The 53,451-nt window shown below is 33.9% G+C and overlaps 3 protein-coding genes across 3 annotated transcripts in view; 2 read left to right on the top strand and 1 right to left on the bottom strand.

Moving 5' to 3' along the window:
• LOC149423130 (uncharacterized) overlaps nucleotides 1-5,337 on the top strand; it is an 11,976-nt gene extending 6,639 nt beyond the window's left edge. The window contains exons 2-3 of the mRNA XM_089632867.1: nucleotides 2,978-3,024; nucleotides 4,223-5,337. Coding sequence (XP_089488993.1) covers nucleotides 2,978-3,024; nucleotides 4,223-5,272 — 1,097 coding nt within the window. The 3' untranslated portion in view covers nucleotides 5,273-5,337. The remainder of the gene's footprint in view (nucleotides 1-2,977; nucleotides 3,025-4,222) is intronic.
• A 19,404-nt stretch (nucleotides 5,338-24,741) lies between these two features.
• On the bottom strand, nucleotides 24,742-25,340 carry LOC149423129 (protein PET100 homolog, mitochondrial). The gene is made up of 2 exons (XM_089632866.1): nucleotides 25,141-25,340; nucleotides 24,742-25,056 (listed from the first exon to the last, which is right to left on the bottom strand). The coding sequence occupies exon 2, from the start codon at nucleotides 25,053-25,055 to the stop codon at nucleotides 24,804-24,806; it is 252 nt and encodes an 83-aa protein (XP_089488992.1). The 5' UTR covers nucleotide 25,056; nucleotides 25,141-25,340; the 3' UTR covers nucleotides 24,742-24,803.
• An 18,881-nt stretch (nucleotides 25,341-44,221) lies between these two features.
• Nucleotides 44,222-49,818, top strand: LOC149423128 (beta-1,4-glucuronyltransferase 1-like). The gene is made up of 6 exons (XM_089633052.1): nucleotides 44,222-44,775; nucleotides 44,897-45,050; nucleotides 47,099-47,407; nucleotides 47,824-47,956; nucleotides 48,050-48,186; nucleotides 48,902-49,818. The coding sequence occupies exons 1-6, from the start codon at nucleotides 44,222-44,224 to the stop codon at nucleotides 49,097-49,099; spliced, it is 1,485 nt and encodes a 494-aa protein (XP_089489178.1). The 3' UTR covers nucleotides 49,100-49,818.
• Nucleotides 49,819-53,451: the final 3,633 nt, after the last annotated feature.

The following is a 53,451-nucleotide window of genomic DNA, read 5'->3' as shown; positions in this document are numbered from 1 at the left end:
ACAAAAAATAAAAATAATTAAATCGTTGTCGCGTATGTTCCGCTCAGAAACTACGCAGTGAAACGCGGTACATGTGCAAGTTTTGCAATGTGCCCCTGCATAAAGGAAAGTGTTTCGAACGCTATCACATATTGAAGCACTATTAGGTTATAGTTTTTTTTATATGTATTGAAAATTTCTAAATAATCTTGTAATTTTGTATGAATAAATTTCGATAAGTATGTTATTTCGATTGTGAAATACTGTTTTTTCTATGATTCCCAAGAAAGTAGAAAGTTTTTGTTCATAAAAAAGGAATTACACATACATTGCCAAGTAAATAAATAGAGACATCTTTAAGTAATACACTGAAAGTTTCATCGAAAAATATCAAATAGATCATAAGATATGAATATTTTGCGGAAAGTTTAATTTTGCCGCTAAAATTTAAAAACACACCCGCGCTTCGCCCCCAATTTGGCGGTATAATGCCCGACCATATAGTGTTAATAGAGATATTATAACTATTTTTTTCTTGTTACAATTATTACGAGTATTTCCTTTTAATTGGGATATTTAATTTATTTGGAGATATTTTGGAGAGGTAGTTGAATATCCCTTCGTGGCATATTGGTTAACTCATCGGCTCCACTCCCAGAAGTTGGGGGTTCAAATACCCATTTTCTTTTATCTTCCGAGGCCAGAATATAAAAATAAAATTTATAAAAAAACAGGAGTGCGATTTTTTCTACAGCCTCGTTGTAAAGTTTTTGAATCATAGTCGATCGAGCCAAACTAATTAAATAGATTTTTTAATTGGGTAATTTCGCATAAAACAATAAAAAGGACTGGTGCGACAGGTAGGTATAGTTAAACTCGTAATTTTCATTGGAGGTAATTCTCAAAAAATTAATATAGGTATTTTCACTGAAGAAATATACAACAAAATATCTTGATTTGTAGGGTTGTAGCGAACATTATTATTTCCTGTGTCCTACATAATATGTACCGCGATGATTAACACAACTCATATAAGTTTTTAGATTTTCACGGCCAAAAGCATTTTTGTTGTTTGTTTTTGGGGTGTTATGCCGTGTTGCGCTAACTCTTTCTTTAGCCGACGTTTCGGACAGCGTTGCAGTGTCCATCATCAGGGCAGATCCGGTAGATCCGAAGATGTAGAAGAAAGAAGAAGAAAGAGTTAGCGCAACACGGCACAACACCCCAAAAACAAACAACAAAAAACACAACTCATGTTTCATGAAATTGGTATTTACACCTAATGGAATAATCGTTCGTTGATAATGTGATGCAAATCGTAACTAAAGTAATATATTGGGTAAGTGCCAGGGATTTAAACATCGCCAAGTGTCAGAGATGCTAATTTAGAAGACGTTATTTACTTCTCTGAAGTAAGTCACTGTAATGCGCAGCCCCAAACAATTTATTCAATGTGGCTCAAGAAAGTCAGAAATGCTTCCGTTGTCGAGGGGTAAAGCACTCGCCTAGCAATCCGAAGGTTGCGGGTTCAAATCCCGGCGTGTGCAAGTACATTTTAATTGATTAATTTGTGTTGTTTCAGAATTTATTAATTAAAAATAATACATAGAATGCTTGCAGAACGCTCCAGAGTGAAAGAAACTATCAGTATCGCCCTGTGTTATATTGCCATTCGGAATTGAAACGATGTTTGAAATGGCTATAGCCTTGTTTGGTAATCCAATCTGAATAGCCCGGTACCTCCCGACTATTTTTAAATAATTTGTATACCACAGTGGTAACCCGTGTACGAGTCTACGCAGCGCAACTTTGCACAAAATTATCCGCATTCTAATGCACGCGGCCGACCGCCCTTGAGGTAGCGGTGTAAGATCTGCCAGAACGGCGTTTACTCCTCTTACGGTTTGAATTATATTTAAATGACGATTTATTAATTCTTCGCATAATTATTTGTATAATTTCATCTAAATAAAAAGTAAAATTTCAATTTCATAAACTCATTTGTCAATAATTTTTTACGATATTGCTATTTTTGTATTATCATATTTGAATATTCTTTTAGTCCATTCTCTACGTTTATATCATTTAAAATACAAGTTAGCAACTTCTTATATTATTTTTTTTTCTTCATATTATTTATAAAGTGCAATAAGTAAAAGTCAATACACTAGACTAAACATGAATCGCTTTTAATAAATATGCCTATTTCTGACTGTCCTAAAACAGGTATTCTCCTAGTTGGACAGCCAAATATCACTGTAATATGTAATATAAATATGTCATATTTTTTAAAAAAGTAATAAATAAATAAATAAAATATAGTTAAACTTATATATTTAGAATCAGCGTTTGTTGATCAATGTGCATATATTTTCAAAGCCATAATATTTTTCACTTAAGTTTCTTATTAAGGCCCCGTAGTAAGCGATCAAAGATGGTTTGAAAGGGAAATATGTAAATACGAATGTTAGAGGGAGCGCGCTAATATAAAAAAACGATAACAACTTAGCGAAAATTGTGAAAATATTTAATAAAACACGACTCGTTTTGAAATAGAACAAAAATCTCTTCACAAATGCTTTAGTTGCATAAAGATACACTGTGATTTTTTCATGTCTGTAACATATTAAATACTGAACAATTTATTTTTTTTATTTCGAGGCAATTTCAAATAATTAACGTTTAGACATAACAAATGTTTAGATATTATCTTAAAAAATAACTTTTTTTTAAACTTAGAACTTAAAGACTTAAAGAGAAACTTGTTATAAATTGGCAGAAATTGGGAATGAAGGGACTTAAGTAGGTAGGTATTTAAGGAAGTACCTACTTACAAATCTTACGATTTTAGGGGAAATTTTGGTTATGATTAATTGAATAAAAGAAAATTAGAAATATAACATATTGGACGCGAGGCGGAAAACTACTAGGTATATCATATTTAACATTGTAGGTATTATCACTTCCCCCAGTTAACCTATGTTCTTTCTCTTTCCAGCCCGAGCGGACGACAGCGTTTTAGCTTCGAAATATGAACTGCCGCAGGTAAAAATTTGTGTTATAAAAATACCTCTGTGTTAACCCAATGCTTTTATAACCAAATTAATAATAACTTCACTGATTTAGTGGAAGGTTGTGGACGTTCAATCAAAACCTCCTAGATCACAAGGCCGGGACACTGAATCAAATCAGCCTCCTAATTTGTAAGAGAACCTCCAAAAAATGTTTTTTTTTTAATTAAATAAAACATTTTAAGATGTTTTAGTAAATAAGAATAAATTGAAAAAAAAAATAAAACCAAAATTATTGTAAAATCCATACACGTTAGGAGGCTAATTTGATTTGATTTGAGTGTTCGGAGGTTTTGGAGCAATGTGAAGTCCAAAGCGCTAAGGAAGTCAGTAACATCTAACAGCCCTTCTCACTCGGCTGCTTACCTGCCATCGTTACAAGAATTAATTATGCTTTTTAATGTGATTCGTTCTTTTATTTATCATTAACCAATAATTTTTCGCACATGTATTGGTTTACTATTTCGTGGTATTGGTGCTTCAAGTGTGAAACTGTGGTTCTAATATATTTATTTTATAAAGTAAGTACTTACTTCATTATTATTACACTTTTAACATTTCATAATTCTGAGGCCATGGTCAACAAAGAGTTAAAAATTAGCATGGAGTATTTTTATGACATTGTGTAATTAGAAAAAAGAGATTTGAACTACTATCAGTTAGTTCAACTAAACCTACTTTACTACTCTTAATTCTCGTATATAACACACTTCCATAAACTTTACAATGTCCAAAAAATATCCCCAAATGATATTTTAATTAAAAATATGAAAATTTAAAAAAATACCTTGAACTAGTAGATGCTTCCTGACTTTACCAAAGTATTTTAAATTTTGTTTTCTTCTTTTGTTACAATATGGCATCTTGTCTTATTTTTATGGATATTTCAAAGCTCGAAATCTTTCGATTGAAATGATATTGTGAGCTAAAAATTTTTAATGAGATTAAAAAAAATAAATTACACATATTTCATGATGGAAGAGCTCACATCTCGAGTGGATCGCCAAATCTGATTTTCCGCTTTAAATATATTAATTCATAATATTTGTTAAGTTTAGCATAGAGTTCGATGCGACTGGTATTGATTTTGTTTCATTCATAGGTACTTACTTAATAAAGAATATAATTGTCACGGATGGTATTACATGACTCTTTGGTTAATTTCGTTTTAGGTTGAAGACCTAACCGATGTTCGTCAAAGACTCAAGAAGAGGTGCGATCCAGGACAGCAATTCCAGCTGGACTGCAATACTTGCACGTGTACAGAAGAAGGCAACGACTTCCTTTGCAGTGGAAGAAACTGCCCCGGATCAAACATCTCTCCTTCTGAGCTTGTGTGCGCTCCTGGTTTTGCCTTCCACGATGATTGCAATGTTTGTGTTTGCAATGCGGGGGGTTCCGACTATCTGTGTACAAGAAAAGTGTGCATGGCTGGCATTGGCGGTTCTTTATCCGGAGATGGTGGTGCACTGACCGGAGATGGTGGCGCTTTGACCAGCGGAGATGGTGGCGCTTTGACCAATGGAGATGGTGGCGCTTTGACCAATGGAGATGGTGGCGCGTTGACCAATGGAGAAGGTGGGGCGTTGACCAACGGAGATGGTGGCGCTTTGACCAACGGAGATGGTGGGGCTTTGACCGGAGACGGTGGTGCCTTGACAAAGGTTTGTTCACCAGGCCAGACTACGAGAGTTCAATGCAACACATGTTTTTGCAATCGGGCTGGAACAGAACTGGCCTGCTCTAGAAGGGTGTGCAGAAACGCTCCTTACTACGGCGATGGAGGTGCTTTAACTGGAGATGGTGGTGCTCTTACTCCTATTGGAGGCGATAAACTATGCGATAGAAAAGACTGCACACATAACTTCAACAACGGCGGAGATGGTGGTGCTTTGACGGGAGATGGTGGGGCCTTGACCGGAGATGGTGGTGCTTTGACGGGAGATGGTGGGGCCTTGACCGGAGATGGTGGTGCTCTTACTCCTATTGGAGGCGATAAACTGTGCGATAGAAAAGACTGCACACATAACTTCAACAACGGCGGAGATGGTGGTGCTCTAACTGGAGATGGTGGCGCTTTGACCGGAGATGGTGGTGCTCTAACAAATCCTTCATCCAAAAAGTGTCGTCCCCTAAAGGTGTTCATGGAAGGATGCAACCTTTGCACATGCAACCTGCTTGGTACTAGATATACTTGCACCAACAGGAATTGCAATGGTTAAATTGCAATTATTATAATACTCTATAAATCTCTATTATCTATAAATATATGGGTGTTTGAGTTTTCATTTTATTTCCAAAACCTTCTCTAAAAATTGACAACATTATATAATCACTGTCAGCAAAATTTTCTTACAAGAAAACATATGTGACATTTAAAACATACTTTTAGTGAGATATGATTTAAGTTTTTTTAATTACCTACGAGCATAGAATAAAGAAGAAAACTAGAAGTGCCTTTCATAGAAATTTGAATGTAAACAAATATTCCATTTAGCCAATAGCATAGCGCTCTGTCTCACTTACATTCCTGACATCTCCATTCAATATGAATTTCGTATATTTCGTAACAACGTTTTGTATTGGAAATTTAAGCCTCGATTAGTCAAATATTTGGATCACAAAAACAAGCCCACAAGGCACTTTCTTGTGATATTCTTTTGATATTCTATGCAATCGAGTTTATTTTTACTTTTGGTATTTATTTATTAAGCCGTGCGGCGATTCTTCCTACGAATTTTTGAGACAATGTTCCATTCGGCCTTGCAGTGTCCATCATCAAAACGGATTTGTTTTCAGAGTGTAGAGAAATTTCTCTTTTATTCATGCTTCGTATACACTTACGAACTGAAGCGGGAGCCAAGCCAAGGAACGAAGCAACCACAAACAGCGTTTCACGCCGTTTTAAACCATTATTAAAATTAGATCACTGATGGAACACCAACAGAGCTCTGCTACTCTGTTTGGTATCCAGTAAGGTTGAGTGGGTGGCGTTGAAATAATACCTTTATTGCAAACCTGCCCTGATGATGTACGCTGCAGAGTTACTTGAAACGTTGACATAAGAAAGAGGAAAAAGCATGAAAGCAACACGATCAATATATATGTAATTACTTCTGAATTAAAAGAACATAAATTTTGCCGTGTTTGTGCTGTGTCCACACATAACCCTTTAATGAATTAGTTTAAGCTAGGTACCTACCCACTGACCTAAAATAACAAAATATATTGGTATCTACCATTCGCCTTAAAGTTTTTAAAAATTTTAAAATAATTAACAAATTTAATTAATTGAATAAAGTATTTTTTGAATACATGCGTTAATTATTTATGTTTGTTATAGAAAAAAAAAATAAAGAAGGAAGTTTGTTAGTAACCACTGTGTAGGTAATTAAATTAAATGTACTTAATAGAGGACTGAATTCAGAAGTTTTTCAATGAGAAGATTATTTTTTTACTGGACCCATAAAGAAGTTCTCATACATCTCTGATGTATGGCAGATGATAGTCTAAAGTAGACCGAATCTGGTATAAATCAGGTCCCTTGGTCAGGTGACCTCTCCAACAGGACTCTCTCGGAACATCGCCTTGCACCGAGGGATGGATGACATGCGTCACTCCTGACCCACTAACCCCCATATTTCTACCCACCCCTCGTACCTTTTTCTTTCCCAGAATCCATCCAATACCATCCTTCCTTTTCTAAAAAGACGCTCCACACAGCATCCCCAAAGATATAAGCCCTGAGGGGGAATTATTTTCCTCGGACTCCTGTGTGGAGCTAATGTAAAAAAAAAACGGATTGCAATCTTTGGAGCATAGGCGTCATATGGGAATGCTACCCTAGTTCTACCGATATTTCAGAACAGAAGATGCTCCGAGGAAGTAGCCAGCACTTCCGTTCTGCCATGTGGAATACGTAGCAGGTTGTGGTGTTGACCCTGGCAGTAATTGTTCGGTTAGAACAATTTATATCATTCCAGGAGGTATGGGAATAATAGTATGGGTACAAAATAGTTTTATTTAAATGTCACTGAAAAGACACCATTCCTCAAAGATTGAAACATTCCTACTGCATCTCAGAGAGTCAATCCACGTGACGCGTGAATCACGGGTACTTTCAGTTTAATTATTTATTAGGGTAGTTTTCATTGTATAATGCAGTCGAACATCGATATCTTTGCTTCGGGCTTAGAAAATTGTTTACTTGTTTTTATCACAAACCCAAGAAGTTTGTAACACGACTATGATAACTGCGCAAGAAATTTTGGGTTTAAATATCACCACGGTATCCCTTATGAATTTCACTGAAGACATCTATTATAATTTTTTTATTTATTTCTCTTAAATAAAACAATAGCTTAGTAAACCTGCTTTTATTTTTTATACTTATGCTGACCCGGTTTCGTTATAACCCAAAGATAAACTGTAGCTTCTTCAGAGCTGTATAATACTGTATTAAAATTTAAAATCTAAAATCAACAAGTAACATGTGTTAGCAATATTTATTTCTATTCCTGTAATTACATTTTATAGATTATTATGGTTTACATAGATGATAGTTTCCAATAATTAAAACTTGTAACCATTTAACATAATATGTATAATCGAATTTAAAATACAGCAGTGGGATCGATCAATCGCATTCACATGGCTCGCCCATGCAGTGTCGCGATTAGCTGTGGATGCAGCGCAATGTTGTACTGAACTGCGCAGGCGCAGATATTTATTTTATTTTTATTTATATATATAATTTGTACATTTATTTATAACAATTACAGGTAATAAAGCCTAAGACGTTATAATTGTACCATTTATGCAGTGTATATGCAATGCCAAAAATCTCGTAAATGCGCTATAGGACACAAAAAATAAATCTAATTTCTTATCTACCGCATTCAAAAAGCACGTAGCTCTCCCCACAGGTGAGTTCATTAATAAATTAGTGCGGCTTGCTCTACTATATAGAAGATTGTGATGACGTCCTCGAGAGTGAGACTCTGGTACAAAAAAATTTAATTGGGCCAGTATCTCATTATTAGATAAGTGACCGTTTATTAGTTGGAAAAAATATTTAAGCAAAGCAATACCTCTACGTGTCTCTAGGGAGTGGTAATTGGTCATGCCTAATATATAAATCGATGGGTAAAGCCAAGGGTAACGTCCATAGAGCCGCGAGAATAAAAACCTTAAAAAATTTTTATGGACTCTTTCAATGCGTAAAGTGTATGTTAATTCATGTGGAGCCCAGATGATCGAGTTTGATTCAAGTACACTTAGGACTAGTGTGTTATATAATAACGTCAGTGTTTTTGTGTTACGAAACGGATATGAGTTTCTAATTACGAAGCCGAGAAGCCTGTATCCTCTGCTTATTAAATCATCGATGTGTTGGTGAAAGGTTAGTTTGCTGTCGTAAATAACTCCTAGATCTTTGATTTGATTTAGGTGTTGGAGAATAATTTCATTGATTGTATATTCAAATAAATGCGGTTTCTTTGATCTTGTATACGAGACGATATTGCACTTGGGTGTACTGAAGTTCAAGCCATTTATTTTGGCCCAGTTTGAGACGCAGTCAATGTCACGTTGAAGGAGAATACAGTCAAGATGGTTTTTTATTGAACGATATAGTTTCAAGTCATCTGCAAATAGTAAATACAGCGAATGTGTGATGACTGAACCAATATCGTTGATAAAAATCAGAAACAGAAGTGGTCCAAGGATAGACCCCTGAGGAACTCCAGAAAAAACTGTGAATTCCAAAGAACTGGAACCCTTATAATAAACAAACTGTCTACGATTTCGAAAATATGAAGCAAAAAAACAGAGTAGTCTTTTGGAAAAACCAAATGAAGCTAGCTTATTTAGAAGAATGTCGATGTCAACCTTGTCGAATGCTTTTTCCAGGTCGAAATAAGCAACATCCACCTGTCCCCGATTGTCGAGAGTTTGTGATAAGAAATCTGAGATGCATAAGAGGTTTGATGTTACTGACATCTGGGGTCTAAAACCATATTGACGGTCATCAAGAATTGGATTAACGTGATATGCGACAGTAAAGACAAAATATTCTACTGTCGGTGCCGTCCCATGTCTGTGCCGCCCCATGTCTGTGCCGACACACTACACTATGATGTGAATGTCTTCATACATAATGTATGAAACCTTAATAGAAATATACTACAAGAATAACACAAATTTCATTAAAAAACGCAAATTTTAACGTAAAATAACACCACTTTTACAAAAATTTTCAACCCTACCTACATAACATTATTAATTGAATCCATATTTCGTGGGTGATTTAACTTTCCATTAAATTTTGGGAAAATGATTGGTCCAAATGGATTTTCACAATTTATCGAAAACATAATTTTCCAGCGCAACCAGCCACTTATTACAAAATGCAGTCCAAGCGAAGAATTCCGGCTGGATTGCAACGCTTGCTTATGCACCAGCGACGGGACAGACTTCGCCTGCACAAGGAACGATTGCAACAAACAACCCGTCAAAAGGGGTAAGCGACCAAACCTTTAAAAATAAAAGGTAGAGAGGTTGATATTACCTTTGATCGTGGTCATCATTCAACTACCAAATTAAAAGTTGTTTGTGGAGATTTCTATGAATTAAAAATGTTTGTACACCTCAATTATTAGTGAGTTACAACAATTAGTAATGAGTTTTAAAACTAAAGTTTTTATTTGCCTGTGTAAAATTCTTCTGAAAAAATTAAAAATAAATATAAAACAGTGTACATTCCAAGAATTGCTAAACGACCTACAGTTGATGACTCAGGTATGGCATAGGAAGCTCTCAGCTATGTAATATGATTGTACACAGAACCCTTCTTGCTATGCAGTGGTTCTGATTTTCAATGTTTTAACGCCTAGAAAAATGGTAACATTCTGAAAATATTAATAAGCCATAAAAATGATTTACAAAATATATTTTTAAATGTGTATTTAAAAAGTAAATAATAAATAATGAATTGTATGAATTTCCAAGAAATAATCTCACTGTAGGATCATAATTATGTACATATTATGCTTATGATCCCGCAATATGGGATCATACTATGCTTTTACACAATCGCATTGTGTAATTATTTCGCCTGTTGTAAGATTTATAGCACAGACCAACTCATTAAGCATATTTACTTGTTTTGAATATGGAGTAAGTGAGTACCAAACTCTATCCGCCCGACTGCTAATCTATCTACATGCGTCCTACCCACTTGGTTATCAACCACCCAGATGTTAAACAACATACCTAACTTGTCACAAACCTGATGTTTTTGTATTAAATTATTAAAGCTAAAATCATTTTTGTACCTTTAGTAAAAGTAGTTTTATTGTATTTTATAACTTAATGATATACAAAAAAAAAAAAACGCCTGGCAAGGAAATAAAGTATCAAAATATTATTCTAGTATCTCGTTTCATCGTGTGCAAATATATTATTCTAGACTCTTGCTTCAGCGTGTGCAAATATATTATTTTGATTCTCGTTTTGAAGTGTGCAAATATATTATTTTGATTCTCATTTTGTCGTGTGCAAATATATTATTATAAACTCTCGTTTTGGTGTGTAGAAATATATTATTCTAGACTCTCGTTTTGTTGTGTGCAAATTTATTATTCTAGACTTTTATTTCGGCGTGTGCAAATATATTATTCTAGACTCTCGTTTTGTTGTGTGCAAATTTATTATTTTAGACTCTCGTTTCGTTGTGTGCAAATATATTTACTATCTTTGAATTTTTATATTTATGTACGTGAAAAATATTTCTGATATTCATTCAATCAAATCATATTATTTGTTAAAATTAGCTACTGCTACCCTCTGCAGGTGTTTGTATTAAGCTTTTAAACTCGACTAAATCGGGTAATTTTTCAGTTAATAAGGCAGAATTCTATGAAGGCTCACAAGGTAAAATCATTTTAGGTTTATTTGAAAAACCTTGTCATCTTTAATAGCAATAGGGCGTGTTGCTTTTACGACCAACAAATGGCGCTGTTTTTTAAAAAAAAGCATGTTTTTACTTTTCATGGGTGACATCTATAAAATATAGGTATATATTCGAATGCAACGTTGTGTCAAAATTTCAAAGCAATCGGTGAAAAACTTTAGGAAATTTAAGATTTTGAACAAATGAACGTTGACATTTTGACTTATATAGATTTATCGCATTACGGAGGAAAAAAACAATTCTCTGAATATAATTAGCTTACCCTGTAGAAAATACATTTATGAAAAAGATATATACATTTTTTAATAAATACATAAACAAGTTATCTGGTAAATGGTTAAATTTACTAAAACATAATTTTGAAAAAAATAAAGTTTTTATGAAAACAGTGTCAGCCGGCGTACATGTTACGGAGTAATAAGTAGCGGGAGGTTGGTATTTCAAGGGTTCAGATCAATATTATATTATTATCCACTAACAACAATGTTTCTATTTTATTTTTGATATATTGAAACAATTTAAAACATTTTTCCAGTTATTTTATTTAATGTTTCTATCTTTCAGACGCAGAGCCCTTTTCATACGCCAAAGTAGAGGCTGAACTTCTAGCTGAATATTATGGACAGTAGAATAAGAGAGGTAGGCAAACGCACAAACCACGTTAGAAATGTTGAGCTGAAATAAGATCATGTCCATCTTAAGAAAAAAAATCAGTTGATTATGCAAATAAATTAATTCTCATTAATGGAGCTGTTTAAGCTTTACATATCAGTTAAAACGAATCTAGTAAATCTAAATCAAAAATTATATCGGATCTAAAAGCATTAAAATAATTTTTGTCGGGGCCTATGTCATCTTTGGGGACGTTATGCAGAGGGTTTTTTAAGAAAATGAAGGAGAGGAGGTTGTGGGAAGGAAAAAGAGGGTCAGTGTGTGCATGAGTGATAGCCGTATAAACTCCCTCCCACTGAGGTGCAAGACAATGGGTTGAGACAAAGCCGGTCTTTAAGTGACTCAAGCCTTAGTGTAAACCTTGGCAATAAGGCATTTTGTAAGTTGTATAAACCTATGTTATTTTTTGCAACCGAAAGACTATTGTTGTTTTTATACATAAATAAATATGTTTATTTTATTTTAAAAGTAATATTTATTCATGTTATGATTTGAGATTTTCACGGCCAAAAGTATAATAGTATTATGCTTATCCAGGCCGTTGCCCAGTGGCAGGGAGCGCCTCTACACCAGAGATGGAGAATTTCACTCAAGCCACCATAAAGTCCTAATGTGTTCATCAATTATTCATTTTTTATTTATTATTATTTTTTTATTTATTATATTTATTATTTATTTACTATTACATTTTTTCACCTGAAAACAACCAACTTTATTTTATATGAGAAAGGCATTGTAAGTGCTAACTCTCTCACTAGATGGCGTCGAGACAAATTGTCTACATTTTTGGTGAAGATACTAGAACTTGTCAAATATTATTTTTTTATTTATTTGGTAAACTAATGTTTAAGACAAGATTTTTTTTTTTTTAACATTATTTCTGGCTTTCACCCTTCAAGGGTGTTCTTGGCCATCATTTAAAATTATTGAGAAATGAAAGGTGAATTTAAATATTAATTTTATTTAAATGGGCAAATTTCAAAATTATAATGAAAATTGGAGTCGAGTTCAGACTTAGAAGAGATGAGATGTTGAATGGAGGGGAGGCAATTTTAGATAAGGCTTGATAGAAGAGAGGATATTTGTTTAGAGAGGGACAACCAAAAAATATGTGATCTAAAGTTCCCACTTCTAGACCACAGAATGTACAATCTGGGGAGTCAAGGACGTGAATTTTAAAAAGATGGGAAGGAACGGAACAATGTCCGATCCTCATTCGAATGAGTGAAGAAATTTCTTTTTTGGAAAAATGAGGGAATTGCTGAAACCACGGTTTTGATGGAATAGTTCTTTGTATTGAGGCATAGCAGGCTCCCTTGGATTGACTAGCAATGTGCCAATACTCTGCCCAAACATTGCGGGATCTATCTTTGATGATGGAAAAAATGTCAGATAGGGGAATGTGGTTTACGAGGGTAACAACAGGGTTGGACGCTCCTTGTTTTGCCAAGGCATCCGCAATATCATTACCCATGATACCAACATGTCCAGGAATCCAAATCAGAGTTACAGTTTTACCAGAGCTTTGAATGGAGGCTATCATCTCTCGAATAAGGCATACAAAGTGATCATCAGGATGAAGAAGAGGACTGGATTTAAGTTTTTGGAGGGAACTGAGAGAGTCAGAGAGAACGAGGGAATGTTCAAAATTATTTTTGATTATATATTTGAGAGATTCTATTATTGCAATGCACTCGGCTGAAAATATTGAAAATTGATTTGAAATTGAATGAAATATTCTGTCATTAGAATTATTGTGGTAAACGTTAATACCTATACCACAGTTAGGAGAGTCGGGAGATTTGGATCCATCAGTAAATAAAAGAGAAAAGTTGGGCCATTTAGATGAAATAATGTCATTGAAGATATTATTGACAGTTCGGGCCGGGAGATTGGAATGACTTTTAAGGATTCCGATCCCTTCTATTATTGTTGGGGATAGGGTGACGTGACTATATTTTAATTTGTATAAGGGAAGTAGATCATTTTGGATGATGTGAAGCTCTGAGAGAGACTTAAAATTTTTACAGATGTCAGGAAGAGGTTTAGTTGAAGCTCTGATTGTAGATGAATGAGTTGAGTCAATGAACAACGAGATGCTGGGGATAACCTGATGACATTTAGAATTTAAACATTTAAGAACAAATTTGTCAGCAAATAGTTGACGCCTTAAATAAAGAGGAGGATCAGAACATTCTACTTGAAGGGAATTGATGGGTGACGATTGCATCGCTCCAGTTATAATTCGCAAAGATTTAGATTGAATTTTGTCTAATTTATCAAGTACATTTTTTGAGGCAGTACTAAAAAGTGGGCAGGCATAATCGAGATGGCTTCGAATAAGTGCGTTGTAAAGCAACTTAATGCAAGTAGGGTGGGCTCCCCACCAAACGCCAGATAAGGATCTGATGATATTTAAATTTTTTTCGCATTTAGTAACTAAATTATTAATATGGGAAGACCATTTAAGTTTCCTATCAAATGTTACTCCCAAAAATTTTACTTCAGAAGCGTTGGGGATTGGAGAATTTTTAAATAAAATTTGAACGGGGGGGTTTTTATGGCGGTTTGAGAAGGTGACACACTGAGTCTTTTGGATTGAAAGTTCAAAACCATTTAAGGTGAGCCATGTGCAAAGGGCATTCATGGCTTCGTTAAGATATTTGACGGCGAGAGGGATGATTTTGGATGATAAGAAGAAAGCTATGTCATCTGCGAACTCAATAACTTTTACTTGTGGGGGAATAGTGACATGCATATCATATGTGTATATATTATACAGTAAGGGGGACAATACATCGCCTTGTGGTAAACCCTTCCAAACAGACCTACTTTGAGGAGAAATATCTGGAAGTTCAATGAAAATTTTTCTATCTAGAAATAGATTAATAATAGATTGGACAAACATGGGGGGAAGGCCAAGGCCTAGAAGTTTTTTTTTCAGGATTGGGATGGAAACATTGTCAAAGGCGCTTTCTATATCTATAAAGACGGCAAGACAAACTTCCTGTTTAGAAATTGATAAATTAATATCAGTGCTGATGATGGCAAGGTTATCTTGAGTGGATTTTTTTTTCCTAAATCCAAATTGAGATGGAGAGAGAAGCTGTTTACTCTCGACAAAAAATTCTAATCGGTTTTTAATTAATTTTTCATAAAGTTTACTGAGGGTGGATGAAAGAGCGATTGGCCTGTAGTTGGATCCAAAATTTGGAGATTTGTTTGTTTTTAAAATAGGGATGATTATTTGAGAACTCCAGTCATCAGGCATTATACCAGTCTGGAAGATTTTATTTAAGATGCTTAAGAAGTGGTTTAGAACATTATCATTACTATTTTTGATTATGCTGTAAGGTATACCATCTCTGCCTGGAGATGAGTCCTTGACTATTGATAAACAATTTTTTAGCTCAATTAAGGTGAATGGAGAGTCTAGCCAATGATTAGACATAGGAGTATTATAGATAGGCGTTATTTCATCTAAGTTAGGTACAGAAGGGGGGGCAATTTTGTCCAAGAATTCATCTATCCATTTAGAATGAGACGCTCGAGGAGATGGTGAACTGAAGGAGGATCGAAATCTTCGGATCATAGACCAAACTTCCGAAATTGGAGTGTTCGGAGATACTGAACTGCAGAAGTTGTACCACCCAGATCTTTTTTTTGACCTCAATACCCTTTTGGCATTGGATTCAGCGTTTTTGTATATAAGATAGTTCTCCATAGTCATATTGTAACGATAGGAAAGAGATTTAGCTTTCCGAATTCTTACTACTTTGGAACATTCCTCATCCCACCAGGGAGTTGGAGGGAGTTTTTTTAAAAGAGATTTAGTTTTAGGGGGAGGATTTGAATCATTTATTGCAGTTATGAGCATTGATTTGAAGTTATTATAGTCATCTTTGACGGAAAATATATTGGTGTCGGGTAAATTTAGTAGGAACTTGTCCATATGAGAGTTAAATTCATCCCATTTGGTGTGTTTCGTTTTAATCTTTGTCGAAATATGAGACTTGTCCGATTGGAAAGAATTTTGATAAGTAATGGTGATCGGGAAATGATCACTGGAGCAAGGGTCGGGGGACACCACCCAAGAGGAGAGAGAACCCAGACTAGTAGAACATATCGAGAGATCCACTGCACTGGGGTTTGTGCTGGGGCGAGAGATCCTAGTAGGAGATCCGTCATTCAAAAGGAAAAGGTTGGATTGATCTAGGAAATCCATCACGCTTCGACCATCTCGGTCGGAGAAAGCAGAACCCCAGACGGGGGAATGGGCATTAAAATCGCCTAATATAAAGAAAGGAGGGCTTAGTTGACTTACAATTTGCAACCAAATTTGTTTATTGAAGTGGGCTGTTGGGGGAAGATAGACTGAAATAAAGGATGTGTCCTTTATTTTAGCTGCAACCATTTGGAAGTCAGCATTGGGGGGTTTGATATTATTTATTGGGGAAAATGATATGGATTTCTTAATAAAAAGGGCAGCACCGCCGCCCGAACCTTCCGGGCGGTCGTCGCGGAGACAGGAATACCCTCCCACATTAAAGTGGGTGGATGGAGTAAACCAAGTCTCCGAGATAGCAGCCAAAGAAATAAAGTTGGAATTTAATAGGTAAAGGAGATCAGATTTGTTAGAAATAGTACTTCGGCTATTCCACTGAAGTATTTTGAAATCTTGAAGAGTCATTTTGAATAAATGATTTTAATGTGGAAATAATAGTAGCAGCGTTGGACGGTAGATTAGTTTGAGAAGAAATAAGGTCAATTAGAAGCATAATGAGAGTTTGGATAAATGAAGAATTGTCTTGGGAGAGTTTTTCAGAAAGTTTAAGAGAGTTCATTGAGGACGGATTATAATTATTTGCACACCCATTTGTGGCATTTGAAAGAGGTGAACCATTGGGATTTAAGAGCAGTGAGTTGTGTTGTTGCTGATCGTATCCAGGAGCCGGTTTAGAGATATCGTTTTTGTATGTGAATTTAGTTGAACGAGAAGAAGTTGTTGTAGAAGAGGGAAGAGGGTTGGATGAGGAGTTGCTGGATAAAGCCTCAGCAAATGATTTTTTGACAGGCGGGAATAGTTTAGAAGCCTGCAGAAAAGACAAGTTCTGAGAGGCCATAGAAATTTTTATATTTTTTTGGCGAGATTGTTCTGGGCAAGAAGTGTTGATAGCTGTATGTGAGCCTGAGCAGTTAAAACATTTGGGTGAGGAGGAAGAAGGACATTGGTCAGCTGCGTGGTTTTCTCCACATTTAAAACATCTGGGTTGAGATCTGCATGCAGCTTTGGTATGACCAAAACGGCAGCAATTGAAACATTGAGTGGTGGGATAAGTATACATTTCAACTGGTAATGAGTTGAAGAATAAATATATATGGGAGGGAAGAGATTGACCTTCAAAGGTGATAACTACAGATTGGGAGGGCTTCCAGGAAATTATACCCTCAGAGGAGTCCTTGTAATTTAGCCTCCTGGCTTTTATGGGATTGCCAATGTGTTGGGGGGTTGAAAGTGAAGACAGAATTTGACAAGATTTTTTATGCATAGCACAAATGGTAACAATCATTATTATAAGCAATAATTATTAGCCTAAAACACTCATCCACATTGAAAACTCTCCTGATAAAAGATACATGACGCCAACGGGACTTGAACCCGTGTCCTTTCGATTTCCGGTCGACAGCTCTGACCACTCTGAACACAACAACTTTGCGAAACACTGATCTACTTAATATCAAAATCGATTGAGTTGAGAGAGTAATGCAGTATCTAACTTCTTACCAATTCGAGAGCGGCTGTTATTTTTGTTGTTTACAGGAAGATAATAAAAGTGAAACAGCATTATTTTAAAAAGCATGTAGGTACAAATGTACGAACGTTTTATTTCAAATGTGTGTATGTAACATTACCACATTCAACATATTCAGTCAAGGGACAGTCGGGGACTTTTAGAATCATTTGATAGTAGTTTCTTTTAAAAAACAAACAAAAGTAGAGTCTTGACCTGATGACCGATAGAGGGACGCATCTGGTCCTTAAAACAGTTTGGGAAAGTGGTGGGTGTCCTCGACTTTACAGGACCCGCAGATACTTTAATAATAGTCTGCTGACAATTTGGTAGCCACCTCTGAGCCCTTTCGGAGCCCCAAAATACTTGAAAAAAAAACTCTTGACTCTGTGCAAAAACAGGTGGTCCATTTGATACATCCCCCTATATAAATAAATTGCAATCTTTAGAGCACAGGTGTCTGGTGGGAATTCTGTCCTTGTTCTACCGTTATTTCAAAGGAAGATGCTCCGCAGAACTAGCGACATTGATCCCTCTGCACCGGTACAGTCGGGAAGTATGCCTAATGCGTGCACAAAATTTGCAGACGGTTGACATTTGTCACGTGAGAGAGGGACATTTTTACGACTCGTTTTTAAGTTTAACAGCTCAGTTTTCTTTTCAATACCCATATTCACTTCTTCCTCTCCTCAAAAAAACCCTCCATACATCATTCCCAAAGATGACAGGCCTCCTGTTGTCCTCCTGGAGTTAATGTTAAAAAAAACTTACCTAAAAAATTAAATATCTTATGAAATAAGTAACTTAACTGAAATATTTGCAGTATTTCAGCCAGGACAGAAAATCCGACTTCCAACAAATTCCAAGTTCTGCACCAAATCCTCATCAGATCCAGGGCTCAGCAAAATCGGTATTATCACACGTCTTCCTTCAGCCCATTCCACAACCCGCCTCACAACTTGGTCCAACAGGATGCCAATATAATTTCCCTGGTTAATACACTACTAGGAGTCTATCCATGTCCAGTAGTTTCTTATAAGTGTAGGTAGCGCTGGTTTCAGGTGATCGTCTCACTTGTGTATCTTGATGACTGTGCGCACAGGGTGGACCCGGCACCCAGACTGTCTCAGAATGACAGAACCAGTACTCTACGGGATCATATGTATAAATATATTGGATCTGTAAAAATGTTGTATATATTTTTTTTAAATATTTCATAGCTTTATGAGTAATGAAACTTCAAAAAGCTTTTACACAAATGAAGAATGTTATTCTCAATTGCACCTGCAGTTACAATACGTAAAAGTAACTTATATTGTCACACTTAACTTACATGTATCATTAATAAGAACAGGATGTTTCAGAGAATTTAAGCAATTCTTCAAATTTTAAAGATAATTTTCAAGTTCTGTTATGATTTCAGTTTTGTCAAGCAACTGCCTTATTGTTATACAGGGTGTCCGGAAACTCGTAGTACAAGCGGGAAACTGGTGAATCTACATCACATTTGGAGTCGATTTTGTAGTATATATTTTTTTTTATTTGAGCTTTCGTTATCGAGTAAATCGAGTTTGAAGTTGATTTTTTTTTTTTTTTTTTTAATCAAATTCTTATAAATTATTACTGAAGATCAAAGTACCCAACTAATTAAAACTATTTGAAAGTAAAACAAATGAAGAAACTCGGATTTGAAGCATTATTTTGAAATCACCCTTCATTTAACCCGGTGTAATCATAAAATATTTCTGCTCTGCAGGGTTAAAACATCTGTTATTCAACCCTAAACACCAGAAAAAACTTTAACCCTAAAATAGCCGAAAAATATTTTTTTTTGGTTTTTTTTTTTTTTTGAAAATGCTCAAATCCAAAAACTTTATGCTTTTTTGGGTTCCCCATGTGGTGTAGATTCTCCAGTTTCCCGCTTGTACTACGAGTTTCCGGACACCGTGTATAATAACATAACTTGAATAGGACTTTCACAGAACCCGAAAATGAATGTCGAAATTTGATGAATTGTTAAAATGTTGTGAAACAACCCATCCTAAGAATTTCAAAATAAAAATATAATAAGTCCGTGGAATAATGTGTTAAGGGAAAATTGGCAGAGGGAATAATTGCAAAAAGTACCAAACAAGTAGAGAAATTCTAATAATAATTGCTTCATGACAAGAATGTAGTTAAAAATAAGATTTAATCATAACCATTAACACTAACAACAATAGCAAAATTTGGTGAATTGAATGACGTAAATATCCTGAAATGTTTTATTTTCAAAATATTTTCTCTGAACAAATCTTTAAAATTTCACCACAGCATAGACAGAAGTCAATGTGGCTAGATTCTTTACATTATTGTTGTGCGTGTCTAAAAACATCTCATCCTGTAAATTACCGGTCAAGCACAGAAGTGTTGAACACAGTACAGCACACATTGTAATGCTCCACATACCTAATGGCAAAATTATTATCGGCTGCGTCTAAATCCCACCTGCTTTGTATTTGAAAATATATAAAAATCACAATGAGGACATAGAAATACTCAAATTTAAATATCCGAAAGACAAATTCATAATAAGGAAGTTGAGTGAAAAATATTTTGACTTATAAAAAATATGTTCATGTAGATCAAAAAATATCGATTCTAAATATATAAATATATTTCTATATTATTATTCTTACAATTAGTTAAACGTTCTTGAAAAAGCATTCAATAGCAATATACTGTATACGCTCCACGATTGGTCGAAAGAATTCTGTCGTCACATGTGTCGTGACTTGTACGTACAACGGAACACCTATGGTGCATCTCTTTCTATTACATGAGAGATGGTCGATTTAGATGAGAGAGGTGTATAAGCCAAAGGTTTATTTGGGTTTGTCAAATATATGTACGTATTTGTTATTATTATTATATGAAATGGATTTCTAAAGATACATATTCGTATAGTGCTTTATAATAATATGTTGTTTATTGCATAACTTAGATGTTTTTATTATTATACATGTCACAAAGCATGTGATACACTTCAGGCCGCCGGCCGCTCAGAAAAGTCTCACAGTGAACTGGGCTGTAAACCGTTATTTTACTTTTGGTCTTTACTTTTCTGCGCGGTGGTCCTGAATTCGCGCGGGGAACGTCAACAAGTAGCGACGGCGATACCGTACAAGTACCGTATCGGGCGTGAAAAGCAAATATTCTAACTTAAAATATTAATTTAACTATGAAATCTTAATCAATTTTCTTTTTTTTTAATAACATCAATTATAATAGACGGTTAACATTGGTAAAAAAATTACTGGAATTCCTTGTTGAAGAATTAAATTTTTTTCCATACATAATGCTTAAGCGACGTGGTTTTCACAGTTCTAATGACGTCACACTACACCCCGCCTGTTACCGCTCGGATTCCGCTCGTTTTGGCGGGCTTAATAAAATTTAAACTTTGAGAATTAATTTAACTATGAAAACAAACTTTAAAAAAAAAAAAAAAAATACCAGTATTTAAGTTTGAATGCGAACATTGATAAAAAAAAATAAAAAAAATGGACTCAACTTCCTTATTGCTGGGGATTATAATCTGCCGAACTGGACCAGCCAGGATGACACCGGATCTGCCATAAACAAAGCCGCATAACGGTGCACTAAATCAGGTGAAATTTGTGACATGTCCATCATATTCCTGGACTAACTCAATCAAACAATGTGTTTAATGCTAACAATCAAATGTTAGATTAGAGTTTTTAAGTGATTAAAAAGTCGATAAATCTGACAAATTATTATTGCCTCTCGATAAACACCATCCACCATTAGATATAATCGTAACAAATATGTCTGGAAGATCTCCAAACCTAACTACCACATCATATAACATCTCTAAACATGAATACCATAATATTTTAGAGTACCTTAATTTGGTAGATTGGTCATTTTTAGACGCAAAAAAATATTTTAAATAATCAATTAAAACAACTTTACTCAATTTTAAATACGTCGATAGAACGCTTTGTTCCCAGGGTCAACTTCACATCATATAATTATCCCAAATGGTTTACAAGGGAATTATAAAAAATATATTAATCACAAAAAATATATCCACAGAATATATAAACATACCAGAAATCCTAACGAAAACAAAATTTTTACTAAATTACGAAAACAGTTATACTATTGTGATTATGTTGGCCTAATAGAAAAAGAGGTACACCAAAATGTAAAAAAAAAAATTTTAAAAAAAAGTATTTCTAAATCTCAACAAAAAAACGATTGTGGATTCCTAATAATATGTGCTTAAAAGAAAAATATGCCAACAGTATAGAAGGTATAGTTAATCTATATGCTGATTCATTTAAAAGTGTTTACGACACATATTTTCCCGTCAATACTGTTCCAGATGTTTCAGTGGAAGAGTCATTAAATCTAAGCCAATGTTTCATCAAAATAATAACTATAATATATAACTAATAACTTGTGTTAGTAGTCTGATATAACCTTTATATGAACTCTTTAATAAGTAATATTTGATTATTGAAGACAATATTAGCAATTCTTAAAGGAAAATTTGAAACAGAAAAATCTAGGACTTGAACCTCGCCTTGCCGGGGCACCGCTCTTCCTTGGTACTCTGAGGGTCCTGGGTTCTAGTCCTAGATGCGATAGTATCTTTTTCTGATTTTTTTTTTTTTAAATTTTAGTTTAAGAATAGCTAACACTGCGTTCAATAATTAAATATTTTGAGGTTTTACTCATCAAGTTATTCCAAAAAATTCGTGACTTGAGTGTAATATTCAATGAAAACTTGAAATTCATTGGGCACATTAACGATGTAATAAGGCTTTAAAGATGCTTGGCTTCCTTTGCAGAACTTTAATTGATTTTAAGTCCTTTAATTGTATGAGTACCCTCTATATTTCATTAGTTAGAAGTCAAGTGGAATATAATTTAACCTATTTGGTCCCCTTTGTATAAAGTTCACTCTAACAATATAGAACGAGTTCAGCACAAATTTCCTAGGAACATACATTTTAAGCTCAAAATTCCAATTGAATACATTAATTATGTCAGTTTAATGAATCAATTTGCACCTAATAACGCTGTCTGACAGGAGAATTATGTCGGACCTGGTTGAGTTCCACAGAGTCATTAACAACTTAATTGACAGCCCTGCCATAGTCGCCACAATTGAATTCCATGTGCCGACTAGGAACACAAGACAAAATGTAACATTCTTCTGCAATACATACACAACCAACTATCAGACACACTCACTAACCAATAGAATGCAAGATCTGGACAATAAGTTTGGGGATACTATTGACATATTTACTGACCCCATTTATAAAATCTATACCAGCACTTTGTTGAATCCTACAAATTAGAGTAGCGTTGGTAATGTAGTTTTAGTGATTTGTCTTATATGTAGTATTGTTCTAGTTTCTATATTATTTTATGTTACTGTTACATGTTTTAATAATATTGTTTAATTTTCAGTTTATCAGTTTAACATTATTTAATGCTTAAAAAACTTTGTGTATAATTTCCGATAGCTCTAGGTATATTCTGTTCTTAAAATCTATGTAAAAGCAAATAATATAAAATCATTAAACAGTTGATTTCGCTTAACTCATACACCGGTTTATCGGGAGAGCCGGTTATTTAATCCAAAACTTAAGGAACAGAAATCAAATAAAAAAAAACTAACACTAATTTAACATCGTTATTTTAATTTATTTATTTAGTGATAATACATTAGAAAATAATAACAATAATATTTATAGTATATTATTCCCAGTGAGTTTAAAAAAATATCATTTCGGGAAAGACAACATTAATTAGCATTAATAAAATAAAAGAAACTTATTCTTACATAAGAAAACGAATTTAAAAGGGAGTTCAATGAATATAGATTTGAAAAAAAGACTAGACAGAATTAACACAGTTTAATGGAAAATATTTCATAAATACATTAAAAGAAATAAACACAGAAGTTCATTTGGAGTTCCAAAGAAAGAATGTGTCACTCATTAATAAAACAGCTGAGGAAATCGCTTTTGCCAATGTTTTTTTTTTCATTGCGGGAATTATTACTAAGTTATGCGTTGTATTGCTTATATATGATTTATTGTAAGGAGTTAATTCCAAATTTAGTCTTGCAAGTAGATGACGAAAAGTGTATTTGATTTTGTGATTGTGTTTTGTGCTGATGTATGTCGGAATTAAAGACTGATTTAATGTTGGTGTGTGAGGAGTGTTGAATTATTTGTAGAATGACAGTTGTGATGTAATATATCATCTCCGACGCTATTCTGTTTAATTTGGAGAAATTCCGATTTGAAGTCGATTCAAAACGTATCTCAGTAAATTAATTTTCGTTAAGGGCGGTGTGTCAAATAGCGCAGGTGACGGGAGTGGATGCGCCGCAGAAGTTCCGGTTCATTCAACAGTAATTCCCCAACTAGTGTTCGCCGTCTGCTGACATTCGTCAACGTAAATTTATTCAGTTCAACACATTTCAACACGTGTGAGAAGTCATTTTTTGGGTTACCGTATTTATAATATGTAATTGTTTGTTCATGATTATTTATTTGTCTACCTTTGATTATTTTATTTTTCATATTCATTTGTACCTACCTATAGTTAATTATTATACATAATTATTTTTCTGTTATTAAATATACATTCAACACAGCAACCTCGAAGATGACATAGGCTATGGGGGAAATTATTTTCCTCAGGGCCTCCTGTGTGGAGCTAATGCAATTTTTTTAATTATGAAGTTAAAAAACTCATTAAAGAAAAACTCGAATAAATGTAATTTATATGTATACATATAAAACGCTCAATAAATAAGAAATAATAAAAACTTACCTAACTACGTTAAACGCATTGGGCCCGATGTGTCTCAATTTTGCGGAATCGACTGTACTTATGTAATTACCAAACTATGTATAATTGTCAAAGTAGTTACTTAACTAGTAATACCCATAGTGTAGATTTGAAAGGTCAGTAAGCACCCGTTTCAAAGGCAGTAGTAACCAACAGACGCAATCATTGAACCATCAACCCCTCGCAACTCCCATCCAGCAGGGTGAAAGCTGATAGCCTGAGCCCCGTGCAAATGGGCCGTGTTCGCCAAGCAGAGGGAAACAAGTTATCTCTTAGCAGGCAGAGAACAACTGATTGGCTATTGGAATTATGTAAGGCATTTCGGACAGGGTTACATTCATCAGTCTAAAATAATTTCATTTATAAATCAAAGAATGATAAGAATAGATGTTGCCAGTGTCTAAAAATTTATATAATAAGTTAAGATAAATAATATTACATGTTCAGTTTTTTTTTGTCGTTAGCTTCAATGGCTGCCAGGAGTTCTAGGTTGTTTCTTTTTTCAACTTCTCTAATAGCGCTTTGAAACAATTGCGCTTGTTCTAAGTTTTCGGGAGGAAATATCTCTCGGCGAGTTCTGGTGACCCAATCTTCGAAATACTCGGGCTGGTTGAAATAGTAAAAGAGCGCCACTGGGAAGGTCATGTAAAGGGACATCCTGAACACTTCCAACTTCCAGCCGCCCATTCTGCAATACATATTAATTACAGACAATATCAGCAATTTAACTCATCTGCAAAGTCATTCACATTATCAACATTTCAATAGTTACCTGAATTCGAATTGCACACAGGACTTTGAAGAGAAAAAAGCAGAAAAACCTTGATGTGCTGTACTTTAATAGCAGATATTATAATATTAATTGTTTGTAGATCTACAAGTTTACTTTAACCTGCTACAGCCTGTAAAACGATTCGGACATAAATAAACCATTCTCTGATTTCGGACACCATTACATTCATCGGTCTGTCATCTGTCATCGAACTGTCAAACAGTGTTGCCAACGGATCTTGGCCTAATGTCGCCGTTTTTCAAACATTTAGTAGCCGAATTTCATTTGCAGTAATTCTAATGAACTCGCAAAAAAAAATTCCGCCCAGCCAAAAACATCATATGTGATTCCTCACAATTTTTAAATCCATGGGGGGGGGGGGGGGGTGGCTACGGAATTCCATTTCGAAAAATTCCTGACATTTTTCCATTAAAATTTAAAAAAATCATTTCAATTATTTATTATTTGTAATTTGGCTGATTTAAATAACTTTTCTCTGAGGTAGCCTAATCGGCGACCAGTCGCCTTTTAGATTTTTTCGTCGCCGATTCTCGTTCTGAGTAGCCTAAATGGAGATAAATTGCCTTTGTTGGCAACACTGCTGTCAAATATATATCATAGATTTTAACTAGATTTTAAGATAGATTTTAAGGGGCATTTAACTAAGCTTTGGCCTTGAAACTCATTTGAAACCGCCACGCCCACCTCAAAATTCTTATAGAAAACGAATAATATGGCTATAAGCTCAGATCTCATTGGTGAGAAAAGAAGGATTGGTTTGATCTCTCGCTCTCGACTCGACGGAATTTTGCCGTTTGACAGTTTCAAACAAAATGAGGGGTAAGCTTCGGTTTATGGGTGAAATTCCTAAAAATTAAAACTAGTTATTTTTATACTAACTTTGGGCCGGGGAATCCGAATCTGGAAGAATTAGGTGGCGGCAAGCAATATTAACTGAATTACACGACTTTAAAATTTCGACGCACAAAAAATTTAACTGGCCATTTTGAACGCTTTCTGACAATAAAACTAGTTATCTTTATACTAACTTTGGGACGGGGAATCCGAATCCGAAAGAATTAGGTTGGGGCAAGCAATATAAACTGAAATATACGACTTAAAAATTTTAGATGCAAACAATATACAACGGCATTGCCGATGCGTTTTTTTGACAGTAAATCCATAGAAAAATAACCAAAGATATATAAAATTAAGTGTTGCTAGTAAGCAATAATATCAATAACGTAAAATAACATGTTTATAATTTCAGTAATATTTCATATTCAAACAGTTAGATTTAGGTTTATTATCACGAAAGGTGAGTTTTTATGTCGGGGGAGACGAAAATATATGCATTTTATATTTTAATTTTGCTAACATTATTTCATTTACGTAAAGTATTCAGATACATTTTATTCACTTTTGTATCACAAACCATGTTACACAAACCTAGCGTAGCCGCTAAACTACTTGAAAACTGGGATGTTTTCTTGCCTTGACGCGAGTAGGCGCTACGAAGGGGGCACTTTCTTTTCTATCACAAACCATGTTACACAAACCTAGCGTAGCCGCTAAACTACTTGAAAACTGGGATGTTTTCCTGCCTTGACGCGAGTAGGCGCTACGAAGGGGGCACTTTCCTTTCTATCACAAACCATGTTACACAAACCTAGCGTAGCCGCTAAACTACTTGAAAACTGGGATGTTTTCTTGCCTTGACGCGAGTAGGCGCTAAGAAGGGGGCACTTTCTTTTCTATCACAAACCATGTTACACAAACCTAGCGTAGCCGCTAAACTACTTGAAAACTGGGATGTTTTCCTGCCTTGACGCGAGTAGGCGCTACGAAGGGGGCACTTTCTTTTCTATCACAAACCATGTTACACAAACCTAGCGTAGCCGCTAAACTACTTGAAAACTGGGATGTTTTCTTGCCTTGACGCGAGTAGGCGCTACGAAGGGGGCACTTTCTTTTCTATCACAAACCATGTTACACAAACCTAGCGTAGCCGCTAAACTACTTGAAAACTGAAATACGTAAATACTTACGTAATTGAAATAATGTTAGCAAAATTAAAATATAAAATGCATATTTTTTCGTCTCCCCCGACATAAAAACTCACCTTTCGTGATAATAAACCTAAATCTAACTGTTTGAATATGAAATATTACTGAAATTATAAACATGTTATTTTACGTTATTGATATTATTGCTTACTAGCAACACTTAATTTTATATATCTTTGGTATTTTTCTATGGATTTACTGTCAAAAAAACGCATCGGCAATGCCGTTGTATATTGTTTGCATCTAAAATTTTTAAGTCGTATATTTCAGTTTATATTGCTTGCCCCAACCTAATTCTTTCGGATTCGGATTCCCCGCCCCAAAGTTAGTATAAAGATAACTAGTTTTATTGTCAGAAAGCGTTCAAAATGGCCAGTTAAATTTTTTGTGCGTCGAAATTTTAAAGTCATGTAATTCAGTTAATATTGCTTGCCGCCACCTAATTCTTCCAGATTCGGATTCCCCGGCCCAAAGTTAGTATAAAAATAACTAGTTTTAATTTTTAGGAATTTCACCCATAAACCGAATATATTCCAAAATGAGTGTGGTTTATTTATACACGCGGGTTGTCATTTGCTGCCGAAATACTATCATTTCCGTCGAAAATATTGCGTGTTAAAGTTGTTCGTGATAAAAATACAATATAAGCCAGTATAGTGTTAGCGAGTTACAAACACATATTCAACCTACCTACGTAAGTTCAAGTTTAAAGTGAATTGACAGTTATTCGTTCGGTTTTTTGAACAATGCTTCATACTTGGCATATGTCTTCCTCCACAACGTATAAATGTTATTTATTATATCGATAAACTTATTCATGTTATTGATTAGTGTTATCCTGTATTATCTTATTGTTTTGGTGAAATTAAAAATTTTTAAACATATGTAACCATGAGTTCATGAGGCTGAAAAATGTCGGAATTCTTCGTCATACTGTCGGACAATCATGTTTTTGAAATTTTCTTCAGTGTTTTTGCAAATTTCTTGTCATTTTGGGTTTCTTCTTCTCAGATTAACAAGTTTCATCTCAAGGAAATGCACTGTAAAAGTTTATTTTCTTAGTCAGATGAACCTTGCCCTTGGAAAACATTTCGACATTTTTCTGCTTCAAGGACATTTTTATTTTTATAATAGTTTTTTTGGGCTAGTGAATAATAGAGTAGGCTGAGAGCAAATATGTTGTCTATGGTCGCATCTTTTTTAAAATGGCCTTGAGTTTCCTCTACCTTGTCTACTGCTCTGCTCCGCACGGTAGGTACTGCTTGTATGCTGCTTGTATATCTGTGGTTAAGTACTGTATAATTCCGTTACATACAAAAAGCCCGAAGATATCGATCTAGAGAGTGGTATATTTATGTCATAGACTGAACATAGAAGACTAGGCCATTGCCAATATAACCATAGACTACTTATAAAATTTCCATTAGGCATTTCAAAATAGCCAACGAAATTAAATTATTAAAATATGAGCCAACATTAAACCCTTCGACACAATACACTATATTATGCGGACATAATTTGGGCGTGGCATATACGTATTATATCTTGGGGTGACACACTACGCTTTAATCTTCCTCAGGAGAGGGAATCACATCAATTCTGGAACTGCCGCAGAGTACAGAATATCATTTCTTTGTATCGGTTCTGTCCATGTAGGTTCATTTATGGTTCTGTCACTCTGACAGATGACAGCCGCGTAATTACGGCGCTCCGTCAATTGTTTTGACCCCTTCTCCTGCCGTGGGTAGGAGAGGGGGTCGCATAATATTCAAATTTAGCCTGGCTAGCAGATCATAGCGTATGTCGTCGCAACGAACACACTTATAACTATAACACATCATCTTTTTAGGTGTGTCAGGTCTGTATGGGATTGTATAGCGAGCAATACCCAGTTATATAAAACGCTTTGAACTTATAGCGTAATATGTCACCCCCGTAAGCGGTCCTGGATTTGTCAATAGGCCTTATAGGCCGCGGCCTAGGGGCGGCAGAGTTCAGTGGGCGGCACTCGCTCGCTTTGGTAAGCCGTGTATGCGATTATCAAAAATATCAATACCTATCAAAAACTGTCTGCGACGAGTTCATTTGCTTAATGGCTGAGAGAGTACTGAAATGCATTAGTGATGAGATAAAAGAAGCGAAATACTTGTCTTTAATTGTAGACTCTACACCGGATGCAGCACACGTAGATCAACTGACACTTGTGATTAGATATGTTTTAAATAATGGAGAGCCATGTGAGAGATTTATTAAATTCTTACCTTCTGTAGGACACACGGCTCAAGATATGTTTGATGCCATTACTTTAGAGCTAGAAAAGTTGAACATAAATCTAGAAGACTGCCGGGGTCAGTCATGCCTCGAACATATCAGTAATTTATAATGGTTTACAAACCAAAATTCAAGAACAAGCACCACTTGCCATGTTCGTCCCTTGTGCAGCTTATTCATTAAATTTGGTGGGAACCTCGGCCGCTGAGTCTTGTACAGAAGCCTGTCACTTCTTCATGTTGCTGGAATAGGTATATACTTTCTGTGTGAAGTCAACCGATCGTTGGAAAAAATTGGCTAGTGAAATAGGAAAACAAAAGACGCTGAAGAGAGTAAACCTAACACGTTGGTCAGCAAGAGCAGATGCCTGTCAAAGTGTAAGAGATTCCTGGGATGAAGTACTTAAGGTTTTAAAAATGATTGAAAATGACGCTACACAGAAACCCATCCCACGAATTGAAGCAAAGGGAATTCGCCTTAAATTGGAAAAACTGGAAACGGCATTTATGATCGTATTTTGGAATGCTATTTTGGACAGATTAAATAAAGTGAGTGCTCAGATTCAGAACTCATCTGTTAATGTACTGACGGTATCTGATCTTTATGGATCTCTTCTCGAATTTACAATAGCAGAGCGAGAAAACTGTGATTTTTTCGAAAAAAGGGCAATTGAAATGAGCGCACTTAAGCAATATCAGGGCGACATTAAGAGTAAGAGGAACCCTAAGAGAAAAACCTTCATAGACGAAGCGTCAAATGAGGAAATTGAAACAACCTCCAGAGACTCTTTCAGAGTCAACACCTTTTTGGTAATTCTGGACAGACTGAGAGCTGAATTAGAAAGAAGACGTGGTGCATATATAATCTTTAAAGAAAAAATTTCATTTTTAATAAGAATGAGTGAACTTCCAACACAAAGAGTCTCAGAAAAAGCTCAGTCTCTTGTGCAATATTACTGTAATGATTTCGAAGACGATTTAGTTCAGGAATGTGTACACTTTTGTAGTCACATTTCCTCTATAAGACGGCAGAGAAACCTGAATCGACATCATTACTGAATCTTTTAAAGTTTTTGAGGAAACAATCTCTGTGTAATGTTTATCGAAACTTGGATATAGCTCTCCGCATCGCACTTTGCACCCCGGCCACAAATTGTTCTGGAGAAAGGAGTTTTTCCTGTTTAAAGCGTGTGAAAAATTACCAAAGTTCTTCACTGTCGCAAGAAAAACTTAACTCTTTGGCTCTTCTGAGCATTGATGCAGACTTAATGAATACTATAAGCCATGAAGATATTATAGGTGATTTTGTCAATAAAAAAACCCGAAAAAAATTGTAATTCTTGTTATTAAAATTTACTAACTAAATTAAATTGTACTAATTCGTTTGTTATTTTATTTTTGAATACCTACTTTCTACATTTGAATATTTATTTTGAAAATTTTGTGTCACCTAATGGCAGCCTAAAAGTGAGTGATTATGTTTTTTTTTTGTTTTTTTGTTTTTTTGTTTTTTTTTTTTTTTTATGATATATATTATCGGTGGCAATTTCCAAGGAGGGGGTAGGGGGCGGCGCAAAAGAAGTGGCCTATACTTGTGAAAAGTACAAATACGGCCCTGCCCGTAAGGTTTGTAGAAAATATATTTCAGAAGATTGGATAATTCAGGCACTTTCAAGCTCCTGACGTAGATCGAAGTCCAGTTGGAGTCGGAAAAGAACGATCGCTTTCACTTTTCACTAGGTACCTGTATAATATTATTTTTTTGGTTAATCTAAGTTAATTACCTCGCACTTATATTTATACATACTAGTCAAATTTAAGACATAAAATTTTGTTCCGTAAAAATGTGGCAATCAGTAGTGAAAGTGAATAGACGCCCGAGGAAGATATTGTAATTTATTATCTCTGCACTGAAATGATACACGGATTCGAATTAAAGACAATATAATGTTATTTTTTAACAGTAGATAACAATGTGGTAAAGAGTAGTGAATGGTATAAAAAGTAGGAGACGCCTGAGGAAGACTTGACGCATAATCTTCGCATTGGAATGACGTACGGGTTTTAATCAAAGTCGATATAATGTTTTTTTTTTGTTTTTTTTTTAAAATTTTTTTTTATTAATTTTATTTTAGTAATTTGTACATTAAAGTTTACAAATGACTAATTAATTTTTACATATTAATATTCTATGTTTTTTCTTGCTTTATATGGCTTTTACACAACATCTTGAATTTTTCAATTGGGGCAGTCTTTAGGTTTTCCGGCAGCGCGTTATAGTATTTCATCCCTTTATAGAATATACTGTTCTGTGTATTCGCCTTGTCCTTTTTTGGTAGCCTGATTTCATTGCACGTCCTAGTTTTATGTTTGTGTATGTCCTTGTTGTATACAATTTTATTTGAAAAATATTTGGGTAGCAGGTTGTTTACTATTTTGTGTACAAATATCATTGTGTTCAAGGTCAACATCTGTTTCACCGTTAGCCAATTTAGTTCGTTTAACATTTTATTTACTTTTGAATATCTATTTCGTCTGAGTATTGCTCTCATTGCCCTATTTTGGAGAATTTGAAATTTATTTTGTTCTCGGTCGTTACACAGAAAAAGGATAGTTGAGCAGTAATTAAAATGTGGAGCAATAATGGAGTTATAAATGGTGATTGCAGTTTTTGCGGACAGTTTTTGGCGAATTCTTCCCAAAACAAATATCTTTTTTCCAATTTTCTTTTGGGTATATTCAGCATGTTTGTTAAAGTTGAGTTTGGAATCTATTATAACTCCTAAGTATTTTATATCGGTAACATTTTCAATAATTTCACCATCAATTTTTATTTTGCTTTCACTGAATATCTTCTTATAACCAATTACCATACATTTTGTTTTTTTTTGTATTTAATTTAAGCTTATTTATTTTTAGCCATCTTGATACATTATCTAGTTCATTATTTAAAATATTTATTAGTTCTTCATAGTTTTCTCCAATTATATAATATATTAGTGTATCATCGGCAAATAGTCGTACATTGCATTTTGAAAATATTTTCACTATGTCATTAATATAGAGTATGAATAGTAGAGGTCCAAGGACTGATCCCTGTGGTACTCCTAATTTATTTTCCATTGGTTTTAAAAATTGATTATTAATTTTTGTTAGCTGTATTCGGTCTTTCAAATACTCTTTTATTAATTTAGTGGCTACAGTTGAGAACCCAATTTCTTTAAGCTTTCTTATCAATATTTCTCGATCTATAGTTTCGAATGCCTTTTGAAAATCCAAGAATATTGCTAAGATAAATTTATTATTATTCATTCCTTCTTTCCACTCTTCAACAATTACATTTAACGCTGTTTCACAAGAATTATTACATCTGAATCCCGATTGTTCTTGGTTTAAAATATTGTGTTCATCTAAGTATTGCAATATTTGTTCTTTTATTATCACTTCAAGTATCTGTTCATATTTCGGTAAGGTCGAAATTCTTCACATTTTCTGGTATTTTTAACTTTTGGGACCTTTTAAAACAGTGACAATATAATAATAATAATATAATAATAATAATGATTTATTGTCTTCTTTTCTTATTAACACATAGATATAATGATATCCTCACTGGGATCTCCCGTGCTGAGGATGTCATTTACATATTATAATTTAATTATAAGAAATTAATATTACAACAAAGTATAATGTAGTATATATATATTTTTTAAGTAATTTTAAAATAAGTAAGGTACTGTTTTTTGGTATAGTTCAGTTGATTCTGTTTTAGTCTGTGTTTGATTTCAGTAAATTTTCTATTTCAGATCTTCCTATGTTAAGTATCCAGCTTTTTATTTCAGATTTAAATGTTAAAGTGTTGAGGTTTTTGAGTGTGAGTGGTATTTTGTTGTAGAGTTTAATACTGTGATATAAGAAGCTTTTTTGCCCAAAAGTTGTATTTGTAATTATTTGTTGGATAAGTTTTTGATCATGAGATCTAGTGTTTCTATTGTACGTGTTTGTTGTTATTTCTTGTGTTTTGTGTTTATGAATGTAAATGAGTATAGTTTTAGAATATAGTTGTTTAATAGACATGATGTTAAGATTGGTGAAGATTTCGTTAGTGCTAGTTCTTACAGGAACTTTCAGTATAATTTTCATTATGGCTTTTTGAGATTTAATAAGTGGATTTAGTATGTTTTTATTTGCACTGCCCCATCCTATAATACCGTATTCTAACAGTGATTGGCAGAGAGCCATGTAGATTTTGATTAAGTCTTTTTTAATGAGCACATTCCTGATAGTTTTGAAAAAATAACTAAGTTTTTTAATTTTATTATCTAAATAGCTAATGTGATTGGTCCATTTTAAATTCCCATCTATTTTTAGACCTAGATACGTTATATGGTCAACATTTTCTAATGAGGGACAATTACAATGCTCATTTAAGTGATGCGGGCTATGAATTTTCAAGTTATGGTTTTCTTCAGAGTTTTTTGTATTTTTTATTTTGAAAGTGATGAATTTGGTTTTATTAGCATTTAGTGTAAGTGAATAGTAGTCTAGCCATTTTTTAATCCTGTTTAGTGTGTCTTCTGCTTTCTTAAATGTTTCTGTCCAATTATTCCCATTTATAAGGAGAACAGTATCATCCGCAAAACTTATGATTTCTCCGTCACATTCTATGTGGCATAGATCATTAATGTATATTAGGAACAGAATCGGACCCAGAATACTTCCTTGAGGCACCCCGCATTTGACATCAATACACTCACTGGTTATGTTGTTAAGTTTCACAGTTTGCTTTCTATTTCCCATGTAGCTTTTAAAGAATATCAGTTCATTATCAGTGATCCCTATGTTAACTAGTTTTTCAAAAAGATGTTGGTGATTTATTGTGTCGAAGGCTTTAGAAAGGTCGAGAAATACTCCAATGCATTTTTTATGTGAATCTAGAGAATTTTTAATATATTCAATTACTAAAGCTATGGCGTTGGATGTTCCTAGATTTTTTCTGAAACCAAATTGTTTTGGTGATAATAGTTTATTTGATTCTAGGTAATCGATGAGTTGAGTTTTAACTGTTATTTCTAAGATTTTAGATAATGTGTTCAGGATTGTGATTGGTCTGTAGTTATTGATATCTGTACGATTTCCTGATTTAAAGATTGGTGTAATAGTCCCTATTTTGAGTTGTGATGGAAATCTGCTTTCCGTAATAGATTTGTTTATTAGAAAGAGTATCGGTTCGGTAATTTCATCTTGTATAAATTTTAATGTTTTCATTGTGATTTCATCACTACCAGATGAAGATGTTGGTTTGAATTTAGAAAATATTAGTATTAGTTCTTGTTTAGTGATTTGTTTTAGAGCAAATTTAAACCTTTGTGGATTTGGGTGTTTGTTTATTTTTGGGTTATAGTGTTGGGGTTTGGTTATTTTATTCGCTAAGTTCGAGCCTATGTTTGCAAAAAAGTTGTTTGTGTAGTTAATTAGTTGATGTACGTTTTTGTTGAGCGAGAGTGTGCCGTTCTCTGTGTTGATTTCTTCCAATGGGTTTGCTTTGTTTTGATTTGTGTAGGTGATTTCTTTAATTATTTGCCAGAGAAGTTTTGGATTATTATTGGATTGATGAATTTTAGATCTGTAGTAATTTTGTTTGGCCGATTTAGTAAGATTGGAGCAGATGTTTCTATAATTTTTGTAAAATAGTTTTAAGGAAAGGTCGTATGGATAGTTTTTTACTTGCTGATGGAGCTTGTCTCTTTTTCTTATACATTTTAGTAGGCCAGGTGTGATCCATGCTTTTTTGATAATTTTATTGTGTGAATATGTGTAAGTTTTTATTGAGGTGTGGTTATGTATTTTTAATTGCAATAGTTTAATAAATAATTTCCAAGCATCTTCAAGGTCTTCAGCTTTATATATTAATTCCCAGGTTTCAGTTTTTAGTGAATTTTTTAGTTCGTTGTAGTCTATAACATGTCTATTCCCCGTTAAATTTTGAGTCGATGGTCGATTTTCCTTTGCATGGATGTTAAAAATTAAAGTGTAGTGATCAGTGATAGTGGATTGATGTATGATTGTGGAATATTTTTTATTTGTTTTTGTCATTATGTGGTCAATGCAGGTTTGCGAGGGGATTGATTTATTAATTTTGTGATCCACTCTTGTTGGTTCCCTTACAGTTGTGTTGTAATGTTGTAAGGTAGTGATGGGTAGAAACATTTGGGGAACGCCTGTGGAAAACATGGCCCGATCAAGTAAAGCAAATCTATGGTAAAATTAGGCGATGTGATGACCGAAAATCACGAGGATAATGTATGACGTGGAAGTGAATGGTAGTATACATAGCGTGCAAGTGAAACAAATAATTTTTCAATTCTTAATAATAATATTATGTATTTCCACATTAAGAGGAAGCTACAAGCCAAACATGTCTATATTCTTGGTACCTATACCTTATATTGTATTTTGTATATATATTGAGTCTATAAACGTTCGATTTCAAGCACAAAACTGGTTTTTATTTATTTTGTAAATAATTTTATAAGAAAGCAAAAAAGTTAATCAAATGAAACTGTCACAGATAATCTTATCTAAAATACCGTATTTTTAAAAGTTGTTTCCGTTATGCGTTCATATATTTCTGAGTATTTCTCAAAATTAATGTACGTAACGAAAATGTAGTTACGAAATAGTGTTACCAAATAGTCATAAGACGTAACTAAATAGTAAACATAAGGCTTGTTTACACAATGGCAAATTTTATTTTACTTTTTTTATTATTTATTAAATTTAATTAGTTTTCGTCTTTTTTAAATGTAAGTAATTATCCTTTACTTTTTTATTTATTGTACATACTACAAACATACATAAACTCACGACCCAAATACTTGTATTTTGTTATACCCGTTGTAAGGGGTTTAAAAAAAACAAGGGAGTATAAATAAATGTTTTTTTATCAAATTATCAGCTCCCAAATTGAAGTACCTAACACAATATTCAACAAATCTTAAGAAATTAAAGAACAGGCACTGTTTAATCCATTAAAAATTTAATAACATACAAGTATTTAGTTTGAATCACTATCCATTAGCGTTTTATAAATTCCTTCCTCATCTTTTCTGGCGTGGACACATTTGGTAAAGTTTCTTCTAAAAAACTATTTGATTTCGTTAATGGTATATCGTCACACCGTGGAGTTTCAGTAGTTTCAATGGGAATAGCATCATTATTAGTCTTAGTTTGTTTATGCAATAATATTTTCAGAATGTTCACTTGCCTTTTCATCCGATTACAGCACTGTCTTAAATTCTTATTTCGACTTTTTAATCGAGTATTTTCTTCAGTCAGCTTTTGTAGTCTTTCCTTTAGGATTTTTTTATTATTTTTTCTACCTTCAAATGTATTATTGTCTTGTGTCGTAGGATTAGCCTTTTTCTTTCTTTCAGCTCTTTTATCATTGGCTTGTCTCCACTTTTCTCATAGCTCTTCTTTTTCTTTTTCTGTAAGAATTTCTTTTTTCTTTTTGATATTTTCTTTAACTTTTGTTAAATACTTAATTCGGATTTCCTCATATTTATTTGGCTTTTCCTTTTTCAGTCTTTCTCTGTAAGCTTTTTGCCTTTCGGCATTGGTTTTTGGGGGCATTCCTAAAAAAATTTATGCTGTAGTTATGCTGTAGTTATGGTTTTATCAGAGTAAATAAAAATAAATTTATATTTAAATAAGCTTTTATAAAAAACTTAAGGCACTTATAAATATTGTATAGAGCGCCTGTAGAACGGATAGTGTGTATGAGTGCCTCAAGCTTATTTAAAATAAAACCAGTATTGGACGGCTCAGCTTGATCTTCAAGTACTTGTCATTATGTATAATGCAATATAATCGCGATAATAAAACATACAAGTCCGACGACACCTGCTCTGCCATTGACCATCAGGAATTTCAAGCACATCCTATGTATTACAACCTATGTACTTACTTTCCAGCGCCATCAACAGATCTGCTCTATGGTATAATTATTTTATTTTTTTCCTATTATATCTAAATACATGTGTATATTTGCGCATTGTCCATAATATATTACATTATTACCAAACTTACATAAGACTTTCATAAAAATGCTAGACACACTTACAATATACTTACTTATCTTAATCACGTTGTAACTGTGTACACTCAGCTTTACATTGAACTTTTTCGTTACGTTACGAAATTCATAACAAACGTTTCGAAATTGTAATAAGAATTAGACAAAATGGGGTTATAAAAAGTCAATGGTTTGATAAAATTTAAAAGTGTTAATATTTAAGCTTAGCAATTTTCGTACCGCACATATTATAAAAAGATGAGTAGAAAAAGACTTACCGTTTTGCGAAAAAAGGCTATAATATTTCCTGTTACGAAATAGTGGTCCCACTAAAGAAACACGTTGTTACTGATTTTAACAATTAATGTTATGGCGGAGAAGTCAGACCAATAACCTATCAGAAAGAGGCTAGTGTTGCCCATGTTAAATTTTACGAATGGGTTGAAAAATTACGGTGGAAGTACTAATAAAACGTAACTAAAGAGTAGTTACTAAAAAGTAAATGAATATGTCTCACTTTGTTTTTTTGTGGATAAATTATTAATTTATTATGAAAACCCATAGAAAATTACTTTGTACATAAACTACATTTAATTAAGACCCTAAAACTTACAAAAAATCATATATTATAACGTTATTATCGCATTTTATGAAGTATAAACAAATGAGGTGGGTAGGGTGGCAATTTTATTTTGTATGGAAGGTAAAAATCGAAATTTAAAAAAAAATTAAAATATTTGCGAATTAATACGATTGTAATGTTTATTCTTCGATATTTTAAAGCCTAATATTTATTCTACAAAATGGTGCATATTTTTTTTGTATGATTAATTAAAAAAACGTGTAATTTTTTAACTGTTTCTAGGCACACTTTATTTTTCCAAAATGTACACTTTTTTTGAGAAATACTCATCTATTGAAAAAAAAATTTTTGTAGTTTTCATTTATATTTTTTATTGAGTAATTTATTTTTTTTATTTTCATTCTACTCAAGCGAAACGATAGGAAAACCTTCAATTTACCTAAAGCATATTTTTTGGTATTCATAATGTACACCAATTCGTTATAAAGATTAATCAAAATAGTGATTTGGCAATAAGCTTCGCCTTAACTACACCAAGTTTTCAGGTACAGTAGAATTTACATCCTCAAAATTTCATAACCCTGAGCAACGCCGGGTGCACGTCAGCTATTAAATATAATTGTTGGCTTATCTTTCCATGCACTTGTTATGTTGTTTTATAAATATCACTGCATACTTTGAATAAATCACCATTACGTACTTTCAAAAACTGTAGCCATCTCTGGTCTGGAGCCCAAAATACCTGAAAAAACTCTTGACTTTAGTTCATACTATTGGTTTGGTTGAAATTGTTTGTCTCACAAGAACGGGTCGTTTATACGACTCGTTCTTAAATTAAACAGTTTGGCTGTGAAAAGATTTTCGTGTTTCCTCCCTCCTACAATAAGTCTACAAATAACGGTTCTGAAGAGACTCATTTTCACAACCTCATCTTCTCGAAAAGACCCTCCGCACAGCATCTTCAAATATGACATTATGGGGCCGTTCAAGTATTACGTAAGCAGATTTATTACAATTATTTACCCCCTCTTCCCCCTTGTCACCAAAGTAAGCAAAGGTCTTACCCCCCCCCCCCCCCCCCCTCCCATGCTTACGTAAAAATTGGTACCTATATGCATTTTTCTGTTAATGTAACCTGTTTTTTAAGCGAGTACCTAAACGTATTACTTATTTGTGGGAATCCCCGAATATGTATTCGGTTTTCAAACATAGACAATGTGTGGGTTGCCAATGTGTAAAAAAAAATAACTACTGCTGAGCAGTGTTGACGTAATCACTATCTCAACCCCCCCACCCCCCCATGTCATCAAAAATAAGCAAAGCAAAGACCCCCCTGCCCCCCTATAGTGCTTACATAATACTTGAACGGCCTCTATGACGCCCTTAGGAATTTGTTTTCCTAGGGGCCTCTTGTGTGGAGTTGATACTTTATCCATGTTGAAATTTGGCTTATTTCTGTATAATTATAGTGTATTACAAATAAATGAAAAGATTTTGGGCTATTTCGGTGTAGAGATGGGAAGGAAATGGGGGAGAGAAGGCGGGGAAGTACCTGGCTATTCACATATGATCACCAAACAGGGCTAAAACCATTTCAAGCAACGCTTTGATTCCGAATGGTGGTCATTCACGACTTTCGCCAATGCGATGTTGTGTATCTACCACCGTATCTACCACCATGTGTGACTCTTTGTATAAAATACAATTATGTATTTATAAAAACTTGCTATAGATTACTTTGTATAGTTTGCAAATTTAGACTTCCAATTTGAAAAATAGAATGTTTTCAAAGGCAATATGTACAAGGCACTAATAAATAACCTCGATTCTACATCATAAATGCATAAGTTAAACTGCAAATTTAATATTCCTGTGATTTTTCCCTTTTATTCCGAACATTAGTTTTATTATAATAATTTGTATGATATAACCAACGCATTATAAATAAATTATTTCAAATGCATTTTGTGTCGCTTGACGCCACTTGTATTGCAGTAAATTAAACTTCTAAATTCGACGTTAGGACTTTCTAACAGTTTTATATATTTAATACTCGCAAAAAAGTAGTGCATGAATAAATTTTGTTTTCTCCAGTAGATTTTTATAACGAGGGTTTGCTCGACGCTCTACTTTACGTAATGTGTTCTATTTTTTATTAACATTTAATTGGAAATATAGATTTTTTGCACAGCTTTTTTAGATTATATTAGCTGTAAACATCCATTTTTATCTTAAATCAAACTTTTCTGCCAGTAACTACAAAATGTCTTTATGTACAGTGTCTACAGATGTTCTTTCATTAGACAGCACACACAGATTGTGCTTATAAGTTACACGCGAAAGGACTTCATATAGTTGTCCATGTGAAAAACACTCAACGCTGAAAATCTAAACCTGCAACATTGAATGTTTGAGCCTTGTGACTTGTTAATGGTCATTGAAAAATACAGTTTTACTAGAAATTACATTCGTTTAAATTGAAACGGTAAATCCGTAAGTATTACAGGAATCATGGGAATCAAAACCATTTCTCCAGTTCCACATTCGGTCACACTGTAATATAATTGTTTTTAAAGATTTTACCTGCAAACCTGTACAATTGCACAATTTGGTTGGATTAATGTTCCGTAATAAAATAATATGACACCTTACTTTCAACACCAATTTATGTGGGGAAATCCAGAGAGCTGCAAGGAATTGAGAAGTTCTGTAGGAAAATGAACAGTTTCTTCAAGATGTGTCTACAGAGTAGCATGCTTGCGTCAGTGCATTAATCTTTGAGAGCATCAAGTTACTTACCTTCTCTACTTGTTTGTTAGTAGGTGACAGAATTGCTCTCTCCTTGAACCAATGAGAACCTTGGTTTTACAACTTATGTCATTAATTTCGGGATAAATATTGTCGACCAATTCTAGAAGGTCATTAACGAAAATGCTAGTGTTTTCACTGTTGAGATTAATTCTCCTATTGTATTGTGGAGATGCCCATTCCCAACTTTGAGCAACAACTCTGAAAAAAAGCCGTTTTAATATGTAGAAAATGAGACTCTCAGTTGGTTTTGAGTTCGAATTTATTTACTCGTATGAGCCTTGTTTATGAGGTATAGGAGTTTCTGTACCTTTAAATGGAATACTCTATTCACTGTATCGTATCTGTCTTGTGGAGTTAAATTGATGTTGATATTTTTCTTTATTTCTGTCCAGTTTGGAATACATGTTCCAGTTATAAGATCAGATTTACGGTGATGTCTGGCGTAAGTCATTGCGGCCTGAACCCGTGAACGTTGAAGGTAGTATAACCAATTGTCCAATGTCACTGTTGTGTTTATTCGACCGTAAAGCATCCTGAGAATAAATGTAATTTCATGCTCTCAATTTATTTTGGTAGTTACGGATGTAAGCTAATCGCTCTGATTCAATTTTTGCATATTGATCGACCAAGTATTGGTTCGTAAAGGGTTAACATTGTTATGTCTTGTCATTATAAGATAGCAATAGTAGTTAATGCATGAAACCGTTTAACGTATAGGTGCTCCACTAATCAAGTGAACTTGAGAAACTTTAATAGAGTATCCGTCTTCTCCCCCAAATAGTATCAAAGGATACTATAAGCTGTCATGGGAATATAACATAATTTGTAGAGATCTCACAAAACCACTATCAATTGGTCGTGCGACACTGTTACTCCGCGTTGTGCTTGTGTTTCTGGCTCTGAGATAAAATTGATTTTCCGAAATTTATGAGGATGATATAGAAGCAAGCTCCCTGCTAAATGATAAACTTGCCCCCGAATTTTAAATGTAGGCATAAAACCCCGCTCAACAACCTGCGGACTATTCAAAGATATTATAACATATGTACTATTATCTTTGGTGCTCTTAAAAGAGGAAATTGGAAACGCGTTGCTATATCGGCGTATGTTGCGCATGATTTTTTTAGATTTAGGGAGAATTTCCTCTAAATTTATTTTCCCTGTAAGCAACACTTACCTTCAGATTCATCCTTCCATTTCAGAGCAGAGCAATGTTCACAGACAACAGACATTGTCCCTATTGAAAATATAGGATCATTCTTGTATTCAATTGAAGAATCGTAATTCATAGCAGCATTAACTTTATTTGAAAACAAATTAGTAACCCTCAGGGCCCGTTCCCACTTCCGTTTTCAAATTGGAGGCGGGTCCCCTTTTAAAAACGGATACTCTACGGCCCTGTTCACACCTCCGTTTTAAAAACGGATCCGTTTTAAAATCGGATCATACTCTACGAAAACAAATAATTGTCAATTCAACCAAAACATTTTATTTACTCATTCTTCAGTAGACGATCGTGCGCAATGGACGATGATGATGTGGTACTTATTAAAAAGAAGGAAAAAAATGTATAGAAAATTTTGGGTGAAAGATTTTCTGTAGGAACTTTACAAGTGCTAATTGGTGAGTTGAGAAGTGATTAACTAAAGTTCTTTAATTATTTTAGAATTAGAAAGAACTGGAACGAATTTCAGAGAGCTTAACGCATCAAAATACAAAATTGAGAGAGTGCATTTGTCCTGAAGAAAGGCTATCGATATTTTTAAGGTAAGAAAACAATTACAACTCAAATATTTTTTTATTATGTGTTTATTAAACTAATACGCTCTTCCGTGCATCGTGCAGCTCATTTAAGATTTAAAATAAAGAAAAATTAGTAAAGCTTAAAAAATAAAAAATAAATTTTGAAACACGTTGATAATTTTGATAAAAGTTGTGTACACCAAGCGTTTTGTTTTTATTTAATTAAAAATAAAATATTGTAGTTTGTTGGCTACTGGGTCTTCCAGAGGCGGTCCGTGAGTTTTTAGAGAGCTAGATTGCTAGGATAAAAAAATACGTTTTAATTTATTTACTTAACAAAATAACCAAATAATTTGTTTATGATTCGTTCGTTTCGGGTAATACCCTGAGCCCTGAATTCGTCTATTTGTCTTAGCCATTGTCACTTTCGCTTTGCACAACTTCCCCTGCACGATTATTGTGTTTTATGGTTGTTTTGTATAGTTTACTTTAATTAGTTTTTCGTTTCTATGAAAAATGAGTAAACAAGGTAAATATGCAAAACACTATCGTGGTGTGTGGGAAAAACTACCAGCATTTAAAAGTAAGTAAAAACGAATGTTTTATACTAATGTTTTGTTTTCCAGAATAAAGCAAATCAATAATTTGTAATTATACCTAAGTACTTAAAGTCCAATTCGTGTTTTCTTAATCCCGGGTTTTAGTTTTAATCATGTGTATGGTTCCGGGATTTCAGAGGAGGTATTAGCCACTTTATGTTACTTCCTTCGTCGAACTTTTACCCTTCACGCCTCGACAGTAGAGTCGAAAGAGAGTCGAAATATTTCCGTTTAGCAATAAAATCCAAATAATTAGAATATTTCTGAATGTATCCGAAATCTAAAATGCAGGATTATTAACAGAAGTTTCCTACATATATAGCAGTGGTGTGATATGTAGGAAAATTTCGAACTCTGACAAATTTTTTTTTAGACAATATTTCTGGTATTGCTAGTTGTTTTTAACACTTCCAACTCAAAATGATATTATGTATCCAAAAAGATAAATGGGGACTTACTAAACAATAATTATATTTAGCTTTCTACCGCTCCATCGTGTCTTTGGTATTTTGGTAGAAATTTTTTTGCTATTTTATTACCCCTTCTAGCTATAAATAAATTTAATGACTCACGAATTGTCAAACAACTTAATATATTTTTTTTAATTATCAATAAAAAATAAATGACATATTATATTGATACGAGGAAAATGAATTCATTCCTTTGGTTAGTTCCGAACACCGCAGTGAAGCCGAACACTAAAATTCGGGAGCGAAACACTTTTTCTTACTAATTAATTTATTAGTTTATGTTTATAACGAAGTAACTTTTTCTCACAAAATATTTTTCCTGTTATAATATATATGATTAAGTTAAACAAAATGCCAATAAGAATCGAAAAATTTAAATATATTATATTTTTTGGATTTTGTTTAGTGGCAACTCTTGTTATTATAATACACTATTCATCAAATGAACCGATTGAACAATATATGGAGGAAGTAGCCGAATTTCGTGTGCCTAGTACAGATGACAACATTGATAATAATGAGCAGGATTATAAAACCGAGACAGAATTCCTCAACATCCAACAAAGCTCGTTTTCAGCCAGCCAAGAAGATGCATTAATGGTAGAGGAAAGTACTATTATGGGGAGTGGTGTACCCGGTACCGGGAACAGAGCCGGTCAGGAAAATACGAGTTCATGGAGTATTATACTCGGTACCGGGAACAGAGCCAAGCAGAACTATACAAGTACATGGACTGGTGTACCTGATAACGGAAACAGAGCCGGACAGGTCGATACGATTACACGGAGTGATGTGCCCGATACCGAGTACAGAACCGGTCAGGACGAGAGGCTAAGTCAGCTGCTGCAGTGTGGGGACAGGACCCAGGTGAGCCGTGTGGCACAGCAGGGGCCCTACTGGGTGTTGCTGAACTGGGTGCCCGCGGAGCACGGTCCCCTCCGCTGCCACCAGACCATCACGCTCACTACTCAGGGGGACTACACATTTATACACCACGTACGAGCCACCGTCGCGAGGTCTGACTTCTAATTCATTTATGGTTATCTCCTCCTAGATCAGTTGGCTGATCCAGATCCCTACTCTTGGCCAGGACTGAACTCGGTGCTATAATCTGATAAGTGTATTAATTTGTTGCAGTTGGTTAGCTCCCGTCAGCCTGGCGATTCACGCTCCCGGCGACGATTTTCTCCCAACTCTGGCTACCATAGAACAGCTTCGTTACTGCGATCCTCTCATAAAAAAATGGGTGTCTTTCCACATATTTTTTCATCATGATCACATTCCCTTGCAGGTTAGTGGTGCTAAGAGTACATTTAAATAAAAATATTTTACACGCTTGCAATGCACAGTGCCATACGGCCGTACAGCCTGTGCCTGTGACTGCCAATCACTCATACTCAATATACAATCCACGCACCTACCTGTTTCCTGCTGACCGCTCAGTGAACGGACTTGGTACAAATTTTGACGACGAGCTACGAAATGATCTTCCATTTTGTAATGCATCTGCTCTTAAAATGGACACTGTAACACTGTCTGAAACGTTTTCTAGAGGAAGATAAAGCGCAACATGGCATAATACCCAAAAGCGATCACGATAATTGATACCTTTGGACATGAAATGAAATTCTTAAAAATATGTTTTTATTCGGTACAGAAACATTTTTTTAGCAACATCAATTATTTTTTTATTTTTTATTTATTTAATATTTGTATGTTTTTTACAATAAATATACAATTATTCATATTATACAGTGTTATCAAGGTAAATAATAATAGCTTTTCCTCACCATAAAGAGACGAGGCTCTTGTGTTTGGTGAGTGAATCCTAGCTCAATTATATGGAATCATGTAAGTAAGTAAATAATATATTTGCAAAACCAAAGGGATAAGTTAGAAATAGGCAAGATTTATCAATAATACAGTTTCAAGATTTGAAGGAAATAATAATAAGAGTAATATATGGACTTTTATAGTAGTTTTAGGTAATTTTTTAATTTAATTTTAAATTCCTGAATATCTTCAATATTTTTTAGATATAATGGAAGGATGTTAAAATATGTTATACCTAGATAGAGATAGGTATTTTGTGTGTGCTTTGTATTAAGTTTTGGGATTTTGATAGTTTTTTGATATCTTACTGATGAATTGAATTGTAAGTTATTTAACTGTATTTCTTTATAAATTTGTAGAATTGAATGTTTTTTTTTATATATATTGTCTATTGTGGGTACATTGAATATTGAAAAGAGAATCTCAGTAGAAAATTTGGATGGTTTTTTCAATATTACTTTAATTATCAATCTTTGAACTATTTTAAGTGGATTTAATATATTGTTATAAGTTCCTCCCCAGCCAATAATACCATATTTTAAAATATGTATTTTTTATAAACCAGAAAATCCACCTTAATTGAACGTATGTTTAATTAAAATTTATTCGTTTCAAAAAAATAGAGTTCACGTTGCCCAAAATACATATATTCTGAGAACCTTGCACGTTAGTTACATATGGGCTGTAACGCCATTGGCTTGGTTACTTTATGCATTCTCAGCTTTCATTGATCTGTCAAAGAAATGACTGAAATCGAGCCATACTATGCACGAGTATGTAAAGAATAATATAGATATTCATCTATCACAGGGTTAATGATCATTGAATTTAATTAACTGTTCAATGATTTGTTTAATGTCGTCAAAAACGGTCGATGTAATTGTTAAGCTGCGATAAAATTACCACAAAACATTGAACTAAATGTTTGTGCAAACAGGAAACCTTGTAGCAGAGCCAGATTGTTTTTTGTTTTCCGTGGCTGATGGAAAACTAAAAATGGTTGTTGGTTGCTAGACACATCTTGTTACCATATCTGTGTAAAGGTGTGACTTTTTGACTTCGACAGCTTCCACAGTCTAGGAAAAATTCAATGTTTAATCGTAAGATTAAATATATGTATTAGTAGCTTAGATATGGTTCGGAACATCCCTTCATAACAAAGTGGGAATTAAATCAGGACTAAACGATGTTTTAGTTTCAATTTTTTGACTGCTCAAATGAAATCGACGTTTTCAAAAGATATTTTGACCAATTGTTGATCAAAACTGTACTGGCACATGAGTTTCAAATTATTATTTTTTTCCTGATTATAGTCAAACGGCGCCTGGCGCTGTGTTAGATATGACTCTTGACTGCTTGGCAAGTCGCAAGTTTTATGTTCGCGTGTGCATACAACATAACTTATACGCCACCGTGACAAATCAATAAACTTACTACAATGCATAAAAATTTATCACGTTTTAGTACACTTTAATGGGATTATTAATTGAATTTGAAAATTTCCAGATACTAAATACTTCTAGTATTCCGATGGAAGAGTTCGACTGTTATTCCGGAGAAATAGAGAAAGAGATAAACCGCACGGTGCTGTACAAGGAGAGGTTGGGCCTCGAGTACCCGGTGAACACGGCGCGGAACATCGCACGTGACGCGGCCCTGACGCACCTCGTGTTCCCGCTGGACATAGAACTGGTACCCAATCCGGGCCTAGTACCGGACCTCCTGCAACTGATAGCGGCAGATCCGCCAGAGCTCCACAGGAAGGTGCCGTTCGTCTTCTCGATGCCGGAATTTGAAGTTGAAAAGGATCAACAGGTTAATTATAACGAATTTACATTATTTAGCTTTCCGTGGAGGGTATTCATTTAGATGTCTGTCATTTTAATTGAAATAATTTCATAATTGCTTTGCACCAACCAAAATAAAACCACCCAGTGGCTCACTACCTTCACTCACTTCTAAACTACGAATACAGTGATTAAGCATCTTATGTAGGTACAGAATATGACTAGACATACTCATCAGACTAGAGTTTATTTTGACGTAAAAAATGTAGTTGTCATTTTCGTCTCCAGCGATGTTTCTTTTTTGAATAGTTTTTATTTAATTATGTACCCCGATAATCATTGGCAAGTATGTATGAAAAAATTAATCTAAAAATTCAATTATTTATTTATAAGGTAAGGTAAGAGTATCACTGTTTATTGTCAATTTGAAAGTATGTATTTTAGATTCCCCTCAATAAGAGTGCCCTAGTGAGTTTATTGCAACAGAAGAAGGCGGCGCCTTTCCACGAGCGCTTCGCCGCTCTGTGTCACACCATACCGCTGGCTGACGAGTGGCTGCGAAGGCCACAGGAGGAGCGTAAGTAAAACATAACAACCAAACAATCTAACCACCAACCAACCATAATATATTGAGCAGATATGGACCACAAATAAAATAATAACTTTTTAGGGCTCCAGGTGCTAGGAGTGGGCAAGAATATCGGACTCTACAAGAGCTGGGAGGCCATTCACATCGGGGCTCGTGACCTTCTCCCATCCTACGAGGAACGTCTCACCTGGGAGGGCAAACAAAACAAAGTGTTCCAGGTATTTCTTTTTTTAAATCTAAATTTTATATTTTATTTTAGCGACTATATAAAACATTGCACATACAAAATATATGGTCAATTTAAGTATAGTAGTGGCATTTCTTAGTCCTCCTTGCTAGGGTGTCCTGTTCTGAAGCAGACTAAAGTTATTTAATTCTATTTTATTTGTTGTCGTCCATGTCATTTTCAGTGTTTTTAATTTTTTTTTTCACTGTCCCCTTTCATCCAGATTTACATTCTTGATTTGTACTATATTATATTAGTAGTTTCTTTGTCCGAATGTGGTTTTATAACTTAGAATGGTTTTATGTCATTTTATTCGATATAGTATGTTGGATACGCGGTCTAGTACAGCATTATGAATTTTAGAAGTTTCAATAGTATATTTTTGAAATATATTTGTTGTACATTTGGAATGTCAAAACTATTGAAAATTTCAATCGAAAGCGTTCTTATGGGTACTTTCAATGTGGTCTTTATGATTCCGTTTTTAATTTTATTCAGGTTATGTATGTATTTTGATGTAGCAAATCCCCAACCTATAATTTCACATTCGATTCGAGAATGACATAATGCAAGGTATCCTTTTTTCATAACTTTTTTATTTACCACTATACAAAATTAGACAGTTTCATTTTTTTCCATATTTATAGGACGATATTCTTAGTTTATTCCCGGGTTTATCGAATAAACAGAGTTTGTAATCTTTCTAGGGCTACATATTCTGTATCGAGGACTACGATTTTCTTATACTGAACAACGCCTTCGTGACTCACGCTCCCGGAATCAAGGTATATCACCAGGACGAAAAGCGCAATAAGATCAGCGGGGAAACCAACAGGATCATCGCAAAAAAACTCATCCCCGAAATTAATCTTCTGTACGGCAAACGAGAGGGGTGTGACCAGTGAAACAAAATCAACAGCATTTATTAAGTACAAGCAATGATGTTACAATATGATATTTAGACGCGCTGTAGAAATCTCAAAGTGGCAAGCAAAAAGTACGTCAATTAATGAGTATCAACAAAAGTCACCGCCATTTGTAAACTGTCGTTGCTCTATTATAGCACGGCACTGACTTAATCACTTGACATCTCAAAATCCGTCAGGCGCCCTTTTGAATACGAAAATGCCGCTCGGTCCTATCGTTTATTTCGTTCGTACACATATATTTCTTGAATGTTTATTTTTGTCATACACGAGCAACGTTTCTTACTCGCCACATTTTTTCTTAATTTTTTGAAACAATAACAAGTCTAGATATATTGTAACGTCATTGGGTACAAGCTAAGGACGGGTTGTTTCAGAGAATTTGAACAATTCTTTAAATTTCAAAGTTAATTTTCAAGTGAAAGTTCTTTTCGAGTTGTGTTATTATTTCAGTTATGTCAAGTAACTGGCCTATAATGATATAATAATCGAACTTGAATAGGACATTCACAGAACCTGAAATGAACGTTGAAATTTGATGAATTGTTCAAATTGTATGAAACAACCCAACTGAAGTGTGCCCGTGCGCTCCAAGTGTGCCTTTTGGTGAATTTTACGGAGACGGCTGACATTGGCTGTTCACCTCGGTCGCGTATTAAGCTCCTAATAAAAAGTCGGTATAACATAGAAAAATGGTCCACTGCGCACTTAAATTGTATTTGTATTGTATTTGTTTATTATTTGTGTTTTTTACAATATATATACAATGTTTACAAGTCATACTGTTTTAATTTATACTACACTTCCATTAAAAGCATTTGCTTGTGGATGGAAGAGGAGTGTACATTTGCGAAAAAATAATATAACTAGGTTACAAAGTGAAAAATATTACAAAATTAAAATCCATACAAATTATTGTATTTGGAAGGAAGAAAAAATATATATTATGGAGGATAAATAGAGTATAGTAGGATAATTTGTGAAATTTTCAAGTGAATCTAGGGGAATCAGTTTTTTTGTTAACGATTTCCTTAAAATATTTTTTTTTATATAGTTCAATATTTGTTTTTATCATTAATGCTTCTAATTTCTTCTGGTAATTTATTAAATAATTTTTTTATTAAAACACAGATAACTTTGTTTACATCACTTTATTTCGATACAAAATCTCAACATGTTTCATGAACCAAGTTCACTTCATCAGGAGCACAAGTATACTAAAGTTATAATTAAAATTAGGTCTAGAAAGAAGAGGTAGAAGGAGCGGGGAGGGGTTAGGGTGGGGGAGGGTTATTCAAAGTAGGAATTAAAATGTCATTAGACGGGAAAGACCGGGTAATTGGGAAAATATTTAAAATGGGGTTTATAAATTTTTTTTGTTTATTAATAATATCTGCTTTCATATTCACGTGTTTTCTTATTTCTAAGATTTCAAAATTATTGATTTGAGATACCTTGTAACCAGAATGTAGTATTTTAAAACCTGAATTAATATCGAAAGTATGGTCGTTATTTAATAAATGATCCGCAAATTCTGATTCACAGTTTCCCTTTAAAGCCCTAAGATGTTCTTTAATTCTGATCTCAAAGTTTCTATTAGTTTTTCCTATTTAAAAGGAATTACAATCATTACAGTTGAGTTTATAAACACCTGATTTTTTTGTTTGACTATCAATATCTTTATTATTAAGAATATATTTTTTTAATTTGTTATTCGTATAAAACGCCGGTTGAATAGTGAAGGGGATGTTTTTATTTATAATTTTGGAAGTATCATTATCTACAAATAGAATTCTACGCCATTGTTTGTTTGTATCTTTATAAATAGGATAAATATAAAGTTTAAAGAATTTATGTTTAATTTTTTTATTTAGTATTTTATCTATCAATTTATTAGGATAGCCGTTATTAGATGCTATTTGTTTTATGATATTTAATTCTGAGATATAATTAGGAAATTAATTGAAATCTTAGAAATAAGAAAACACGTGAATATGAAAGCAGATATTATTAATAAACAAAATTTTTTTATAAACCCCATTTTAAATATTTTCCCAATTACCCGGTATTTCCCGTCTAATGACATTTTAATTCCTACATTGAATAACCCTCCCCCACCCTTACCCCTCCCCGCTCCTTCTACCTCTTCTTTCTAGACCTAATTTTAATTATAACTTTAGTATACTTGTGCTCCTGATGAAGTGAACTTGGTTCATGAAACATGTTGAGATTTTGTATCGAAATAAAGTGATGTAAACAAAGTTATTTGTGTTTTAATAAAAAATAAATAATGCCATCACAAAGTGAAAAGCAGTTAGAAGAAGTTTTCTTCGAAAAATTATTAAATAAATGTTTTCCTTGGTGGGTATAATGGTGCTGGGCAAAAGAAGTGTGTAGTTTAGGGAATGCAAATATAAAATATTTAAGTCTGGTTCGATTTTCAGCTATGAATGAGTATTTATCTTTTTCTTTTATAATTTGAATAATTAAATTATTCATAAACAAGTGTTTAAATGTAGGAACTTTGAATTCTTCGAATACGCGTTCAGTGGGGAAGTCTGGAGGTTTTTTTTGAACAATTTCTATGGGGGTCAGGCTAGTTTTGTAAGCTGCTCCCCAACTTATAATGGCATATTACAGAACAGACTGTACTAATGCATAATATATTGAGTATAGATTTTTCATTGATAAGAACTTTCTGATTCGTAAGAATATATAAATAAAATATGATTTAAGATTTTCACGGCCAAAAGTATTTTTGTTATTTGTTTTTGGGGTGTTATGCCGTGTTGCGCTAACTCCTTCTTTAGCCAACGTTTCGGACAGCATTGCATTGTCCATCATCAGGGCAGATGTGTATGATGCCGATGATGTGCCTGATGATGGACACTGCAATGCTGTCCGAAACGTTGGCTAAAGAAGGAGTTAGCGCAACACGGCATAACACCCCAAAAACAAATAACAAAAATATATAAATTAATTTCCTAATTTTCTTTATTGTATGGCAGATGTGGTCTTTCCATTTTAGGTTTTTATCAATGATTATTCCTAGATATGTAATTTCATTTATTTTGTACACCCAAGTGACAGGTATAAAAAAATCTCTAGCAGATTTTCAATTGGCGATTATTATGCAACTAGTTGAGAAATATAAACCAGAGATTTCTCAAATACCAGAGCCTAATACATCAGCCCACCTCAACCCGTTTCGGGTTTTGCCTAAATATGCCGCTAAGCATATGGCCGAATTGATTCCATCAACTGGCAAAATAAAAAAAACCGCGTAGACGATGTCGTGTATGCCGATTGAAAAATCAAAAAATGCAGTTAACGAGATACGTATGTAAAGAATGTGGTGTGTCTTTATGTATCGAACCCTGTTTTAAAGTTTACCATAGTTGCAAAAAAATGTGACCGACAGAGATTCCTCTAAAGTGCTTAAAAACAATATTTATTAAGTGATATAAAATTTATGTGTTATTTTTAAGTGTTGAGTTTAGAAAAGAGTTTGAGAAAAAGTTTTCATAACTAAAAATGATACATGGTGTCCCACTTGTGTATATCAACGCAGTGGCCTAAGTACACACACGCTGAGTGAATGGCGGGACCACATTCAAAAGATACGGTACGTCTTTGTATGAAATTTTATGTTTTTGTTTTTATAAACATCTAAGAGTGTTGACACGCGAGGATTTGTTTTCATATTGTGGAGGTGGAGAATAATCTGTTCTGTCTATATAGTCCAATAAATCATGCCAGAATGCTATAATTTGACATTTAATTGCGTGCATAGGTATTTGAAAATATAAACCGCGTACGGGTATAGATAAAACGGAACAAATTAACGCGTTCAAAAGGGCTGATATTTCAAAGTATATTATCACTCGATTGTTACGTAAAAGCCACATTGGCATATACATAATTTCCGGGGGTAAAGTGTAAAAACTTCGGGAGGTGATTCTACATGATAGTTCAAGTAAAAATTAAAAACTATTTTTAAAATTTTAACGTTTTATGGTAGTTTTCAGATACAAAAGTTGAATTGTGTGCATCGAGAAAATAATATTCTTCTATGGACAAAATATTTTTGTATGGAAAAAACCGAAAAAATGTCTTTTTTACTTCTAAAATCGCTTAGAATCGCCTCAAGATTTTTGTGCACTTTACCCCCACACATACTGCATATAAATAAATAAATAAATAATAAATAATAATAAACATATAAATAAATAACATGCTTTATTATTATTAAAGGTTTCTAAAAGACGAAGCACCAGCTCACATTAGGAATCAATATAATAATGCACAAAATTGTACACTGCGAAGCTGTT

Source organism: Hesperophylax consimilis, chromosome 6, assembly GCF_061612785.1.
Source record: "Hesperophylax consimilis isolate HC1 chromosome 6, BYU_Hcon_1.0, whole genome shotgun sequence".
NCBI lineage: Eukaryota > Metazoa > Arthropoda > Insecta > Trichoptera > Limnephilidae > Hesperophylax > Hesperophylax consimilis.
Note: the sequence above shows the minus strand (reverse complement) of the source record. Positions and strands in the feature narration are given on the sequence as shown.

Coding starts and splice junctions, on each gene's coding strand:
- LOC149423129 (XM_089632866.1), bottom strand. CDS start 25,055: ATGGGCGGCTGGAAGTTGGAAGTGTTCAGGATGTCCCTTTACATGACC.
- LOC149423128 (XM_089633052.1), top strand. CDS start 44,222: ATGGAGGAAGTAGCCGAATTTCGTGTGCCTAGTACAGATGACAACATT. Junction 47,957..48,049: donor GCGAAGGCCACAGGAGGAGC/GTAAGTAAAACA, acceptor ATAACTTTTTAG/GGCTCCAGGTGCTAGGAGTG. Junction 48,187..48,901: donor AACAAAACAAAGTGTTCCAG/GTATTTCTTTTT, acceptor TAATCTTTCTAG/GGCTACATATTCTGTATCGA.